Here is a 55,074-nt window from a genome sequence, read left to right on the forward strand (position 1 = left end):
GTGTGCCGCCACCTAGTGTCGACGTTCAGTGCTGTTGGTTTGAATAAAGCAACACATGAGTTCAACAGAAGGTTTGAAATTGTGTGAGCACCAGTTCACAAACTACAGTGATGGTTTCTCCCTCAAACACAAGCAAACAATTTAAAAAGAAAAAATGTGAGACTGAACCTGTCCAAAGAAACCAGTTCACAAATACACAAATAGAGGAATGACTTAACTGTATAAGTCTAAATACTTGTTTGTTTCAAAATGAAAATTTTTAAAGAAACTTCGAAAATGTGTGTGACAATTTGTGAATTCCCTCTTCTATCCAAAAACAAAGAAACACAATTTAAATAGATGTTAAATGCTGCCTTTATATATAGTAAATCTTGCAAAAATCTTTTGTGTGCATATAGATGTTTAAAAACCTCTGGGCCTGGTTTGTATGTCTATATATGTGTGTGTGTATAAATATATCCATATATATATGTGGATATATACATGTATATATATATATATATATATATATGCGTAAATCAACATACGTAAATCCCAAAAGCCTCTTCAACAAGTGCTGGACCAGGCAGACACAGTAAACTTGAGATTAATCGATTTAAAGATTGGGAAAATAACTTGACATTAATTTTATTCATGAATCTGTCTCATGCAGTGAGATGAATTCCTCACCTTAAAGTAGGTAAGATGAATTAAAACGACTGCACGATGCAGAGACAGTCACAGAGGGAAGATGAGATTTTAACTTGAGCTCCAACTGAGACAACAACCTCCCATCCTCTATAATGAGCTATTACCCCATGCAGCACCTTCTGCCTCCACTTCACCCACGCTCTTTTATACCGACAGCATATTGAATCATCTCCGAGCACCCTGTCTCTATCCGCTCTGTCTTCATGATCCATCCTGGTTTTCTCCCCCCATGCTCGTGTTTGTCTGAGGTATCTCGAATTTTTGCTTTGTTCATGTCTACATGTTTGTCTGAGTATATATATTGTTGCTTATGTTCATTAACTCCTTGCGTTGTATTAATTTGCCGATTGTGAATCCCTCCTGTTCTCAGGTCTCTCTTGAAATTGAAATGAGACCGTCTACTTAAATAAAAAGAAACTGATCATCAAGGGTTTCATGTCAAATCAGCAGAACCTGAGTCTGTAAATGGTTTTTACTGGAGAGCATGTTGCAACACAAAGATGTGCATATTTGGCTGCAGATGAGTCAGTCAGGAAGGATGCACAAATGTGATTCATGAGCAAAGCTTTTCCTCATTCCTCTTAGGTCACAAAACCTCCAGACAGAGCTCCTCATCTTCCTCCTGACTGGATAAACACAATGCTGACCCGACTCCAGAGGCGTCATACAGCCCAGTCCCACACTAGATCCCGGCTAGACTCTCTGAAGGAAATCATACATGGAGTTAAATTCTGCATCTTCTCTTTGGATTAGAGCTGAAACAGTTAAGATGACAAATCTGAGGCTTGATTAAATAATAATGTCATTACCTTTCATGCAGCAGGTGAACACGTGAGAATTTACTGCGTTCCTTTGTTTTTAAACTCAGTATCTTGTGGTCTTGGGCTGTTGATCAAACAAAACAAGATGTTTGAGGATTTCTCCTTGAGTTCTGGAAAACTGAAAGACAGAAATACAACAAATTGACTGTTGCAGCTTTACTCAAGATAAATCTGTCCTGTGTGGGCTGCATTTACATATTTTCTATTTTTCATTTGACCTATAAAATGTAAATTGTGAAAGATATTCTCAACCATACTTGTTAACACTGCCCCCCTTATATTATATATAATATATAAAACCAACTACAATGGCACTGAGTAGAGCAAAAACCTCCATCAAGGTCAAATTGTCGAAGAAGGTCCTATCTCTCAATGTTTAATATAGTGAAAAAGATATTCCTTTACCCGCGCCGTGATCCAGATCCACCCAAATCTTTACAGGTTTCTTTCTTGGTTCTACCCTTCCACCAAGTTTTGAGGAAATCCATCAAGATTTTATGTTGTCATGCTGAAAAACATCCAAATAGTTTCCTTGGTGGAAGTAATAATTACACACACATACACATATATATATATATATATATATATATATAAAACTATTCAAAGATGATACCTTTCATTCATTACCATATAATTAGTAGTATAAGTACAAAACTATTAAATAATAAGTTACACAATTTCTTTCTAAACAGAAGATTCTCTAGATGAATTTTCCTCTGATGGGGCCACATTTCTTTTTTACCCAACTTTATAAAATGTATCATCTGTAGTTTAACTCATGAAAACAAGTAAAGGCACTCAAAGGCTTCACAATGCTTTGTTATTCAGTTTCACAGCTCAAGTCAAATAAGTGTAATTAAATCACAAATAACAGGAAATAAAAAGCAAAAATTTATTCAATCTTTTAGCAGATAGCGAGAGACAGCTCATTTATTTCTAAAATCAATTTTTGAAGAAACATATCTTTATGTGCACACATTGCATTTACTCAGTAGAAGGGGAGGTGGAGGTTTGAAGTAGAACAGGTGTCTTGGATTGAAGTGGAAGAAAAGATCAATAAAACCAGTAATGACAGTTTGTGTTGATTACGATTCAGAGATTCACATTAAAAACAAGACGCAGTTTCCCTTTTGAAAATTGGCAGCCTTAGAAAAGACAGTGGACGAAGAACCACCCACAAATGCACATGCAGTGATGTCACCACGCCGGCCCCCGGGCCGCATCCTGCGACTCGTGGACTTGTGTGAGACCAGCAGATACGAAAGGAGGGAGAGACAAGTGGTATCGTTTCAAAGTTAGCACACGGACAGAGACCCACCAAAACACCCACAGGACCGTCTCACTCTTATCACCCCTCCGACTTCAAGTACTCCAACGTTTTGCCACACTTCAAGTATTCCTGCCAAACCTTCAGTTTTACCACTTCTTAGGTTTACAACATAAGCTATGATATAAGTGCACTCAAAATTCATCTATACATAGAAAAATAATAACAATGAGTAGCAGTAATAGTTATAACAATCACTTTACATTTTATTTTATACACAACAGTGATGTTATAATTACTTTATACCGTGGCATCGCATTCCCGGCCCCCCCTGAGTGTAATGTTCAAGTTTAACCTCTTGTATGGAAATGCAAAACAGGAACGGCAACCTTGGTTTGGTTATTTAAATAATATTAGCAATCGTGACAACGGCAATGATTAGAATCAATGACCACGCCTTCGCACAGAGGAGTTGTGCTCGCGTGTGACAGATGCAGTATGTACAAGCCGCTGATCGATCATGTGCCTCTGGTTTCACTCGGGTTCACTGGTGTCAGGCGCTGACAGCCTTCATCCTGCAAAATAAACATTAGCATTAGGAAACAGACAGAAAATCAATGCCGATATTGAGCGCACGTGATCACATTGTACCGTCGAGTATCGACAACTCCTTCTGCAGGACGTTTATAGAGTGAGAGTCAAATACCTAATCATCTCCTTGGTTCACACCTTCGGGATGACTGATGTGCAAACTAAAGCCGTTTTAAGACCAGGACTCTTCTGTCTTTCACATGTGAAGAATGCAGGGGATTTTCAGACGTGTTCACAACAACAGGAAAATGTCTGGAACATTCACGTGAGAGGAGGAGACTGGGTGGAGCATGAAGGAGGTTGACGTATAAATTCTGCTGCAGAAAGCACTGATTGTTGTTTACAGCTCATTGACAGTGGAGTCAAACCTCATCACCAAAAGCTCTTGAATCTCGTTGTCTTTCTAAGTTTACGTCTTCCTCCTTTTTTTTGAGATACGCGTCTTTTAATTTTTCCATCACATGTTAGACACATCATCATCATGTCCACTTGCTCACTGGGAATTTTCCGGACATTTTCCTGCGGTCTTACACGGGCTCACTCATTCTCCAGACATTTTACTTGGCAACTGACATGGACACTTGTGTTCTCACATACAGCCTCTCTAGAACATTTCAGGAAAACATTCCGACTTCAGTGAATGTCTCAAAGCGGCCTAAGCATTAAGCTGATTCTCTTTTAGGTTAGGTGTTGCTCAGGTTTGGCATCAGACTTTCACATACCTCAGTTTCCTCCACCTGCCTCAGGAACCAGCGATAATGCAGCTCCGGCATTTGTACAACTTGGGGTCATGGGTGCGTATGTGGTTCCGTACATTCCTTAGTCGGAAGAACGTCTTACTGCAGAGCTACAGAGCAGAGTGGGTTCAAACCAAACAGAGTTAACATCATGGAAATGACCAGAGAACAAGATAGACACTTTAACAAAAATTAATACAAGCGCTTGATGATTTATTTTGGATAATTATAACTTATTTTACTAACTTACAGGTTAACAATGCAGAAAATTGGAGTGTTTGAGCTCATATCCTACTGTGGATTTCGATTGTTTTGAGATACACAGTGACTTTACTTCCTGTACATTATACTTTATTTTTGCAGTGCAAGTCTAATACTCAGGGTCTAGTTAGTCTTGACCAATACTGTTCACATTCTTCGTGAGCACTTTGCAACACAAGTGAAGATAAATAACGTGCAGCAAGACCCGTCATCAGCCACAGGGATTTGATTTCCCCACATGTTGCATGAAGCAGCAGAACAGTTTTAGCGACTGTGAGCTACGCAACCATCTCTGTGGGTTCAGCTCGTTTGTACAAACTTAAACTGGCCCAGAACTAAAAGAGAATAGAAAATAAACACATTTTGGTGTTCCATGTCTTGGAGCCAGTGCTTACCGGACAGGGCCAGTGCTTGCCCTCAATGTGCCTGAGGCGATGCATGATCAGGGCATCGCAGTCCCTGTAGGAGGTTGGGCACTGCAGACAGGTGTGGGCCGCCTTTGGGACTTTAGGGGCTTGACTACGAGGCCCTCGTAGCTGTTTTAGCCGCGCCCGTCGTACAGCATCCAGCAAAACACAGTTCTTGCTGCTCAGAGCAAGTTGTTTACTTTGTTGCTGGAGAGAAGACAAAGGAGGGAAAAGAAGATAAAGTATGAGTTGAATCAATTTTTTATTCAAATGATTCTTTACAGATTCTGTGCCTAACACAAACACCAGGTGGTACTGCTCGTGTCATTAAACCTGTGCAGTTTTAAATTAAAGATTATATTAGACATTTTCTACAGTGTTGTTTTTCTATTGCCCATTCCTGGATAGCTTAATATCAAAAAAGAAAAAAAATCAGTCATCTACATGCATCACTGCCCGCCCAATTAACTACCTTAGACATGGACCGCGTCACCTTGGACCCGGCAGATTTGGCCAGAGGAAGAGTGTTGTTCTGGGAGTTTCTCCTGGGTCTCTGAACCCTGCTTTGGCTCACTCTCCTCTCCTCCCTCTCCCTCTTCACCACAGGCAGGCTGGATGGCCCTCTGGCCCTCAGCGTCCTATGGGGGGGCTCTTCGGCTACAAATGTATCCCCCACTTGTGACACGGAGCGTGTTAAACAGATATCCACACTCTCCTCCTCTTTCTTCAGTCCAGCCATGGGCCCCCCTGCTGACCGACAGAAGCTGAACAGAAAGCCTGAATCCAGTAATTTGATGGGGGGCTTGCTCTGGCGTTTGCCCAGGTCTGGTGAGGGAGGATCGGGGAAAGGTCCAACAACTGGCACTGGGTCTGCTGGCTCCTCTTTAATGACTTTGTACAGAGGGTGGCTGTAAATGGACGGTGGGGGTCCATGCTCTGATAACTGGAGCCCATCAGGTTCATCATTCTTCCCTCTCAGTCTCGTGTCCATGACCCCCCTCAGCCCCTGGCTCCCCGCTTTCCTCCCCTCCTCCCTGGGCTTACACTTCTCAACCTCTGTTGTGGAGCCCCGCTTGAGCTTTGCTGCTGGTCGGCTTCTGTTGTAACGCAGTGATTTGACTGCCTCTACAGTGATCTTATTTCTGGACTGCATCCTCTGTGAAGGTGCGGATGTGTGAGTTGTGAGGCTGCAACGACTGTTTGATGGAAGGGAGAAACCTGAGATAGAATATTCAGCCGGTTCTGATTTGATCCTAACTGCATTTTTCAAGAATGATTTGTTGGTGTTACATCGCACAGGCTGCTGGGCAGCAAAGTGGACACTGCTGCCCTCCCTTACTGACCGTCTGAGTTCTCTCCCCCCATAGGGAGGCCTGGATGCTGGCTGGAACATGTCTGGTAACACACCTTTACTTCTTGTACTCCTGTCACTTGGAGGGACGCGCTGCAGGGCGGTCTTTGGCCTCTTTGCTGTAAGCTGCTCTGCTCTGACTGGGACCACAGGCTTTCCCTTCACTGTCTTGTTGAGGACGCGAGTGTTAACAGGGTTACAGAGGGGAAGTGACAGTGTCACATTCCCATAGGTTACCACTGGTGAGACCAAGCGGGGCTTCCGCCGCTTAGTAAGGGAATAGTTGTTGGCCTTCAGTTTCCTCAGGCGTTTCTTTTGTCTCCAGCCAATGAGATCCTCTGGTCTGGGAAGGAGCGCAGTCCTCTGTAGCCCCAGAACATTCATCAACTTGTACTTTTCTTGTGCTCTTGCATAATCCATCTCATCCTCTCCTACCTCCTCTACTTCCTGCTTCACTCTCACAGGGCTGCATACTGTGCTGGGCCTTGATCTGGAGGACGAGCGCCGAGTGATGGAGTGGCATTTTCGTTTACGTTGCGGGCTCTCTGACATGGGCAGCAACCTCCGGACCTCCTTGGCAGCCCCTGGAGAGGAGCGGAGAAGACGGGTATTTGGTGGTGGTATAGGTGAGTAGTTCTGTGACTGATGGTTGTTGATGGTGTGTCGAGGTATAGTAGCTTTCTTTGACGAGGGAGATTTAAAGTCCAAGAGCTTCATCCTGTGCGAGGGACTCAGAGGGGGGCTGTTAAAACCTTGGGGTCGTGCCATTCTGCGCAAATTGCGCCTGGGACTCTCTTCTAAAGACTCGTCTGAAACATCCAGAATCAGACTGAAACCATTGTTAATGTTGTCCTCCACTCTTTTCCTCTTGCCTTCCCTCTGCTGGGGATGACGCTCATGGCATGCACCAGCACAGGCCGAGTTAAGGCCTTTACCAGGACGGTGCTGCTGTTCCTGCTCCTTCATGAGAGCGGAGCAGGCTTCCACTGCAAGCCACATGCCCAGGTGGCGAGCCATGGCGATGACTTCAGGCAGGTCCTCCTGACGAACACATAGAGTGGAAGAGTAGGAGAAATCCAGCAGCGATAGAAGGCTGTCCTCACTGAAACCTGGGGTGGGAAAAAAAGCCTTTAATAAGATACACTAAACCCTGAGCAATCAGTGAGGGAGAAACAAACTGCTCCTAGGTACAGTTCCGGTTTTACCATAATATCGAGGCCAAGCCCACCTAACTGAACACAGCTCGGTGTTAGCCTCCAGGTATTTGCTCTTACCAGTGAGATCTATGTCTGCTTTCATGCTCGAGTCCATCTCTGTGAAGATTTCCTGGAAGTGATCACTGACGGCCGCCAAAACGGCTCTGTGGGCCGAGAAGGATCGGCCGTTGGTCCGCAGGGTGATGTCACAGAACAGCCCCGCCTCCCGCTGACTCCTCAACTTGCTCAGCATGTCGGCGCTGTGTGACGCCATCGTCTTTGTGACACATCTCCTGCCACCGAGCCCCTGACAGGAGCACAAAGAAAGAGTTTCATCATTTTATATAATAAGTAACAAAACACAGAGAGATCAAGTGAGAACGAGGGTGAGAAAGTGTGAATTTTAAATGTGTGAAATGCTGAAAAATTAAGCTCTGATTACAAATTTGTACAGCAACCTGTCAGAACAGCCTTTGTTCCTCTGACCTGCCACTCTTACCTCTGTTTTCTTTACGAGGTGACACTCTGGACAACCCAGGACAAAGTCTCTGATCTGGAAGTACATCCCTGTGAGGCAAAATAGTTATTTCAAGATGAGAAAATATAGCAAAAAGAGATGGGAGCAAAAAGCGATGGGAGGTTGCAGTCGTATGTTAATAAGACGTGTGAACAACTCTTATATTCTTTAAGGCTCTACTTGTAGAATTGGCTTTGATCCTGATGAAAGACACTGGATGTAAGTCTCACAAATAATCAAAGGCAGGGCTTTGTCTGTCATTCATTGATCTCTGATTGATTCAATCAGTGATGTGTAGCAGTTTCTAATGTGCCACTACTTCCCAACACAAAGAAATGAATAAACTTAGCTATTTAGATATAAGATAACCAATAAGCAGGGGCGGATCAGGGGCACTGGCTAAAGCTGAAATCTATTATTGCCCTGTGGCAGTGGGTTTGTTTTATTTACTAACGATAAGTACATTCAATGATGTGTGGCCTTGCTCAAAGCTATAGAGCTCAGAGTAAACAATGACATGACTTAAATGTAAACCTTACTAAATCAGGATTGTGCCTGGATGCTAGACATATAATTGGCCCCTCTGTGTAAAAACTGTGGCCCCTGATGTAGAAAAAGTCCCAGATCCAACACACACTGTCATTAGAAGTCAGATGTTCTTACCCTCCCACCAGTAGTTCTCAGCCACACATTTGTAGGTCTCCTCCTGGGAGAAATGGCGCTGACCAGGCCGCCGCCGGTGAAAGGTGGAGACGGCCTCGTGTCTCCGGTCCTCATCCAGAACCTCCCGGTAGTTGATGAAGCCCTTCTCCAGCTTCTTGCGGTACAGCAGCCCGTCTATCATCTCGAAGTTGGGCGACCGGCGTGCGGGGAGTCCGCGTCCTGGAGAAACCCCGACTGACTCCGCGTCCCCGGTGCGCACCGAGTCCCCATCCGCCCACGGTTTGGACGGGTCGAACGCCTCAGAGTTCGCGTAGTGGGTGTTGGTGTGGGCGCAATCGCCGGCCATTTTTACAAATAATATTACAAAAGGGTGTGATGAAACCTCACTCCCTCTTCTTCTTCTGTAAAAACAAGCTTCCGCCCGGGTCCAAACTTTACCCACCGTGCCCAGACAAAGTCCACGTGGATGCGGTGACAGCAGACAACAGAGCCCGGTCCGAACAATGAGCCCCAACACACCCTCCTCTACACCCGGCTAACAGTGTGTCTCCGGTGGTTAGCTTAAATCAAACGTGTCTCATTATGGACCGAACAAAGTGGATTTCCTTTCAGGTGAAAATCACCATCAGATGTGCTCATCCGCTGGAGGGTCCTGCTGTCAATCATCACTTCTCACCATGCAAACATGAACAACTTTCTGTTTGGTCTCAATCCTGAAAAAAATCCGCTAATTCAAATGTTTCTCGCCGTCAAGAGACATTTCACACCGTCCATCCAAGTGTGGAGGAGAAATTCAGACAGCGGAGCAACGCGCCAAGTGATGTAAAGTCACCGGTTTCACCGCGCACTCTCACGGGGCTCTCACCGCCGACCCCGCGCCCGCAGCCCGCCTGCCGTCCTCTTCAGGGGCCGGGGGTGGCCTCCGGTGCTGGGTGGCGGCGGGCAGCCTCACCTCCGGCGTTAACTTGAGATCTCTTCTCGCCAACTCGAGTCGGAAGCAACATGATGACGCAGCTATCGGCTCAGCATCGCCGCTCCGAACGAGCTAAAAGCGAGCTTGTCCCCGCGGCGCAGCCCCTCCGCGAAAAATGTTGCCAATCGCCGGCGGAGCGCCTTCAGAAGCGGCCCAACGAGCTGCGGTTACAGGCCCGACATAGTTCGCAGCCTCCCCGCCGCCGTAATGCCCGTCCGGGAATCGAACAGTCGGATTTTTCAAACTCGTAACCTTCTGTTTGTTGCTGATCCGCAGCCTAACCGAGCCAGGTCCCTCCCCGCCTCCTCACTAAGGCGATTGGTCGAAGCTTTAAAAGACCTTCGGCCAGACGCCGTGTGATTGGCGGAGCGCGCTGTCACTCATGTAGTTTTCGTCTCCCTCGCAGTCACGGTAGGTTGTTCGCTCACGATGCCCGTGTACTAGTGTGGAAGTTGAATCCACCCAGCGGACATGTTTCACATTCACGACGCACTTTACGCAAAAAATGTCCCGTTTTCATCATCTGCTATGAAGACGATATTTAGCCAGACCGACTGAGAATTAAATGATTTCACATTTTAAAGTCTCCTCTGTTTCCGTCGTCTCAGTGTCTCACACTAATATTGCAATGCGGTATTTTTTTCATCAGCTTTGGTTCAAAACAGCCACAATTTCTCAAAACTCTTAATATTTTTTCTACAATAATATAGATGTAATATTATAGAAGAAAACTATTACCCACATTGTATTTATATGTTTCCATTCTTCAATGGGTCAGGATAAATATATATATATATATATATATATACATTGGCCGATATCTATAATTATCATGGTAAATGTCACATTATTGTTAGTTGAAAGATATATTTTGCTGTGGGTTTAAAATCTTAATGGACTAAACTTACAAAAACTCGATGAGCAATACGATTTTATAAATCTGAAGTTCATCAGTTGTGTTATACGTCCTCACTTACATGATGCATAAGCTTTAAATCAATATATATTGAACATTTGTTATATTGCTATTGATGAAAATCCTTTTGCCATAATGACTGATATTGTGTTTTTGCACTGCACTACTGAACTGTGGAGGCATCAGTCTCTACGTTATACTTCAATATTTATATTAAGAATATATTTAGAACATTTTATTTTTCTCTTTTGGGCTTTTGTTTGTATTTAAATCTATGTTATGTTGTATTTTATCTGGACCCTGAGTCTGAGCCCTATTTTCTTTTTAAATCAGTCAATATCTAACCAAGCAGCTGCCATTTTCTCAAAATGATACAAATAGCAATTATAAAAATGTGCTGTCTGTGGAAAAGTAAGAAAGTGGGAAATGTGTTGAGTCAAAACATTTCTTATTCACTTAATACTCTGGATATTTGCAGATAGAGAGATGATAGAGATGATGAGGTGTAGAGGTTAACACTACACACGGGTAAACTCTACATTCATGCAAGTCACACAGCTGCTTCCAGAAGTGCCATAAAGTTTTTCAGGACACTAGATATTGTGTTTTTTCAGTTGCTGAAAATGTAACAGTGCATTTGTTTTCAGTGTATTTACATTAATATTAGACGTGTATTTTTATTTTGAAAATTCACCATTTTTGGAGCTAGAAATAAAGCTTTCTTGTTTGTTTACTGTCAGAGTAAAGAACATTTAGATCTTCATGTGATTTAGAGTGAAGTCATTGAAAACAATGTAATGGAAATATATGGTTTTCGAAAAAAATCCTACTGGGACATTTTTTAATATCTCTGGTTTAGAGTCAAAATGTTTTGGACTATTGGTCAACTTTTTTCTTAAGCAGCTCACTATAACTGTAAAGTTGGCTTCAGAGACCAAATAAGACTGATTATATTTAAATTAAATGATATATAAATGATTGTTATCCTAATAGACATGGTTAAGATGTTTTACAATGTAATTTAATAGACATGGTTAAGATGTTTTACAAAATCATTTAAAACATTCATTATCCCAGTCAACAAAAACCACATTCACATGTACTCTATATGAAACGTCTTTTATTAGACAATAGAAAATGACTCTTAAATGCTTGACAAGAGCTTCTCACTTAAACTGTTCATTCAGATAATTCAAACTCAGAACGACACCTTAAACACAAGCACCAAACCCTGAAGCACATGTTTTTTTCCCCTTCTTCAGATTTGGAGTGCAGTTATTTTAGTTTCACAATTACATGTTCTTGACAGGAAGTGAGACAAATTTCCTTTTTACAACAGCAGCTGAATGTCAAACAAATCAAATATAAAACAGTTGCTCATTAATCAAAACACAAAAGGCTAAAATAATTAACTCAAGGATACTAATTGCAACACAGTTTGTTTTATAACAGTTCATTATCTGAGGTTAAAGCTCAGAGTAGAGATCAAGTAGAGACAGATCAAAACCCAGAGAGTGCTTCAGCACGATGGGATTAGATCTGCAGGGAGCCTCAGTGGTGGTTTTGAACTCTGCTTAATGAAATCCAGCACCAGACGATTCCCAGTTAAACACTAAGCCTGGCCAACACTGGACTTTGTCGGGAGGTCACTGGTCTTGGGTCGTTTGGACTCTGGAGGCTGGCACACTGGATCAGTGGGAGGAGACGGACGTTCTGGAGAAAGACAAGTGAAGAGATCCGTAACTGAAGGGTTCAAAAAAGTCAATATGCAGCGTGAAATACATTTGAGGAAAATGTTCAAGATAGGTGTATGGCATTCTTAATGTTTTATGGTGAAGTTGTTTCTTATAAATTAATTTTACAGATTCATTTACATATTATGTTTATACATAGTTATACTGTGTATTACTACATCTGCCAAAGAGATGTTTTTACTCCTGTCTGTTTGTCAGCAGGATTTTGCCAAAACTGCTGAATTGATTTCCAGAAAACGTTTGCATGGATACAGACAAAGGGGTGGATCCGAGAATTCTTTTTCACCTTTCTCTTACATGCAAGTATATTGGGTGTTTTTTTTACCTTCACTGATTATCAGAGAATAATTCATCTGATATCTATGAGTGTGTGCACTTTGGTGTGACTTTTGATTAAATATAAGCAGCCTCCTAGGGCTTAGCAAAGTTTTGCACTCTGGTGCAGTTTGATCATTCTTCATACTGCTGACTGGTTAATTAACATAAGCCGTCATACGATTATACAGGCTTCAAACAAATCCACTTGAAAAACAACGTATTTAAAATAAAAAACAAAAGCTGTATGTTCAGATTTATCCTTAACCAACCCATGAGGAGTTAGACTGGTGTGCTTACAAATCTGACTGCCTGTTTCTAGCTCTATCAGATAGCATTGTTGTGATGTGGCTGTGTTCCCAGATCCCAGCAGTTACACTTATGATGAGTGGAAGTTGATTATAGCCAATAAAATTAATGGCAAAAACAAAAAGAAAGTCCCCAAATGTAAACGGTAATATTGTTACCTCTAGCATTTGTTTGTTTGCCTGTGGGAATACTAAAACTACTGAATCCATTTCCATGGAACCTTTTTGGAGGGTTGGAGCATACAGAGGCTTAAAACCTCCTGCAGCGGCCACTGGTTCAGTTCCAACCCAACTCTTTGCTGCGTGTCTTCCCCCATTCCCTCTCCCCGTGTCAAGCCTACTACCCTGTCAACAAACGCAAAAAGCCTTGGGAAACAATTGGAGATGACTCCGATAAGCATGCGTGTCTAGGACGTTTTTCACTTTGGTTAACATGACGAGATGGGCTGTTACTCTTGCGGAGGTATCTGCTCTCTGAGCACCCTTCTAGTTTATATTATTTTTAGCTCTCGCTTTTGTGCTAAGCTTAAGATAGTCTATCTACAGCAGATGTCAAGGATTGGATTTCTTGACATATTCATGTCAAAGCAGAGCAGTTCTGACGCACGCTGATCACCAGTATTTGATCAAATTGGTTGAGATATGTCTCGACTAATGAACAGGTAATACAGTTCAGTTTGTCAATGTCATTTAAACATTTTTTGATAGTATCTACCATTAGTTATGACTTATGCCACAGGAATCCCCAACCTCGTGTTACCTGACATAATAAACCTAATGACTTCCATACATTGCTCTATGCAGGACTGGTATCCGAGTGGTACCCTGTACTGTCAGGTAAAACAATACCAGGAGGGATAAAGTTGAAATGGTGCATTACATCACTAATCAGAACAGATAGCAGACTGTGAGATTTAGACGGTCAATGAGGATGGAGAATATTTCCATCTGCAACATATGTGCTTTTAAATCATCAAACTTTCTTGTGATAAACGTTAATAAAGGACAACACAGACGTTGCCCTCACTAACCATGTTTGGCCTTCTCTGTGGAGGAGGGAGTTCTGAAGAGGGAGCTGACAGCTGGAGATCTGGATGCAATGGGAGTCAAAGATACTCTCCTGAAAACACACAGTAAAAGCCCAGAAGGTAAACGAAAAACATGCAAATAAAATGTCCTCCGCCCACTCTTCCACTGCATTCCTCCTCTGTCGTTCTTCTTCTTTGCCTAGTAGTAAAAATAGTCAGGAGTAGTCACAGCCAACGTTCCAAGTTAGAGATACAAGGCAAATATAAAAGCATGTGCAGATCTGCCATTGTTCCATGAGCAGTCTGGCAGAGTGATTATTATTTTATTGTCAGTGGGGGGTCCAACGAATCCCTCATACCAGACAGGGCTTTGTTCTCACAGCCAGTACTGGGCACATACAAACCAACAAAAACATCACTAGCCCCTTGCTGCAAACTACAACTCTACTATTGCTTTAGCAGAATACTGTCATACAGATAGAGGACAGATAATATCATAGAGGATATTTTAATCATTTTAAAGAGAACTTTCCTGCTGCCATCTCTGCAAACAGCATCTTTAGAGATAATCACCATAGGAACTTGAATCACTAGGGGGCAGGGAGGTGGATGGAGGATGCCTTGTAGTTATTCCCTCAGTCTGACTACAGTCAAATCACATTTGTGAAGTTTGAGCCTTTCCATAAATTGCCATACATACACACGTGTGTGAGGCAAATTTGTACAAGAACTGATTCATTCATAATCCAATAATTATGAGTCCAAGCTGTAAAAACACACATAAACAATCAAAGTATACCAGTGTTCATAAGAAGGCTCAGTGGTATAAGGATCTAATATTTACCTTGGGGTGGGCCCCTTTGGGGTGGTTGTACCCTTCGGAGTAGTGGGTCCAGCAGTATTAGAACTGTTGAGGACTTTTGGGGTGGAGGGGGTGAGGGGAGTGAGACGTAATTGCGTTTTGGAGGAGCTGGTGGGGGTGAGGGGGGCAATGAGTGGTTGGGGAGTGGACGGAGCACTTGTGCTTGCTGATGTTGGGGTCTGAGGTGCTGAAGGAGCTGTGGTTTTAGGACTACTGGGCTTCCCCCAACCCTCCAGAGTGTTGAGGGTGATCCTGCGTGGCTGAGGTTTAGACTTGGTACTGGGGGTGCTCTTCTTCTCCTCTGGGGGGGTGATAGAGGGGGCATCTTTTCCATGGGTGGTTTGGGAAGAGGGAGTCGGGGCTGCGCTGCTCACGGGAGACGATGTCCTGCCCGCTGACGACTTCTTGCTCTTTTTCTCGACACCAGTGCTTGGGACAAAGACCTCTAATGTGGGGGGCTCCTTCAGTGGAGTGCCCAGCTCCCCAGGAGAAAAGGACAGGAAGGAGCAGTAGCCATCTGTGGAGGACACCGCCAGGAAGGAACCATCCCGGGACCTAAAGGGGATAAAAAAGAAACACATAAATGGGATGGAGGACACATGAAGAAGATAAACTGGAGTGAAAACATACCACATTTTTACCATTGATAATTCAAAAATATGTCGATGCAAGAACACACAACAAAAGACAACACAGGAAAATGTTGACTTACCATGTAAGATCACTGAGTGTGTGGTAGTGGATGTTAGACACCAGGCCGAAAGGAAGGGTCTGTTGGGTGTCATACAAGAAGATGGAGTCCTCTGACGCCACAGCAAACACCATACGGTAAGGCAACTGGAATGTGTTGGGAAGAGGCTGCTCTGAACCATCTATGTGAAAAAGAGAAAATATAAAGGAAAAGATGAGATAAAGAGAACAGACAATTACAAAGACTTTATTAACAGTTGTGTCTGTTGACCAATGTGTATGTCCTTGCCTTCTCCCTTCTTAGTTCTCAGTTCAAAGTAGACAGGGCAGCAGCGCACAGCCAGCGTAGCCTTGGTTGGACATGGCAAGTGGGCGATGGGCCTAAAACAGACAGAGATTTATTAATTACCTGTATTATTCAAATATTATATTATTAATCCACCGACTCTAAACAGCACAGAAGAGTTACCTCTTGAGGCTCTTCCTGGAAAAGATGTAGGTGGTATTCATGATGTTTTCCCCAATCTCCACACAGCCAGCTTAAAAAAGGTGAAAACCAAAGAAGGAACTTGGTTTAAACAAATTATTTTCACAACACTAAGAGTCACATGACAAAAGTAAGGTAAAAGCCACAGTTTGAGAATTCTGCATCTGTACCTGGAGCGAGCAGGAAAGAACCATCTGGTGTGAATGAAAGACGTCGAAAGAATGACCTCATGCTGTCGTCGTGGAAGATTCTGTGCGGCTTCACCTGCGGAGATGCAGAGAAGTGAAGGACTGAGAACATGCTCAAACCATGATTCACTAATTTGGCAGGAGAACAGAAAGTCTCTGAAGATTTAGGGAGTTATATCTCTCTGGAAGTGTTGTAAAAAAGTGGCCATGACAGAAGTTAAATGGAGAGTTGAGCTCATGGAGAAAATCTTAAAAAAGTTACAAGGAAAATAAAAACAATGTAGAAAGAAGGTTTGGTTTTCATTTTACAGTCCGCTGAGGGATTTACAAGCTTACAAGTCCTGTATTCCTGATTTTACCGTAGCACCGTGGTGCGACTAATAGCAGTGTCAACAGTTCTAAATTTAAACTGACCTCTCCCTCTGCAAGTGGTCCAGAGCTCATTTTACTGATACAGAAAGCCTTCTTCTTGGTGTGTGCGCTGTACACACGCATCACCCTGAAGGAAGAAAAAACACAAACAACTTGAGCATCAAGAGATGAAAACCTCAAGGTCAGTGACTATAAATTACAGCAAATTACAATGATTTAATGAGCGTCATACCTGTCACAGCTGAGAGTGGCAACATATTGTCCTAGAGGATCCCAGGTCACACCCTGCACGTAGCTCTTATGGTCGTTCAAGATACACAGCTTCTGTCCTATAGCATAAAAATAGTTGCACCCAACATTGTAAATACAAAGCCAAAATCAGCTTTATCCTCACATTGTACAGTAAGTTATGCACTTCAGTACTCAACCTAACAGATGAAACAATACAGAACACACACTCAGTTTCTCTGACTACGGACAGACCTTTGTTGATGTCCCACATTATAGCAGTGTTGTCGACAGATCCAGACACCATGAAGTTTCCATCCCGTGTCCAGGAGATGTCGTACACATCCTCTATGTGTCCCCTGAAATACACATTAAATGATAAGAACCTGAACTTGAACTTTGCTGTGACATCTACATCTGCTGCTTTAAATGTGTGCAAGTGAAAAACAAAAGCAGATAAGTACTTCCATATAGACTTAAAACTTAAAAGTTTGAACTGTCAAGACATCGAGAAGTGTCTGTCATTTATGACTGTCGGTTTTTCAGAAAATGTGGGTGAAGAATTGTAATATGTTCCAGTGGCTTCTAATATTACAGGGCAGGGTTTTATAATTTGGAAATATTTTCCATGCTGGGAGGACGTTTAATATGTCTGGAAAACTGGAAGGTTCACTGTAGTACGAGGTAAAAACATCATTTAAACATTTGAACTTGGTGGGATCTAAACTGTGTACCTCAGAGTCTTGACCACAGACCAGCTCTCCTTGTTGAGCTGAGCATCTTCATCCTCCTGGAACGCAGGTGCCTGATCAGGCTCCTTAGAGTCATTTAGCTTCCACAGGAGAATTGCTGCATCTGTACAATACAAACACCATTTGATTATTAAAGGCCAAATGTGCTTTCTGTTTTGAAAACAACAGCACAAGACTGTGAAGTGGTGACCTTTAGAATCTTTACATACCATCTCCTCCTGAGGCAAGCAGCTCTCCGTTAGGGCTAAAGCGCACCACGTTGACAGCCTTGGTGTGCCGAGCAAGATTGGACAGTAACTCCACAGCTGCTTTCCCATCTGAGCCCGTGTCCACTCGCCACAGCTGCATCAACATCAATGTAGAAAGTATGTTTCAAATGGTATTTTTAAGAAAATGCTGCAGATACCTTCACTTTAAGGTGAGTTTTGCAACACAGATATTTATTCATTCTTTTTCGAGAGGGACCAAGTTTGCAGACAGGGTCCATCCCCCCAGTATCTATACTGCTTATCCTGGAGTCAATCCCAGCCGACATTGGGTGAGAGGCGAGGTGCACCCTGTTACTGCTTTCATTAATAACATCTTCACTTCCATAACTATGACTCGCATTGTTTTCATTATAACAACTAGTCTGTCGGAGCTGAAACATGATGGTACTCAACTGTTCCTGGTCTCTCTCTCACTCTCTCTCCTCCACTTTCCTCTGCTCACCTCAGTGGGTCGGGGCAGATGGTCTGAGTCTGGTTCTCTTACAGGTTTTTCTCTCCACAGTCGCCACAGAGCGTGCTCATGTGGGAATAGTTGGGTTCATGGCTGGGATCATTTTATGTAAAGCACCTTCAGATCACTTTTATTATGATCTGGCGCTTTACAAATAAAATTGAACTGATTTTACATGTTTACCGCCCAACTTCTTTAGTCCTGCAAACACTGGTCAGATGCATGCCCACGAGTCATTGAGCTTTCTCTTGTGTGCTGCATTGCTCCTTCCCCACACAGATGCATGTTCATTATCACACTCGTGATCGTCACAGTGATTCTGTATGTGTATTCATCCTCCACTCACTCTGACGGTGGTGTCCACTCCGGCTGTTGCCAGTCGTCGAACTCGTCCCTCTGCGCTGTGCTGGAAGTCCACACTGTAAACCGGCTCCTTGTTGTGCCACGCGATCTCACACGTTACCACCTTCATTTCCGTTTTTTATCCAACACCGACCTCAGGGGGGGTAAAACACAAAAACACGTCAATTTACTGCTTCACGCTGTTTTAAATCCCCTGATGATGACTCTGCAGCTACAAGTCAGTTGTTTTTTTGTCAGATACAGACGCTGTATCACGGACACAAGGTGATAATGGGTTGGTTTAAAAAGCTAAACTAGCTACACAGCCGCTGGAGACGAACGCTACCACGAGCTAACACGGTTAGCATCAAACTTAGCGGGATTGAGCGAGTCTGATGAACGGTACGTGGCTGACGTGACGCCCGGTGGATAACACGTGAACGTGCGTGAGCTGTTAGCTGAAGTGTGTTAGCTCCGAATACACTCGAGCTGTGTGTGTTTCTTCTTCAAACCGAAGTTTCCTCACAGTTCACGAGTCTCCGGGTGTTTTTCCTGCTCCGCTGTCCGGCTGAGGAGTTCACTGATTTCCCGCGTACGATTCGTTCAAAACTTCCGGTGCACTGGGAGGAGTTGATTGGACGAACATGCGGAAAAGGCGGTGCTTAGCGGTGACGCTTTATCCAGCGCTGGATGTTTAAAGTTAAGCAGATTGTACTTTGAGGTCCCCTCAACATTTATTTATTTCTTATTTAAATGAAATGTTTGTGCTCATATTGTAAGTGGATGTTGTAATCTCCGTCGTTCGAAATAAATATGAATGAATGAATATTGAATAGAAATATTTGACACTTTACTTGTAGTTTCCCCCAGCATTAAAATATATTCTTTATTTTTTACATTGATGCCGCTGTAATCTCTTTCATGAGTGATATGAAATGAGTTTAACATTTATTTTAACATTTTCAAATACTTTCTTTTCTTTTGTTATCCCCCTGCATTAAAATATATTCTTTAGCACTTAGTTTTTTCTTTCTTGCTTGTATTTTTAATTTTTTTGTACTCATTTTGTACATGTTGTTGTAATCCCCGTCTTCAATAATAAAAGTTTCGTATTTTTTATTTTACTTTTTGTTAGCCCCTAGCATTAAAATGTATTGCTTGTTATTTTGTTTTAGTATTTTTATTTCTGAACTCATTTTCTACATTTCTGTTCTCAATTCTGTCGTAAATAACAAAAAGTACAAGTTTAAAACAAAATTTAATTTTATGTTTTGTTAGCCCCACTATCAAAATATATTTGTATTTTGCCCTCCTTTTAGTATATTGATGTTGTAATTGCTGTAATAATAAAAAAAAAATTAAATTGAGTATTTTTATTTTTAATATACTGCTTTCTTGGTATGGTTGTCATTTCTGTCATGAGTCACAAACATTTGTACACAAGTTCAAAATGCTGTACCATTTGTAAACAAAATACCCGCACAATCTCGAATTTGTGTTTTCAAAATGAAACAAAACAATTCTGAAAGAAAGAACGATGTCTCTGCAGGTTAAACAGTCAAATAGTTTTCTCTTGTGGACGCCACGCTCAAGAGGGCTGTTCATGATAACTGTGGCAGTTGAACTACAGTTTGTATCAGTCAGAAACACACTGAAAGGATCATTGTCATTGCCAAATCTAATGTATAAAGCATGTTTCAAATAATGATAATGTATCACAGAGTACAGAAAAGCAATATATATTTGACAGAATAAATATAAAACATGATTTAGTGCAAATCAAAGAGAAACAATTAAGAAATAAAATTCAGGGTCTGATCAGAACCACAACAGGATTTTTTTTGTATATTGTTTGGAAAAGCTGGATATAAATGGATATAAATTACAAAGGAAAAGGAAGTGGATTAAGCAGAGGAAAAAGGTGAAGTAAAAGGTATAGAAGATGAAAAGTAAGACGAAGAAGGAAAAAAAGAGGATGAAGAGGAAACGGGTGAAGAAGTAGGTGAAGAAGAAAAAGAAGGTGCAGAGGTAGAGGAAGGAGAAGAAGAAGAGGAAGTGGCTAAAGAATAAGTATGAGCAGAAAAAGAAGAAAAAGGTGAAGAAGAATAATAAGAGGAAGAGGAACTATGATTAAAATAGCATTTTTCACGGTATCCAATTCTGCTTTACAGAGTTAAAACCTCATACATGTCAACATAACTGTTATAAAAAATCGAAAATGGTGGACAGTGGTGGATCTATGCAGCAGAGTAATAATATAAAAGCAGCTTGTAGCTGGATTTAATGGACATCAATATAAAATCTGTTAACATACATTCAACTATATACAATTTAATATAAAGGCATAATACAACTCTAGAGTAGGCCAGGATTTACTTAATCCCATTGTTCCTCTTCTTTGACAGAATCTCTCTCAGACAGATACTGTTCGAGGATTTCATCGATTACATTGCACTGAAAGTTCACTTGGTCGAGGGAGAGAGCAGGAATATGGGTGATGAGAAGGCGCCCGACATTCTGCCGAAGCTCGATCAAACTGTAAGAGAGAGATGGAAACAAATTAAGAGAGAAACTCAGATACATTCTTCTGCTGTGTTGTCTAAAATGACTTTGTAAAGCTGCTTTCAGACTGAACTCCAGATAATCTCCTGACTTTTGCCAGAGGAGCTGTATGTGAGAGTGCAAGGGTTGACTGGTGTCGATGTGCTGAAAACAAAAATAAATATACTCTGCAACGGAATTTTGTAGTTACGCTCTTTCTCTGCCTGTTGCGCTACCCCTCACCTATATGCTACGGAAATTCCTGTGTGTTTGTGAATGCTTCTGAGCGGAGAATCTCCTGCTGCATTGTTCATGCATGGAAGACCAGCTCCAGAGAAAGTCCGGACTATATTGTGCCGACATCCTCCAGAGTTCATGTCTGAAAACAACTTTGAGTTGAAACTTCTCTGATAATTCACACAACATCTAAGAGAAGTGATTTTACAAAAGTCCAACCTTCTGAATGTGTCTGAGCTTGAATCTCCACCAGTGACAGTTGCCTCCGCTGCCTCCGCTGCCTCCGCTGCATCGGTTCGTGCAGAAGAATCCGTGAATCTTTGCGGCGGCTTTGTGCTTCCCTCTTCAGCGTTTCCCCTCTGCTGCTGCAGCTTCAACCTGAGCTCTTCACACTGGGCTGCCAGGTTCGCATTTTCCTCCTGCACACTGTCCATCTAGTGGCACAACACACAGTGAACCCCAAGAGGAAGAAAAAATCTCAATATCATTATGATCATGCTTGATCGAATTATGAATTATACGTATTTTACAAACGTAAAATAAAAAGTTGTAAAATGTTTTCCAAGGTCAGATATAAAGGTCAAGACTTAGAGCGTTCTTATTTTTCTGACGTCAAGGAGCATTTTCTGTTTGTAAATATAAAGGAAATGCAACATAGAGGTACATGTAAACGTATTGAACCTTTAAGCTCCAGACACACTGACCTGTGAGTGCAGTTTTTCGTTCTCCTTGTGTTTCTGGTCCAGTTCCCGCATCAGAAAGTCAACTTGCAGCGCAATCTCGTCAGAGTCCTTTTCCTTATCTTGACCAGGACTGGGTTTGCTCTCAGTAGCTGCCACTAAAGCCTCTTTGTCCTTGATCAATTCATCAACTTTCTGTTTTGCCTTCTCAAACATACTTTTGTAGTCAAACCCCTCCACTGTTTCCTCCGTCTTCACCGTCTGGCTGGCCTGGTGAGAGCATCGTCTCTTTTCATTCATCTCAGACGGCTCTGGCAGTCTCCTTTGCATTTGCATTTCCTGCAGCTGGCAGGTAAGTCTATTGACCTCTTCTTTTAAGGAGTCTCTCTCTTTCGCTGTATCCTGTATGAGCTCCAGGAGCTGGTCTTGTTGTCCCTGCACCTCAGTGACACTTGGGTTGTAAAGTGGGGAGAACGGTGCACAGGAAGGTCCTGCAATTTTGTCACCTTCCAGAGGACGTGTCACTACATTCTGAAGATTTTCTTCATGGTCATTTTGAGTATTTACCTCGCTCTCTTGCTTTATGTCTCTTTCTTCAGTGCTGCAGGCACATGAAACCTGTTCTACACCATTCACATTAGATGCACTCTGTCCTGTTATTCCATTCCCCTCAGTTTGATTTGGATCCTCCTCTTCCATCTTTACTTGGGGTGCTTCTGTCTGGGTGGTGATGCTGGTCAGCTGTGGAGGAGGGATCGGGGAGGGATTGGCTCCAACAGCCGCAGACCCTGTAGAGCTTATTCCCGCAGTGTTTGTCTCCGACTCCACAGCGGCGTCATCGCTACACTCCAACATCTTGCAGACACCGGCATCAGTTGGCTCTGGCTCTATCTTCACTTTATTCAAAGCAAAGCACAGACTTTTTGGTTTGGGCGTGCTGACATCCTCCACGATGAAAATGTCATCATCAGTATCATCCTCATTATCATCCTCTCCAACAGGCACTGATGGGGAGCAGGGTGCGCTCACATCCGCAGATGTCGGAGTATCTGAGATGCTCCTCTGGAAGTCATTTGCTAGATATCTTTTGGGCGTTGTTTGAGGACTAACAGACCGTTCTCTTTTTCTCCTGCAGTGAAGCCAATGCACTGTTAATATACTTCTTAAAGTGAATTTCATATATTTGATCTCACAAACAACACAAAATCATACCTCAGACGGGATACTGACAAAGAGACCACATTGGAAATAACTGGAAGCCCATCGCTACGCGAGGGGCTGACATCTAAAGGAAGAAAAAACATATATATGAATATTTAAATCTCAAAAATTCTCTCTTTCACCCGCGAACAAACAGTTAGTCTTCTTACCAGCTTGTAAAATACTGGAGGGTTTCAGTGGAGTTGAATCAGCATTGAACCTACTCTTTGGGGTATTGGGGGTGGAAGGTGAACGGACAGTCTGTCAAGAAAAACAAATAAGAATTTTTTTACATTTGTAATAGATATTCCTAAATCATACCCACCCTTAAGTATTGACTGTGAGTATTTAACTATCCATCTATCCTGCATCAGTAAAGGGAGCTGGAGCCTATCCCAGCTGACATTAGGTGAGAGGTGGGGGAAAACCCTGGATAGGTTGCAGGCGTATTGCATAGCCAACATGCAAAGTCAACCAATTAGCAATTTAGAGCCTCTACATGTCTTTGGATTGTGAGAGGAAGCAAACCCACACGGACACGGTGACATGCAAAGTCCACACAGAAAAACCTCGGCTGAACTGGGAACCTTGCTGTAAGGCAACATTTCATCACCGCCGAGCTGCCCCAAAATCTTTAAATCAAAATTAAACAATTTTAGTCATAATTTCCCTTTGTGTGTTTTTAATGGACAGCCCACCGTTGGACACAGTTGCCGTTTCAGGTCTTCGTGCCGCTGTCTAAGATCCCGGTTTTGTTTGGCGAGATTAGCAACTCGCTGCACTTCCTGTTGCCTTCGATTCTCCTCCTCCTACATGAACAAATTCCCAAAAGCACAATTAATGTCTTACCTTGTATGGAATCACAAATCAATACCACCAGTAGATTAATTTTTAATTTCAGATCGCGCTGAGACATTTCAGGGATCATGCAGGGAGAAAAATTATGACAGACGATGCATTCATTACCTTTTTTTTACTCATCTCTTGCTGCTTTTTGTCCTTTTTTTCTCTTAAAAATAAATCACAGAGTAAGAGCACACAAATAACACAATATGCAATTCTTATGTTGGGCAGAAGGCATGGCAGAGCTGGAATGGAAATTTGCGACTCACTGTTGTTTGTAGGTCTTACGGTACGAAGGTTGGTCATCATCTGAGTCCTCTGGCTCCTCCTCTACCTGGCAGCTCCTGGGAGAAAAAAATAGATTGAGAGTGAAAACATCAGCAAATATCCTAGGGAATTCTACTTCAACTTTTTTTTTCCGAATACATGTACCAAAAGCTTGGTGAGCATTCCTGTGTATGCATGATAAATTACATTATTATTGCAACAGGTTTATTAGGTTACCTGAACTGAGGGTCAGGGTTCATATGACAGAACCATTTATCTGGTAACTTGCTGTTGTCAATCCCATCGGGGAGTTTGCGCCACCTGCGACAGTCATCACATTGCACCCAGAGTTGATCTGGTTTCTTTCTGAGGACACAGACAAATAAAATAAAAATCTGTATGGAGACAGCAGAGTAAAATGCATGTTGAATACCAACTGAACGGTCACTGCACATGTACTAACATGGTATCCTCCACTGGTGTGGTGCTGTTTGGATTATCTTTGTTCCTAATGTAATGGATTTGTTTCCAGTACTCTTCCAGTTTAGTCGCCATGTTGTTCATAGTTTTCCTGTACCAAGACATAAAGCACCTTAGACTTCCATATTTCTGGCCCAGTACTGTAATCAATAATTCAATGATCAAGATATAAATACCAATCAAATCAAAATGATCAGAATAGAATTACCTGTATTTATCTGTCTCATCAAAGCTCTGTTTATTGTGGGTGGGATTGAGAAAGTTGCACTCTACTACGCCAATGACCCCAACACCTTGGTTGTTGCCCTGTAGATGGAAAACACTCATGAGAGATGAAAAGCAGATGATAACATTTATGACTCCTTGAAAACGTGCAGTCAACAGCAGAAACTCACCCTCATTTGGCAGCCCACGCGTTTGTAAGGTTTGATGAGGCGATTCTTGTGATACATCATCATGCCATACTGCTCTTTACTTTTGGTGTTATACCCAAAAATGATAGGAATGCGTTTGGTCTGAAATAAAACTTAAGGAATACTAAAGAGCAGAGATATAAACATGCATGCAACCATTTGTCCCTAAACATTTATAAATGTTCAACACCTATCAGAAGCTAAGAGTAAAGAGACTGAAAGGATACCAGGAATGTTGGTTTGTAGTAGTCCTTTCTGACGAGGGCAAGACTCTTAGCAATGAGCTGAGATTTCACCTTCTGACCTCGTATGTTGATCTGCATCCGAGGCTTCAGGTACAAAATACTGCAATATGCCTGCACACGTTAACAAAAGAAGTACATATTGATGTTTATAAGTGAAAGTCAAGTTGAGAGGTATATCACAGGGATCATAGAAAATGAAATGCATTTAATAAAACATGTTATTACCAGTCTGCAGTTGTATACCTCTGCCAACCATTTGATTTGTGTGGGGCATAAAAAACAATGGAGAAGATTACTGCTCCTTACCCGCAGAGAGTTAACACTCTCAGGGACGTATGATGACGATTGATGTTGAGCTGTGTCGCTCACCGACTCATAGGCATCAGGTGGAATTCGGATATCGTACCGGTCACTCTCAAAATCAAACTCATGTGCTCCAGTAGATGTCCTTAAATAAGAGAAGCATATTGATGTCTATCAATCCATCCATTATCCATACCACTTATCGTTTTAAGGCGGTGGTCACCAACCTTATAAATCACAAGATCACTTTTTAACTCCAAACGTAAGCCGAGATCTACCACCCCGACATCTTGTGAAAAACCCACTTAGGAGGGTCACATTTTTTTATGCATTATAACCAGCAGCTCCGCCAGCAGTAGCAGACACACTGCCGCATGAACAGACAACCGACACACGGAGGTTGACGGTGAAGACTGTCGAGATCGACCGGGTTGGCGACCACTGTTTTAAGGGGTTTCTGGGGGAGCTGGATCCAATCCCAGTTGGAATTGGGCGAGAACCCTAGACAGGTCGCCAGTGTATCACATGGCCATCCCGAGAGAAACAAACACTCACATTTACACCACAGGTCAATAAGTCTCTAATTAACCTAAACTGAATGTCTTTGGAGTTCCCAGAGAAAACCTATGCAGGCATGAGGAGACCAGGCCACTAACACAAATCTGAGGTTCTGAGTGAAGCAATAGCACAACAGTGTAAAGTACCCACTACAAATCAAAGCAAACAAATAAACATCTAAAAAAATGATGTATATTATAGACAGACGTGCGGAGATTCCAGATGATAATCCGTGTGCCTGTTTTCCCCGTGGACCAGGGGGGACTGATGGCTTTGAGCTCGTCGAGAAGGTCCTCCTGTTTTTTGAAAGGGGAATAGCGCAGGATGTCCTGCAGACTGACTTTGTCCTCCTCTCGTACTGAGAGTGAAATCTCAAGTTAAGGATGATTTGAAGTAGATGATTGGTACAAACAGAAGCATGATTGATGTTTGATTGAAAGAAATAAACTACACTATAACATGTCAAAATATCCAGTTACAGTTGTCCTGTACCCAATTCACTTGAGTATGTTGCTTTGATGATGCCAATGAATCAAGAAGATATTGACATTTTATTTCTTCAAAGGATATACTTGGTAGTTTTTGTGTGTGCGAAGCTGATGATTGGTACAATTATTTGCTTGGCATCGATCTCTTCCAGGTAGGTCTGAGAGAGCATCCCGACGCATGAAGTGTTCTTTGACTTGGAAAAAACGATGGCGTCTCTGCCAAGATGCATGGATCCAGACTTGAACCCGTTGCCATAGATACCTATTGGCGCCACACCATTCACAACGGACTTATCGCTGTACCCAAAGCTTAAGGGAGAAAAAAGTAAACATTCGTTTAGTAATTAATCACATTCATAATGAAAATTTGGACTTTTCAAATAAAAATATTCATAATTTGTGGTTAAAGTTTTTAGGCTGTGGTTAATTACATGTATGACAATACTGGCGTTGTAATGTGACCAACAAGATCAACCATTACAAAACAAATACCAACATTTAAATGACAGGGGTCTTCAAACGTATAATCTGACATTTCTCCATTTACAAAAAAGTTGAAGTGTCATGAACAGTCAAAATTATGTTTCAATAATTTGTCTGAGTCTGTACCTGAGCATCTTATGCATAGTTTCATGGTCCAGTCCGTTTCCATTATCCATAAAGCTGAGGCACTCTTGTTTTTCAATCACAGTCTTATCAATCCAGAACTGTTTGGCATTGACATCTGGATCATAGGCATTGTCTGTGAGAAGGAACATTATTAGGAGCATTTAACTCAAAAGAAATAGATGACAACTGGATAAAAACTGAACCAAATCCCTCCATGAATATATGAACACACACACACACACACACACACAACACACACACACACACACACACACACACACACACACACACACACACACACACACACACACACACACACACACACACTTTCTGTATTATTAGAATATTTCTTAAGTGGTGACTCTACATCCAGGATTGCAGCTGCAGTCACATTATAAATCGTATTGTTATTATATATATATTATATATATATATAATTTTTTTCATTGCAACATAACTTCAAATCAGGGAATCTTGATCTTCTTGTTGGAGCCTGTCATTAAGTAAATGAAGGGCAGAGTGGTTCAATACAAGGCAGTTGATAAAACTGGTCATACTGGAACAACAAAGCACTTTGCTCTCTCCTAAAACACAAACAAAGTTTTTGAGGGAGTTTTGTTGAGTTCATATGTTTGCTGCAGCTGAATATTGTTGGTTGTTTGTTGGCAGAGTTTCACACATCCTATATTATACTCATTCTTTTTCATTTGACAGAAATCTGTCCTGATGATTTTGCATTTGAATGCAGTTGACAGTGCATTTTCACACTGTCAACTGACAGCATTAATGGCAGGAAGTGAAAAAGAAACGAAAGTGAGACATGCAGCTTCACTTGAAAACAAAACCTTGCAATGATGACTCACCTATGAGCTCAGCTATAGCGCTGAAAGGCCAGGTGTGGCTGGTGGAGTTGGTGTGAAGAAACTTTGGACAAAGCTGCAAGTGGAGAAATTTATTTCCAACATCAATCTGTGTGTTCTTAAGCTTAATCTAATATTATACTGTAAAATATGATAATATGTTCAATATAAATGTGTTGATGATTGATGACGATAAAATGCACCATCGTTTGGAGGCCAAATGAAGAAACTGTAGGAAATGCAGTCATAAGACCTCTGTGCATTTTAGTGGTGCAACCCAGAAATACACACCTCCCACTAAAGGTATTTATTACCCTTCTGTAGTTTCACTCAGTGGAGGAGATATCCTGTCCATTTGTTTACATGTTCTGTGGACGACCCCCCTGTGAGACTCCAGATGTGAGATCCCAATCAGAGATACTAAAAGATACCATAAAGTTGTGGTTTCTTGAGGCCATAAAACTAAAGTCTCTTAAACCACCATCGTAAACCTTAAAGTTGCCCTTTTAGATTAACACTTTGGTCAACTCTTTGGCCTGTCCTCCACATACATGTCTGCTCATGCGATTATACATACACAAATGTAAATTTTCCATTACACCACCGCGAGCCCCTCCGTTATGTGAGGTTTAAAGGATCATTTAAATGAGTCTTTAAATACACCTGCCTAACAGTTCACACTGGTCTCAGATTATTTACGAGAGTTCCAGAAGTTTTCTAACTGTTAAAAGTCACCAGCATACACACTGAGACTCAGACCTGCTATTAACATCTGTCCTGTGTGACTCCTTGTTTAACAATCAATGCACACTATAAAAACTGTGGCGCTGCTAATTCAGGATCTGGATCTTAACAGTTATGCGTCAAACTAGTAGATGATGAACCAGTACCCATCATTATTTTAATTTTCATCAATAGCAATAATGATCATAATTTATCTGAATTATCATCACAATTGATTCTCAGCTCTTACAAATGTCAAATAGAAGCGACTCCATCCTAAAGATGAGAAGACAGAATTGGTTTCATGTAGATAGAAAATGTTATTTCTAATAAATTAAATTTAAGACCTACGTCAAGTGGGATGAATAAACAATTCCCCTCACGTCCTTGATAAATGAAGACATGAAATGAAGACAGAAAAAGCCTTTTTTAACAGAATGGCCCTCGAGATGTCTGGAGGCAGTAAGTGTTATTCTAACTGTGTGTCCTGTAAACACAGACCCAGCCTCAGGTAGTGTTGACATGCGCTATTCAACCTGCGTACATCCGACACACGTGACCACACGGAGCAGGTTAGTGTCATTTCTCAGTTTGTAAGAGTTAACATCACTGGACAACCCTGGGAAGAGGAAGAAATCTCGCTCACCGTACTAAGCGGGACGCCTCGGTCCGTCTGCACCGCCATGTTTTCATATACTCACTCGGTGGCGGAAGCAGGAAGTGGAGTGACCACCGCGCGTCAGCATCACGACGTAGCGACGCTGTTTTATTTTGAAGGAATTGTCTTCTGTGACCATGAACTGAGGTTATTCTTCTTTTCTCATTCGTCATACATGGATATATAAAGTGTTTACTGTCATTTGATTGATTCATTCTGATTTAGTTTTCATTGAGTTTGCATTGACAATTCTGTTTGTTTTGCACATTGACAGATAAAGTGACAAATATATACAGATATAGAAAAAAGTCAACACCTATTTAGGTTGACTAAGATCTATTGTTTGGTCATTACGTTGTTTAGGTGGTTACTCATTATTATAATGAAAAAAATCCACTCAATAAATCTATAATTAACTGGTTGGAAAGGAGTTCAGACGATACCTTTAATTTGACACTCAGCAGAAAACACAGTCATCATAATTTTACTTTACTTTAAGCTATTTCCTTTTTCTCATTTGTATATTTTATTTATAGTTGTATATCATTATTTTTGTACTCTGATGTTGTCGTTATTTAAGAATTTAAATATATAAAGATGTATTATGGGGGCTGTGTTGCAGCATGAAGCCTCTTCAATATTCACATATTCTCTGATTCATCAATGTTTTTTAAATAAAAACCAATGTGGGCAAAACTTTAACTAAAACTTTTTAAATTCACTCGGTCAATTTACAACTTCCTGTCTTCACCTGCTCAACTGTTTCCATATCGAAAGCTGCGTACCTCATGTATTAGCCATCACTGATTTTATAGTTATGCACTATCATATTAAATTAAATTTATCACATTATACACATAGAGCTCAATGTAAACTCCCCAGGGATCACTTACACTTGACAGAATTACATCTCTAAAAAGGTAAAATCACTGCAAGAAACTTTGTAGGCTACATTATTCAGTTTTCTATTGTGATAACCCACATGTTTAAACCTACACTTTGTTCTGCAGAACACTTTTATAATAGGCCTGTATTTCCCAACCTTACCTGATGTAAAGTCTCCTTGATAATATTTATGATAAATTACACACACACACACACACAAACACACAACTGCAGGAAAACGAGCAACAAAAAGCTGCAATCAGGGAATGCAGCATTTAAGCTAAATATTTACTTTAATGAACCTTCTTTCACTTAATTCAAAACTTAAAATGGTCCTTTAAACATCCAAAATAAATTACGTAAACATTCAGTACAGTGGAATATAAGACAACGGGCAGTTGTGAAAACCTTCATTCAACGACCACAAAGAAAGATTTGAATTCCCTTAAACACCAACAACAGCAAGCATGTACTGTATATTACTGAGGTACACCCAATGAAATGTAGGATATTGTAAGGAGTCTTCCTGGTGTACACAAAAAAAACATTCAGTAACTTACTCATAAAATCACTGGAAATCAGTGAGGTCCAATAATGAATTCAATAACAAAAAGAGAGAGAGTAGTTCTACAGCATGGTCCTGCAGACATACAATCTTCACATTCTCCGAGTCAGACAGATGCAGTGTGTATGCTTGTACTAAAGAGTATTGTTAACCAGACTTATGAGAACAGAAAGAAAATGAATACTTGATAAAATTCTTCACAGCGAATCTGCTATTTGGCTTCAAACAAAAACATAGAAGCGGAACAATAATTTGAGGTTTATGCAATTACTGTTGTTTTTTGTCTAAAATCATTTAGAGCAAAGAGAGTAGACACTGTGAAATAATCTTAATGTGTAAACATTTTGGATAGTGTAGAGATAATGTACATCAGTGAGAAATAAAAAGGAGCAGATCTAATTCACTTGTAATTAATACCATATTTTTCAGACTGACTGAATGAGCTACAACTATGTCCCTTGGTTTTTCCAATACAGATTTGGGGTGAACCTCAAAAGTATAATTGTGGAAATTAGACAAGTTAAAACATTAAAACATTTCCTTTTTTCTACTTCACACTACACGATCACTGTTGTGCCTATTTTAGATATTACACTCATATGGCTGCAGGTCTAAAAGCTTGGGGAGAGGACTTATTTGAAAGCTTCATGCTTAAGTTTTCAAACTCTCTGTGGAGTCCAGGAATTCTTTCTCAATGATGTGCTCCAGCTTCTTCAGGACCGTGCCTGATCTGGGTGGGTAGTCTGCTATTGGGAAGTGTTGCAAAAGGTGGCCATTAGGGGGAGGAACTTGGAAGGAACAGCAAAGGGTGCGAAGAAAAGGCAACAGCTGGGTGATGGAGCGCAGGGAGCACTGGGTGAGGAGGGGGAACTCCAAAAGGTCGGTGGAAGATTCCTCGCTCAGTCTGTTCAGTGCCTGGAACATAAAGTAAGGACATTAAAAACAAAAAAATCACTTTCAGTTAACGTTCATCACAACGGACACCAGAGTCTTAATTCATATGACAACTTCATTACCATGAAAAAAGATCCACCTTATCATAAGCAGACACTAAAGCTTTTTCCAGAGTTCATATCTTCAGTTCAAAATGTCTTATGCCAAAATGAATGGGTGTCCACATTGTTGACCTTTTAATAGATTGGATCCAAAAATTCCATCTTATCTTCTTGGAGACCAGGATGTAGCAGATCTAATCTGACATGATTGAACATTTGTTTTGTTTGTCGCTCCCTTCTGCCCTCTTTTTGCAAAATGTATCAAATATAAAGCTGGAAAACCTTTAACTAACACAACTGTGCGTCTGAATCTAAGCCTTCCAATCTCTTACCCCATATCTTTGCTGTATCCCTTCCAGTACTTTGACAACATGGGGTATGCAATCCTGCTCGGCCTCTATCAGCGCATTCTCTGGGCCATTGTAGCGGTTCACATCCACTTCAGGGACAAATGCCCAGCGATACCTGCATATGGAACAAACAGAAAATTTATGATAATAACTTCTGTAATGTCAAAATCTAGTTCAAAATGGTTTCAAGTTATTTCTAAATTGGTCTCTTACATCTGAAAGAGTGGTATCTGCTCTGGAGGAAAGGTCAGAGACGTGTCCAGAAACTTGCAGGCTGACAGGTACATGTCCAACTCTGCCTGAGAGAAGTTCACTGCTCCATTTCTTTCATGGGCTCCACGCACCACTTTTGCCAGTCTAGGAAGTAAAATAAGACCCAATTACTTTGAGAGAGAGCATTGAAGGGTGTCAGCGTAAAAAGGATTTTATGAGTCAAAGAATCGACTCACTTTGAGACGTCTTTATCAGGCTGCAGAGATTTCTCTAGACGTGCAAAAATGCGAATCTGAAGAACGACAAATAAAATAGACACTCGTACAGTATGACCCAGCATTTAAAGTCATGTTCTTACAGGATGTGATCTTACCAGTTCTGTGACCATGATTGGCCAAAGAGATATCAGGTGCTGGGATGAAATCCGCAGCAGCAGAACACGAAACATCAAGAACATCTGGGCTGAAACAGCTGGGCTGGGGTTGGTACGCAAAGCCTCCGTGAGACGCTCTGAGAGGATGATAATTATACTTTCATAAATTGTTGTCGAACAACATTTGAAACCCCTAAATTACCCACAGTAACAAATAAATATATTCTGGAGCAGTGCCACACCTTGGATGAGGGGCAGATAGAGATGATACTGGTCGAGTTCTCCGCTGAACATGGCAAATGCCTGGCGCTTCAGCAGCATGGGTTTCTGATCTACATTACCAAACAGTTTCAAGGAGCCACTCTGCAAGCCTACGTTACAGAAAAAAATGGTTCATAACAGGAAATAATCCAAAACATCTCATGAAGCAGACATTTCAAGAAGTGACATTGTGGCTGGTTTTGAAAAATAATTTCTCTCAATGTACTGGTCTGAAGAGTTCATAACTTCTTTAAATCCTTAAGAAGCCTAAACTTTATATTTGTTTGTTTGAATTGATTATTCTATAAACTGTATCATGGTTTTGTCACACAAACACTTCCTACAGGCTGTACTCACTCATGAGGTCTTTAAACATTGTCTTCTCATGAGTCAGCAGATGATCAATAATGGATTTCCAACTAGAAAGAACACAGGGAAGTCAGGCGTGAGATTTTCAGTTCATTCAAGTGACTGAATTAAATGCACCTCAGAGACAAAAATTTCATTTTCCTAAAAAGGAAATACTGAACAAAGACGCACAGTGGAGCAAATGAACAATCTGAATGGTAGTGAGGAAAAACAATGTCTTGAATTTGGCAATGGTGGAAGAGAATATGTTTTATGTTTTGAATAATAAATATTAGGGGTTAAAAGACCTTATCTTGACACAAACCCAAATCATGAGCAGAAAAATAAGTGATGGCTTTGCCTAATGGAGCTGAAATAGACTCTCAGAAGTTGGTGTTGCAGTTGTTAACCTTTACAGCGAACTCCGGTTGGATCCTCCCGGTGGTGTCGTGTGTTACCTAGCAACAACTTCTACTAAAGATGTCTCTCAGTTCTTTTAGATTTGGAAGTCTTCGATGGGGAGCTATTAAAAATGTCTGAAAATAGTCTAAGACACTGCTCTATTGATTGAATTTGTTGTTGACTTGGATTACAAAGAGAGTACTTTAATAAATAATTTAATAATTAATAATAAAATGTAAAATGTACGCACACAATCATACATCCATCTTCCGCAAAGACCCATTGATTATTACAAAAAACTATTTATAACTATGGTGCTATTAGTGACAGGAAAGGAAAAACTCAACAGTTCCTGGATGTAGAGGAGTGGTGAATGACTGAAATGAATTCCAATCCAACAGACAAACCTACTGACCTGGGTGCACAGGAAGCATCCATGGTGAAGAAGAGGGGGTCCATGAACAGCTCAAAGACCTCTTTCTTCCAGGCCCTTTTGGTGTAGGCATACCCGCTCAGATTGCTCAGCAGCTGAGCACCTGCATCAAAGCTGGGAATGTTGTAGGCACTACAGGAGAGAAAGTTAGTTAGTGGAACTCTATAAAAGGCCCAGTATGTAGGAGTAAGTAGTGGCATCTAGCAGTGAGGTTAAAATAGGCAAAAATAAATAAATAAAATATCTCCACGCATGTGAAGAACAACAACGAAAATGTCAAGGGAGCTTTTGGTGATCAGAGCAGACACCGGTGACAATGTGCTATGAACAAAAACATGTGATCTCCATAGCAGAATTAACATATTCCATCCTGCCTATGTTTGCTGCACCTTCCCTTGGCTGAACGCTCCGGAGATTTCCGTGTTAATGTAAACATGTCTGCACAGAGGCCTGCTGCTTTGTTGTTCATGTGTGAAAGGCAAACTCTGGGGAAAGTCTGACCCCAATTCTGCACGCATTCTCATAAAATGCAAAAGCACCTCTCTACACTCGGTGTTTGGTTTGTCTGTTCTGGGCTACAGTAGAAACATGGCAGAGCACCAGCGACAGCAGTTACCTGTGGTTCTTCAGGTACGGAAAAACATAGTACATGAGCCGAGAAATGAGAGGAACAGCTTTCTCCTTTTCATCGCTGCGGTACACCATGTCCAGAAGTGGTGCCAACATCTGCACAATGAGAAAATGTGTCAAACACTTCAAATATTACTTTTCTTGCCACAAAAAAATCTTTAAAAAAAATCACAGAACCCTACCTCAGCCAGGAGCACAAGAGCCTGCACACTGTAAACTGAGGGAGCTGAGGAGGAGACCATGGTGCTGGCTTGAGCAAACTCTGACAGGGAGAAAATGAGAGAGCGAGTTCACTTGTGTTACCAAGCTTTTAAAATTTCTCATATTTTATTTAGAATAGCTGCGGGAAATACAGCTGAGGGTATGCATGCAGGTATTTGTGAGGAATTACCGCTTTGTTCACCGTCCACGTCTGCGTCATCAGGTTCGACTGCTTCAGGGCACACCTGCGGCTGAACTTTGACCTCAAGGCTGCGGCTGAGCCAACTGGTCTGCTCCAGAGATGACCCTGCAATCCCACCCACCGCCTCGAGGATCCGCTGAGTCACCTCCTGCATGGTAATGTCAATATGTTTGTTTACATGAACTTAGTTCACCACATTGCTGTTAATTGACATGTAGTTGACAAACCTGGAATGGTTATTGACCTGCTGCATATATAAACCAGTTCATAGTTACCAGTTTACTACTGTGCAGTTGTACTTATTACTTGGCGAATTACTTGGCTGAGTAACCTGGTTACTTAAGTGCAAGTTAATGCACTGAATATCAACACAGAGGCTCACGTGCATTGTTCATGTATCGTACCTGCAGATCTCGAATATCCTTCTTGTTGTCCAGGTTGGGGAGCCGATTGACAAAGTCATTGAGGATTCTGCAAGATACGAAACATTTCTGAATTTCAAATTTCCTAAAAGAAATGAACTTGAATACAAGGAGAACATGTCTGACTTTTTTTTTTTTTTATAACAATAAAGATGATAATGAGAAAATAATACGGACTACAGAGAGGTTTGGTGTGTTTGTCCTAAATAAGTTTGTGGAAGAAATGCCTGTGATATAGATGTAGATGTACTTTTAATCAGAGTATGGGATGAGCTCTGAATGTTTAAAAACTGACCCCAGCAGTAAGAAGTATCCAGGCGGGGCCAGGTTGAGCTGAACAGACTCTCGCAACAGACTGATAAGAGGAGCAACGTTCTCTTGCAGAGACTGGGCGGAAATACTACAAACAGAAACAGAGATAGTTACAAATGTGAGCATTTCTAGAATGGCTGTAATAAGTCTGAGGTTGGGACTTCTGTATTTGCTTACTTACCTCTGGACATAGGCATAGCTGAATTGTAACATGGGGATATCTACCAAGGTTGACTTCTGGTGGAGAAAAAGGTAGAAAATGTTTTGAAAAGGAGTAAAAATAAACTTAATAAACTTAATTCTGAGCATTTGTGTTTGTATGTGTTAGCACACCTGTTCTCCTTTAATCTGGTGGGGTTTTTTCACCACCTCTTTGATCAACTGCAGGATGGTATCTGTATGCAAGGTGTTCAGTGATTTCAACAGATCCACAATGGTCAGACGAGCCTCACTGGTCACAGGTAAAACCTAAAGAACAGAAGAACATAAAAATGTCAACAAGTACTCTAAAGCCAATCAGTGACAAAGATGTGACTCTTTGTTTCCACACTCACTGCAGGTCTCACCTTATTTTTATGTCTCCTTCTACCCTTCCTGCTGCTCCACACTACTCCCAGTGAAGCCATTATCTGAACGCCATACTGACTAGTCAGAGGGAGCAGGAACTCCAGTATTCGGTGGCGTAGGATCTAAACATGGACAAACCATGAATGAAACCATTCAAATGACAATACATGGAAATGGCTGATCAGGAGAAAATGTGTAAGAATATTACATGATCAACAAACACATACAGCATTAACAACCTGTTCCTAACACACACCTTGGTGCTTTTAAAGTAGACAGAGGTAGAAGTGTGTCTGCTGCTCTGGCCAGAGTCAGACGCCCGCCGCTGAAGCTCTTCCCTCCTGACCACGCCCCACAACAAAACCATGCTAGTGAGCATGTCGGGCAGAACCTCGATCACAGTGTTGCGTGCATTACGAACATCCACAGGATCACAGGCAACCAGGGACTAACAGAAAAAAAATTTGCATTAATATTGTCATACAAATAAGAGATAAACATCTGTATGTACAGTGCGTTCACTTCTCACCCTCTTGTTGTCCAGTAAACAGTGGTGTGTAATAGTGGTCAGGCCTTCCAACAGAGTCATAGGGTAGTCGGGGGCGATGTTCTCTCTCCTGCCACTGAGGCTGATCAGGAGACACGACCATAAATCAATTATTTCATTAAACCCGTTACTAAACATTTTAGTGCACAAGCCCAGAAATATTGTCCCTGATAAATTACTGTCATAATTCAAGTCTCAAGCAATCAAGCTACTGCAAAAACAACTTAAAATCTGGGGTCATGTTTGGAGACTAAACATGACACATGACTAAAAAGGTAAGGAGAAACTTTTCTGTTGATCTTGCTAACCTACAACAAACAGCTTTTGCTGTGATATGTGAAGAGACTTGGAGCAAAAAATAGTTGCTGAAAACTACATTTCTTTACCTAAACTGTTAAATTGTCAGTGTACAAAGCTACTGTATGTAAGCACAACCTACCTCTGATTTGTCTTTCCTCCATCATGCTCATACAACTTGACCAGCTCGTCCAAGTTCCTGCAGATCTGACCGATGAGGGGAGCCACAATGATTCCCAATGAGCGTCCCAGGTACGGCAGAGAGGAGCACAGCAGAGACACCCAGTGGGGGTGCATGGCATAACCGTACTGTGGTTGCAGAGCCATGGCCGCGGCATTCACAAACATTCCTTGGGCTGTTATGGGGTGACTATGGACGTACTGTGCTGACTTGATGGACTGCTGGAAAAGGACTGCAGTTTGCCACTCACGAGTGAGAGGGGTGTTGGCAGTTGGGGATTCACGAGGCTCCACGGGTTGGCTGGAAGCTCCACCTGACGCACCTGATGAAATGCCCCCACCAAGCCCCACATGGTGCTCAAGGACTATGAGACCCTCAAGGAGTTTGAGTAATTCCATTTGTAAGGGGTATTGTTCCTGCCCGCCTCCTGATCCAAGATTCAGCAGACTCTCCTCTGACAGGCCTCCCTGCTCAACCAGCAGCTCCACATTTCTGGATGTTACCTTGTCCGTTCCCCTCTGGCTGACATACATGGATGCAGAAAGTGTAAGCAGAGCATATTGCTGCACTTTACAGCTGGACAAGAGCCTGCGGATGGCCTCCACACTGGCCCCATTGTCCTCGTGACCTCTTGCCATGCAACCAAGCTGGTTCACCATCCGGGTTAGCACCTCCACACTCCTCACCTGAACCTCCCTGTTCCCCTGCAGGTCAAGAGGGCCAAGGCTCAGGTATGAAGGGTAATGAGAGCGCAGGAATCGCAGGCACAAAGACACCAGCAGTTCAATGAGAATGGATGGGGGCACGGAGGGGGAGGAGGATGGTGAAAGCAGGCAGCCGTAGAAGCCTTTGCCATCCTGAGCCTGTTGGTGTCGGTGTAAAAGGTTAGAGACCAGGTTTAAATGTGCAGCTGAGCTTGTGTCCAGAGAGGTTGACGAGAGTGCATCCACCAGAGGGCACTCAGCGCTGCTCCTCAGCAAGCTGTCTAGCAGTGACAGACCTTGGAGCAGGTGGCGCCAGCCGCCCGCCACAGGATACAGTAGCACATGACGGAACAGAGAGTCGATGGCTTCTCTCTTCTCACGCTCCTGTTTTAACAGGCGAGACCTGGCCATGGTCTCCAGCTCCAAATCCTCCTCATCTTCACTTGACAGTGAATCAGATGCCTGTGTTCGCTCAGACTCTGCCCTCCGCAGGCCGTTGACCACTCCGCCTTCCTCAATGCTGCCATACAGAGCGGAACCAGAGCTGGAGTTCTCTGTGGATACCTGAGCACCGCTAGTGTCTGCTGACTCCGTGTGTTCGCTCTCAGGCTCCTCATCTGCTCTATCTTCCTCCTCCTCCTCCTCCTCGGTGTCTTCACTCTCACACCCTGATGGCACCAAAGAGTCCTGCGGTTTGACCTGCTCTGGTCCACTGTCCAACTCTGCCCACAGGGATTCCCTGTCTACAATGTTTGTGAGATTTAAGGTGGTGACCTCTGTTGCCATGGCATCCGCAGATGTCCCAGATGTTTTGGTGGAGCTTCGACTTCTGCTGCTAAGAATCTTCAGGTTTCCTTTAAAGAAAAGAGCATGTCAACTTAACAAAACACACACAAAACAAAGAATACATCCAATCAGGAAAAATGTATTCCTAAATTCACATTTCACTCATACATACGTCTACAATGCAGATACACACACTTACCCGCAGTGAGATTTTGTTTGATGCTGTTAATGGAGGAGCACTGAGTGGACGGGTGAAGCAGCAACAACAGAATAGGTTCCAAGATTCTAATCACATCACTGAGGGACAGAGCCCTGATCAGCCAGCACTGAGTAGCTGCACGTATTGAGCCATCAGTGCAGCTCAGACTGTCCACCACCACACACAGAGACCTGAGAGAGAGACGCACACTTTGCAGAAACTGAAACAACAAATGACAGCTGTCTTTCTCTGGGCTTCTTTAAGTGTTTAAACTATATTTTGACAATATGCTGTCAGTGATTTAAGAGGCATAATGGGGCATAAAACTGCATTTTGGCCAGAGGGTGCTGTCTCTTTTACATATACTGCAATAATGTCCAGATAGTAAAATGGTGATATGACAATAGCCCCATTGTTGCAACCCACATAGTAAATACGACTTTTATTAAAACACTTCTCTGGCACCACCATTAGGACATTTGTTAGCAGTCACGTATTTATTTAATCCACAAACAGAATAGTGGTGATGTGCTGAAGATGTAAACTACATAATCTTAATGAAACATGAGCTGACAAAATCTTAAATATTCAGGAATGACAATGAGATACAGTATATGCATTACTACAGATAGTAAGTAGATACTGCTCTCTATTTGTCTTTACTGCGTTCCACTTTTCAGCTGTGTACTCACCGGTCAAAGGAGCGGTTGAGAGACATGGTCCTGTTGGTCTGGATTTCCCGGGTCAGGTGCCACAGCACTGTGAAGCGATGTAGAGCTTCCAGCCTAATAGCCTGGGACAGACAAACACAAAGGTTAGTATAAGCCACTGGCTTGTTTGCTCAACTGATTAAGTATCATAGTGTCTGTTTGTGTCCCAGTTACACCGACACGTGTTGAAGATGTTGGGATTAAATGAAAATGTGAGAGTGAAATGAAAAGTGAAATGAAAAGTGTTTCAGTGTGTGCATACACACCTTGTCTTTGTGCAGTAGCGCCTGGCAAATGATGTCTTCACAGATTGTCGCTGACGGAGCCAAACAGTGAAGCCTGTAAAAGAGTTCCACACAAGAAATGTGCTGCTCTCTCCGATCCATGTCCAGCTGGCTCCAAAGAACCTGAGACACCCTCTGGATCACAGCACAATAATAGAACAATCTTAAACACCACATTTAAACCACAGCTCTGAGTTATGAGAGACATTTTCTTTTTAATAATCTGACCTGATAGAAATCTGTGTCCCCCTCTATGATCTGTAGCAGAGCAGGGTAGATGGGTGGCACAGTGACCATCTGCAGCCTCCCACTAAGAGGGTTAGAGTCAGAGGTCTGGTAGCGTCTGTGCTTGTCCTGGATGACCAGTGCTAAAGACTGGGAGTGGTTGATAAGCTCCAACAGGGAGGCCACTGCTGTGTGTTGAATGTGGTAGTCCCTTGACAGGCAGCACAGTATCATCAAGGACCTCAGCCATACTGGCAGGCTGTCCTCTTCACTGCCTACAGAAGACAAAAACATTTTAATTATTTATCAGTGGGCTAAAGCAGGTACATGACAGTATGAACTCAGCAGCATTAATACAATCCATTTTTATGAGCTGACCTGTGTAGCCAAACATGTCCTTGTGTTGGGCCAGAGTCTCCTCTTCACTCATATAGACAGGGAAGGTGGCGCACTCCAGCAACAGGTGGCAGGCGGCGGTAAAGGCCTGTCGACAGGCTTCAGAGATCTCTGCCCTGCCCCGCGGCATGTAGCCCGCCGCCCAGTCCGCACATCCCAAATGCCCATGTGCACTTTTCTTCTCCTCAGGGAATGTTGAGAGCTGCACATCAGATGTGGGGCGGGGTTTATTTTTGTTTGGATTGAACAACTCAGTCAGTTTGTCTTTTATTTCTCGCCCCCCCATGCTGTGCAACAATGTCTTCTGATCCACAGAGACAGTGGTTAGATCTGGTTGGAGTTCTTCCTCAGGTCCCTGGACGTCCTCCACTTGCACCAGCAGGTATCTGGAAAAAAAAGACAGGGGTGAAAATATTATAAGATCACTGGCCTATAGAGAAATACATTTTCTTTGCAACTAATCTGACCACAATGTCAGCCATCGTCTGACAACTCGTTCGCCGTACTAGTTTCGACTGTCCGACTAGTGTCTTATAACACAGGAAACAAACTGTTCTGCATCCAAAACACAAACAATCATACTGTTTGTAGGTGCTTTAGGGCCAAATGACAGGTTATCTGCATATTAATATAGACAAATGAGGTCTATATCGCCTTTTGATAGCTGATGCATTTCACATGTTTACCTGTGGGCAACCAAAGCCTGTTAAAATGGCTTCCAGACCCAAAATCTTGTCCCTTGCCTACAGATTTTGAATAGTCATATGGAGAATCTGTTTATAGAGATTAATTTGACCATGACTCAGTTGCTTACCTTGTGGTTATGAAGGACAGTATATCCTGCAGCGTAGGGGTCATTGTGTCCACACTGCCTCCCCTCTTCCACACTCCTTCACTGTTGTTGGAAATTCCATCTTCATTGGCCCCCATCCCTGGTGGGAGATGCTGCTCTGATGGTGAGGCACTGACTCCTAAACCGCTGTCTTCAGATCTAATTGTTGGGTAAACACCATTTGCAGTCTGTGCCTCGTCTCCTCCATCTGTATACTGCTCTTCATCTCCATGGCGATGACTAAACTGACCAACACTTGCATCTTTATCTCCCTCCATCTTGATATCCTAGATTAAGTGAAATTTCTTATGGTTAGTCACTGTGAAAAATCCAAAACATTTAAAAAGAAGCCACTTTAGCACAAACTGTAAAATGTGTAACCTGTGTTTCTTTGCCTTCCTCCTCTGGTGACTGTAACTCCATCTCCTCTGTGTGTGACCCTGCATCAATGTCCATATAAGCCACAGGCATTTGGATCTTACTGAGGACCTTGAAGCAGGCACGCAGGCTGTATGTGACATCCTCCAAGCTAACAGAGTCCATATGACTGTGCAAGGTTTGCAGCATGACGCTTAGCATCTCAGGGAGGAACTGTGACTGGATGTCAGCATGGAGCTCCTGTGAATAAAAAAAAACGCAGAAAATAATAAAATGAATTTAGAGTAAATGGCAGACAACTACAATACACATTAATGCAAAGAGGTGATGCCACTCAAGGGCGAATGGACAGTTATGTTGGCAGATTTCTCTGGGTTTGAAAATTGGGAACATTTTGAATAATTGAAGTAAACAACTCAACAAAATATATAACAAAGGTCTTGTTGGGTTTTATTTGATTGCAGCAAAGTTACTTCAACTGCAACTAACCACTGACCAACGGGAGGCTATTTTCCTCAAAATGTATTATTTTTTAAGAACTATAAAAATGTGTTAAAATGTGTATTCAGTGTAAAGTACTTATCCAAAGCACCCTTATATAATTGTTATAGTTTTGCCTCTCATTCACACACGCTGCTGACATTTGTGACCATGGTGCCGCCGATATTGGGAGCAATTTCTTTGTCTTGTTCAATATGGACAGGACCAACTGGGGATCAAACCAACACAGGACCAATCTGTGGTCAGTGGATGTCCTGCTGAGTCAAAACTGCCTCAGTTTTATTATTAATCCCTATTTTTAGTGCAAGTTTCACTGCACCAATTTGGTTTCACATAAAAGGAAACTAAAAATGTGCTGGGATGCCTCTTTGTGTGGTGTTTACCAGAGGAAGAACATCCAGCAGGAAGATTATGAGGGTGGACATCTCTGAGACAGAGGGAGCAGTATGACTGCAGTCCTGCCGAGGAGGCGTTGGTGGGTCGTCTTTTTCTCTGTGGCGAAAGAGAATGACATTATCCTTCCTTTTAACTTATGGGTTAAGATTTAAAGATAAACAGGGAAAGTCACGATATACAGTATGCTGAATGAATTGTTGACAGTCAAAACTATCTTTTCAACTACATTTTAAGGATTAACGTGTAGATTTTTCCATCATATAAAGGCTCAAAGTCAACCCCACAATACCTGAGAGACGTGCAGAAGCGTCGTGTCATGTACTCCCACAGGTATTCACTGTTCATGGAGCTCACGAGCATATTCACTGCCTTTATGATCTCTGATGCGTTCTTATTCTCTTTTATCTTACTGATAAAGAAAAGAAAGCAAAATCACCAGCTGTGTTCACTCTGTCAGTTGCAATATTAGTGAAATATGAACCTCCTCGCATCAGTGCTCTCATCTATGACTTTCACCTGGCAAGCTGGTTTCCTGAGAGCCCCGAATTGGTGATGCTCTCCTCCCCCAGCATCTCTCGACAGTAGCTGTAGAAGGCTCGGACGACCTCCAACAACACACTGCTCAGGACAGCCGGACCTGAGCAGAAACATCATCATTGCAACGGTAAAAAAAACCTTGAGAGAGAGAGACTGAGGGAATGACAGTATTCAGCATTAAGACTTATTTGTGCTGCCTACCAATTTCTGGTTTATCGAGCAGGCTGACGATGATTCGAAAGGGCCTGAGGTATCCAATCACATTCTCTGGGTTGTTCTCCACATCCTTCTGTTTGAGGATGTTAATCAGAGCCTGAGGTCACAGAAATGAGAATGTGAGAAAAAGCAGAACTGGTGACAAACACACATTACATGCTCTGTTCAAACCAGACACACCTGACATGTAAATTACTATTTACATGTCAGGGTCATGGGACTCTGATTAACACTTGTCCTTTTACTCAGGGTTTTATAATCTTTCATAAACCCTGTAAAACCATGTGCTTTATATTTAGTAATTCATTATAAAGTAAAATGGCACTCAGTAGAGCTTTTACCTCCGTCAGGGCCAAACAGCTCCCACATTTAAAATAACTATATCCGGATTTTTTTTCAATCTTCACCAAATAGCACACACTCAAAACTATCAGTGCATAAAACATGTCAGATTTTTTTTTTCATCAAGAAAAATGAGCATATTTCCCAAAAATGTCAAACAACACTGACGAACAAGTAATAATAAAATATACCTTTATGTATTCTTCAGAGTTTGGCATGTGTGTGTGTTATCATACGAGTGAGTTACCTGTACAAGGTAATCTCTGGTGTAGGTGCTGAAGTAAAACGATGTGTGCTCCTCTGTGGTGGTGGAGAGGGTGGGGTGTGGTGCCACCATTTCACCTTTTATGTCGGTGCCTGAAAACACGTACATGCAAACACATAGATTAATGAACTGAGAGAAACATAAACTGGCCAAACTCCAGCAGCCACACAGTGGTCATGTGGCCAAACACATGATTCATCACTGAGATCAGCACCTAGGAGCCAAGCGTAGAGGCGTCTGTTCAGGGACATGTCTCTGCGGAGCAGCGTGAGTGAAGCAGAAGACACAACAGCGACCATGTCCTCAGCACTCAGAGTTATACACGTCTCCACTGGGTCCTAAAACAACAACACATTGTAAAAGTAAGCTGACAGTTATGATAAGGCAATTGTTGTCTTATATACAGTATATCACACAGAGTGATACAAGAAAAAATCCTTCACTGATTAGATATTTCCAGTAAATCATTGGCTTAACAAGATATTTTTCTTATCAAGCGGCAGCAAAGGATTTGCTATGAATAAATTGAAGAAACATTTAATGGCTGTAAACATATTTACAGAATAATTGCTGCTTTTAATTCTAAATAACCAGGTTCTAATATTTGGCAATCATTTCTGTGATCGTGACGACATTTAACTTCCCACGTTAACCGTTATACTGATAATGTGGTAAAAATAATACATCAAGAGGGCAACTAATATAATTCCCCAATTGAAACCTTGGAAACTAGAAACTGAATTATGTGGAGCAAACAGCAAAAGGCCACACATCAGGAATGTCCCATCTGAAACGAACAACAATTTGGGAAAATTTTTAAAGGTCATCTTTATTTTCTGTGTTTAGAATTGGATTAACTGAGGATTTATTTGCAGCAGACTCTTTCATAACTATTAAAATAAGAGTGGTTAAAAATAAGTAAGTTTGGCAGCTAACAGAAGGAAAAGATGTCATGGGACTCTGATTAACAAATTATCACAGCAGCAGATATGGAGAAACAGAAGTTAACATGTCCAGAATAACAGGAGAGAAGTGCGTTTTTGTGTGAACATACCAGGCAGGTGGCAAAAGGGAAAAAGTAGAGCAGGATTTCAAGCATGTGCCTCTGTACCAGGGCATTTGAGTCTTGCAGAGAAAGACACACTGCCTTCAACTGGAGATGGACAGAGGCAGAGACATTCAGATAGGTGTACAACTACACTGAGACGTGACTGAAATATGCTCATAAAACAAACATTTCCTTTGTGTTGATTGTATTTATTAAATGGGTTTCAAATCACATGTACGCGGTAAGACAAACACTCACCACGAGTCGGCTGTTGTAGCCTAGCATGTGTATCTGCTGGTGCAGAGAGGCCGTGCGGTCAAAGTGTGCGACTATAAAGATGGAGGCGGGCAGCCGCACATTAGGGCTCACCACCATGCTGCCCCACAGGGCCCCATAGAAAACCCGCTGACCCACGAGCAGAGACAACTTGAGCAACAACGCATCAGTCCTGCACAAAGAGAGAGAACACAAAATGGACTCACTGACAATTGTTCAACAACACATCTACAAGTAAATCTATACTTCAGAGTGGCAGCTGAGCCTCGTGGTCAAACCAATCAATCCTGATCAAAGTAACTCTTCAGTGTACACATGCTGTTTAGATGTCAACCGACTCATCCACCGTTACTCTAAAAAGCACCAAGAACAAGTCTTTGGTCATCCTGTTAAAAAAAATACATTGTGGGCAGCTGTGATTCAGGAGGTAGATCGGGTCGTCCACTAACCAGAAGGTCAGTGGTTCGATCTTCAGTTCCTCCTTTGGCAAGACACCTAACCCTAAGAAAGCTGATATGCCATTAAGAAGTGTCGTAGATGCACTGTAAAGTGCCCTGACTGGTTGTTTATACTAAAAAGTGCTTTATAAATGCAGTCTTTTTTACATCTTCATACATTTTGGACTATACCTTTTTCACCGGCTGTGAACTTTGATCATACCGAATAGTCAACCCTTGTTTAAAACCAATACTGTGCAAACTTGATCAATATTTGGTCATACACATTGTTTGCAAATGTTTTGACACCCCTAGGTAAATTACATACGTGACTGATGATGCAAATGTAAAGAAGAAGTCTGCAAACAACGTCATCTGACTGTTGCTGCAGGGGAAGACATTAATTTAATGCAAGTGCAAAATGTATTAGCCTAGCTTTGGTATTGAACAGGAAAATGAAATGTTTAAAGGTGAAAATCTGAACAAGAAAAGAGAACAAAGCAAAGTGATGGTAAATGTCTGTACTGTGATGATTCTGTATAGGTAAACATAATAAGTTGTGGACACAAGTTAATAAGTTGTGGGAACAAGAGACATAACTTGAATTATGAATCTGTTCCTTATTAACAAGACCTTGAGAACTTGGAAGCCTCTTAGATGAGCAATGAAACATTTCACTTAATCACATGGTGAATCAACATTGCACCCAATCCTCTTAATAAGAACAAAAGAAAAGTTTCTGATCAACTCTTTCTTTCTTTTGACAAAAACAGAATGTGCAGTGTACCTGTCATTGACCTCCAGTCCCTCCTCCAGGCCTGGTAGGAGGCCTGTTATGAAGGCCTGTAGACTGGGCAGCAAAGCCCTCTGCAGTGGGAGATAGTATCGCTCGTAAAGAGTCAGCAGGATGGGTTTCACCGCCATGGCTGCATGGCTCAACAGTGGGAACAATCCGGAGCTGGAGAAAGAAACACACAAAAAACCCCACATAAATGTACAAGTCATAAAAACATGCACTTGTAATCAGTTCAACACTCTTGAAGCAGTAAAAGATCAAGGCTAGTTTCTTCACCTGTAGATGAACAGATCCTTGGCTAGCCATTTTGTTCCGATTATTTTGAAGATGACCTCATAGGTCTCAAGGGCCTTGAGGTGTACGCCACTGGGCAAGGCCGGGTGTAGACACTGGGCCAGACGCTTACCTATGATCAGTCTCTTGGGTAGGAGTGAGTAGCGGATGTTACTCTGCAAAGCCTGATAGAGAGAGAAAGAGACAAAAAAAATAAGAAGCTGGATTTGCAATTAGCCAAATAGTTTCGACTCTGAGTGAGCATTTCACAAAAAAACGAATAAACCCACACAGACATACCAGTTGAACAAGACTTGATGCATAAGAGGTAAAACTTCTCTTCACATTCTCCGCACTTTAAAAAGGGCTCATTTCTGCACATTGACACACACAGACACTCCAAAGTAAATATCTGCACTGAGAGCCGAAACAGAAGTGGCACATTTATTTCCTCAAATAGACAAGATGATACAAGTATATACTGCATATATAGAATAAAACAGACTCTCAATGAGAAAGAACTTAACTTCCTCATAACTACAGAGAACTGAAACACAGAGCAGCTGTGAAACTGACAGAAAAGAAAAGAAAAAAAGTCATTCATATGCACATAATGAGATGTTTGGAGAATTAGCAGCTACAGTGTTTCTATGGCATTAGGTCATTAATGTGCATCATACCGTACCTTATTGAGCTTCCCCAGGGATGAGATAAGATCTGCCCACTCACTCGAAGACTCAAAGTTTCGCAGCGCTTTCTCGATGACTCCCGTATAGCTGCGGTAGCGGTAGTCATTCTGCAGTTCTAACTCTTCAGCGTCCATGATGTAAATCAGTCTGATGCCGGCATATTCAGCACAACGTGTCTGGAAAAGGGGTCATGACAAAAGGATATAAATAGTAAGTTTATCAATCTCACAAGAAGAGTCAGTATCTGTTTGTCCGCAATGTGTCAGATAGCCCCCAGCCTCTGAGGCCTGTTCATGGTGAATAAAATCAACCAATTTAGCTCTGTTCACTAGCACCCACACGTTTCTAGGCAGGAGACAAATGTCCTCATTCATGACAGGACAGTGTTTGTGTGACTGACCTGTTCCTCAGTCTAAGAAGGGAGGAGTCTGCAAAACACAAAATCTGTGGCTCTGGGTGAACTTCTAGATAAAAACAAGTTATGGAATAGAAACAGATATAAAGACAGACAAGGTTTTTTGTCTTGACAGTGAATTTGTAGCCTCTCTGGGGCAACATTGACAGATATCAGCACACACTGGCCTTTTACCAGCAGACGAGCATCATTACAATTTGTATCGAGTTATGCTTTTGTGTTTCATTGACTCTCCTCATGTCCTTGAATTCCAGAGGGAAATGTTTTTCTCTTTTGCTGCTAATGTTTTTGCGCAGGTAAGATTCAGTAGTTTTATCAGAGTTTTTCTTTTTTTGCTGAAAGCAGCTGTTTGCTACAGCTGGAAATGACAGGGATGAAAGTGGAAGGCCTGAACTGAACAGTCACGTTGCAGGGCATTAAGCTAAAAGACAAGCAACCACTTTCACATTAAATTATTGATGCTTTCGATTATTTGATCCTAAGTTTATATAACAGTATTGATTAATGAAGCTTTAAAATGGTCCTGAAAAAGAACAAAGTGTGGAGAGGATTCTTCTTTCTGGCACAAAAAACAACATTTTAACATTTGGCACAGAATGTACCTAAATGTTAAAAATATATTGTATGACATAGAAAGAGGAGCTTTCTTGCTTTCATGCACATGGAAAAGGCGGTGGTGTGTTTTCCTCACATGTAATGCATCTGAATATGGCAGGATTAGAGAGGAGCACAGACATCTGGACTCCCTGTAGCTGAGCTGAGAGAAGCTTTACGAACATGGACAAGCCCAACAACACGTGCTCAGGACGGCAGCGCATCAGTGCATCTCAGGTCTTTACAAACTATACTGTGGGTTCTTTGATCAAAATAAGAAATTTAAACACACAACTTTTGGCCCTGATGACTGATAGCCCATGGCTGATAGCCCATCAATGCTTTTTCTAGTCAGACTAAATATTTACCCAGAACATCTAAGAACATCTTACTATAATTTCCCCTTGCGCTGCTACTTCCTTGTGCTGCTGCCTCATTTGTGAATGTCCTCTACAGAGGATCAATCTCATCTCATCAATTACATTTCTAAAGGAAGAATGATGGAGAGAGCATTTCTCCTCTCATCACATTACTAGGCCCTAAACACTTCCAGTCAATAAAGTTCTCACACTACAGGACCTTGGTAATGATGCGAATATTCTCATCAGCCGGCGCTGACGGCACCAGCGTTTAGATGACCATGTAATAAATAAATGTGTCATGTACTGGAAAGAATTTAACTGATAATTACTTTTTTTGGTATTTAAAAAACATCACTGGCATCATATTTTATTAATAAAACAACTTCAACTCCAGCTTCTTTCACTTATATGTCCCCATGTTGTAATTTTCTCCTGTCGAGAAATGATCATTTCGAAATATAAGCCCGTCTGACCAATGATGGCCATGTGCAGTACTCGTGACTTCAGCATTATAAAACCCTGACACTGGTGGATTAAACTTTCACCCTACTCAGCTATAATATTAATATTTAAGTGCATGAAGACAACACGTGGACGATGAATCTGTCTAAACGACAGCTACTCCTCGATTAAATCAACAACACAATATAAATAAAACATAATTTTCCCTCTTATAAAACACAACTAATGTGTATCTTTCAAAAACGAAACAATGACCCTAGGAATCCCCATCTTAAAAGCAGCTTGACAGGCAGAACTAAGTGTGGTCGCTCACTTCCTCAAGTGGGTGTATCAGCAAAAATACAGAGTGTGATAAAAGCATAATAATCGTGCATTTCTATAGGCTGCTGCTGAGCAGAGCAATGTGTACTTTGAGGGTGGACACTCAGGAACACAACAGGCCCAGCTAAGGACTGAGTCACCTGACTGTCACCACCAGCACTACGACAGGCTTTATGGGGCCAGTGTTTACAGCTGTCAGATGGTACATGAGGAGACACTGAAACTAGGACTGGGCAATAAAACAATATCTGGAATTATTGCAATGTTATTTTTCATTAAAAGCAAAAGAATACAGGTTTAACATGTCGATATATTGCTGGTGGATTGTGCAAGGACCCTGAAGATAAGACTAAACAACTTTACTGTCACTGCACAAGTACAATTCTCTGACTATGAGGAAGAGTTTGAAACTACATTATTCACTCAGGGGCAAATTTCAGTGTTTCAACTTAACAGAAATTATAAAGTGACATTATGTGATTTGGACTTTTTTTTTTTTTTTTTTTTATCTTTTAAGGATTTTAGGCCTTATCTTCCAGCCCTGATTGCATCCAACAGAAACTGTGGCCAAGTAACAAGCAGCTGGCAGCTTCAATGTCCTCAGACACTGCTGAGTACATTATGTAAGAGAAATCACCTCAGACTCACACTGGATGATAACACCACCACCAGGAACACTGGACATGTCTCCTGTGGTGACATGGTTGTGTACAGCTAGCTTGTGCACCGTTTAGCCACAGAGCCACAACAGACGTTATTATTAATATTAGCTAGCTCAACTGTAGCTACCTAGCAGGTGTCAAAACGAAATTCCACACGTATTTAAATGATTTTTGTTTCATGTAAACGGCGTCAGAAGAAATCACAGACGCCTCCGGTTGAATGGAGACAACATGTCCAGTCAGTACAGACAATAAATACTTCAACGACTCACCGACAGCGAAATAAAACCAGGGTTAGCATCCGCGGCGCTTCACAGCAGCCCGGTTAGGACGAGCCCGCTGATCACGGTGGACATGTCTCGGTAAATGTGGTTGAAAATAAATCGGTATTGAACCTGTGAAGTGTCCTGGAGGATGAGCGGGTGCGTGTGAACATGTCTATGTGTCGGGGACGGTTCCAGCAGCGGCTGCAAGTCCGTGTCTCAGCCTCTGCGGGGCGGGAGCCTCACAATCAGCTGATCCGCAGAGGCTCGGCTCACTCCCCCCCTCCCGCCCCGGCACAGGAGAGGGGTGAGGTGCCGGGGAGTGTTCACCGCCGGGGGAGATGTTTGCCTTCAAACCGCCACTGAAAAAGTCAAACAAGCGAGGCAGCGTTTAATCAAGTGTCTGCTCGAGGCCGAGAGGAAAACATGTTTGCTTCCGCGCGGGATTAAAATGTAAATCTAAACCCTGCCGTTCCCCGCGGCTTTGGTACAGTCCAGGATGTGGCCGTGTTTACAAACCTCTCGCCTCACTGAGAAGTGTCTGCTCCACAGAGGACTGTGTTTACAACAACACTGATCCTCCTGCAACAATTACAGACTTCTACTGCATCTACTCCAAGTGGCAATTCAAAAAACAACGAAGCCTAGAACCAGCTACGGACAGGCCTCTGACACAGGAGTCGTTCCCTGGACCTCAGGATGTCCTATGTACAACTATGAATGAACTACATGATGAATTGCCATGCAAAATAATTCTGTTACTCACATTTTGGTTGTCTTGATAACCTAGACCTGTTCTCACCTGCACCCCCAGAAAACCTACCCAGGATTTAGTATAAGTGGAAGGAACGTTCAGGTTCTTTACATCATACCTATGGCTTTGGGTTTTGAAGCGTACATCTCAACTGTGGCTGTGATGTCTCTGGGCCTCATCTGTAGCACTGAATAACAGAAACAGTCAGGTAGTTCCATTCTGCATTTAAACTGTCATCAAATGATTACATCTGCCTTCACCACCAGGGGAGGTTATTTGCAGGGGAAGGATCTGTATGAGGAAGTCGCTGCTACTCAAACATTTTTTCCGAAAGCTACTGTTACTGTAGACAATTTCTGAAAAACATGAATTGCCCCCCCCAAATAAAAATACCCTAAATTATTCAAAATTGAACATATGTATTTCAGACTTCACATTCTTCACATTTTAGATTCACATCTAAAAAGAAATGATTGAAATAGCGGAACAAAACAATGTTTGACAAATATATTTCTGACTTCACATTCCATCTCTGGTCTCCTCATTGTAAAAGCATGATCAGTTAGTTTACACACCTGGGTTAGGGCTTCATATTTTGATATTCATCCATATCAATTAATCATGCATAAAGTAGTCCCATACACTGGGAGAAAAGGAAGATGGTGAGAACAATTGGGATCTGGGAGGGTTGGAGGGAGGCGAAAGATAAGAACGTGAGTAGACGTTACATGCCCGAGACCCTTAAAATAATGATTTACTAATATGACACTTAAGTAAGCAGTGATACGCGCTGTTGGCTGTTTAGAACAAATAAACAAGAAAGGTAAGCAGAATAAATGATTCCCTGTGCAGTACTTTTTGAATGATATGGCGAGCCTCAACGAAGTTGTAATTTATGGTGGCATGGTATGAGTTGCATACGGGCAAAAAAAACCCCACACTTTTGTGTCCCCCCAATCCTGACATCAGATCTGCACCCCTGATCTACTGCATTTACATCTGATAAGAAGCCTCAGATTTACACGATCAACCCTGAAATTATAAGTTTATACCTACAAACATACAAGGGATATTCACCATCGTGTCCTATATTCTACAATATAAAAATATAGTTATGTTTTACTTCAGAAGAATGATTTCCTGTGACTCTGGGTTCATGTTATTGACCTGTAATTATTTGTCATATTTTGATATTTCATTTATTTATTCTTATTTCATTGTTAATTAAACTTGTTGTTTTTGATATTATTTGCCTGATATTTAATTGTGAATGTGATTGATAATATATGTGTCAATACAAGACACAGAAGATTTATGTGTATTTATGTTTATAAGAAGGCTGATCATTCTGTTACAATTATATGTCAGGGCATCTGTGATAGTAAGCCTCTGATTTGCATGATCAACCCTATAATTATAATTATAGGTAAATGTCACAGCTACAGAGCAATGTTTTTTAAGTCCTCCCAAACTTTAATAATTTTATGATTGAATTTAATTTGAACATGGAGACATTCATCCTTATCAAAAACATGTCTCTTACAAAGTTTTCCTGTGGGGTTTCAGAACTAACAGTTGGTTCCTTTAGGGGTGTTTTCTCCATAAATTTGAGTTCTTTTCCTCACAACTTACATCTTCACCCTGTGGTAAAACAGTGTCATTACATTGCTTTACTTGTATGATCTTTGAAAGAGATATTCTAGATACAGATTGTTCTTAATCATTAATGTAAATTTATTTTTTTGTAAATAGCTATCGACCTTTTCCCCCTTTACACTTAATAACATTTTAAATAACATTTAACTGGATTTCCTTCTTTCTGAATGTGACCTATGAATGTTGAAAACTTGAAATTAAAGTTTCATTGTTCATCTATAGGTGTTCATGTATTTGAAATGTATATGGAAAGTTGTGGTTTAAAAATTATAGTTATATGGAACAACGCCAACCCAGCTGGTCTGTCTTTCACTCAGTATTCATCTTGAAGTCATCTTCAAGTATTCATCTCATTCCTGGTAGATCTTTATGTCAGTGTCAGATTTTGCTTGTATTGGACAAATGTAATGGATGTGTACAAGTGAAGTCTTAATTATATATGTATACTGTTTGGTGATACACAGTAATGACCTGTAAGGGCCACTTTAGGTCTGTAGATGGAGCTGTTGTATTTTAAAACATTCCTCAACCTGCATGTGCTTCAATAATGTGGCCTGTGACCGAGCTTAATGGTTCAAGCATCATAAACAAATGTATATTTTTATAAATGGCAATGTACTCAAATAGCTTAAATATACATCCTGGGAGAAGTATTTAATGTGTTTGTGGTTTCACATAACATACAACTCAACAGGTATAGTGAGGCCCTTCCTGGTATAAAGTGACACAAGCATATATAATTCACTGACTATTTGTACAACACGTGTGGTTAACACACACTGGTCATTTTTGTACCTGTATTTTCTGTCCTGAGCATTTTCTGACGAGACATGTAAAATGTTTAATAGTAAAACGTAAAAAAAAGATGCATTATCTTTTTGAGGTTTTTTATTTAACCACAAAAACTGTCTGTTTACATGATTTGATTTCTGTTGACATGCTGGTGTCTCTTGATATAAGTTTGTATCTTATCTCTTAACAGACTCTATAAAAACATGTGGAACAAATAGTTGTCATTTTCACAGCAATCTATAAAATGGAGCGAACTCTGCGAGCTACTTCAGGCAGCCAACTCGAGCTGCGCTGCTCCAATCATGTGACACACATCATGTGACATACCTCATTCTCTACAATCATCTATTATACACACCCACCTTATTAGGCGGCCTATTTAAGCAGAGAGAATTTTCCCATCAACCCCTTTGCTCGCACTGCTGCTGCAGTATCGCTACCAGTTGCTTCAGCCCCTCCACCACCCCAGCATCCACCTGTAGGCTCTGGGGGGGGGGTTACAAGTATTTGCTCTTCACTCCCATCATATCTGACCTATGTTCTACTACCGCAATAAACGGTTGAACGTGAGCTGTCTGACTGAAATACAAATATAACTGATAGAGCATTTACAGGCCTTTAGTCTCATATGGAAATCAGACAGTTGGTGAGCAGCTGTTGAAGTTATTGTCACTGACTTTACTGTGGGGATTTTTAGAAGAGGGAATATTTTTATAGACTCAGTGAGATAATAGAGAATTTACCAATGGAAGGAATGTCTAAAGATAGAAATGCTTCA

The 55,074-nt window shown here is 41.7% G+C and overlaps 4 protein-coding genes across 5 annotated transcripts; all 4 read right to left on the reverse strand.

The window, feature by feature from the left end:
• Positions 1-2,389: 2,389 nt before the first annotated feature.
• On the reverse strand, positions 2,390-9,785 carry LOC109646084 (uncharacterized). The gene is made up of 7 exons (XM_020111780.2): positions 8,502-9,785; positions 7,821-7,888; positions 7,400-7,628; positions 5,247-7,234; positions 4,763-4,981; positions 4,092-4,216; positions 2,390-3,353 (listed from the first exon to the last, which is right to left on the reverse strand). The coding sequence occupies exons 1-6, from the start codon at positions 8,845-8,847 to the stop codon at positions 4,112-4,114; spliced, it is 2,955 nt and encodes a 984-aa protein (XP_019967339.1). The 5' UTR covers positions 8,848-9,785; the 3' UTR covers positions 2,390-3,353; positions 4,092-4,111.
• Positions 9,786-11,493: 1,708 nt separating this feature from the next.
• chaf1b (chromatin assembly factor 1, subunit B) lies at positions 11,494-19,097 on the reverse strand. Its single transcript, XM_020089904.2, has 14 exons — positions 18,963-19,097; positions 18,441-18,590; positions 17,584-17,716; positions 17,357-17,477; positions 16,878-16,981; positions 16,627-16,723; positions 16,437-16,521; positions 16,005-16,098; positions 15,817-15,886; positions 15,637-15,728; positions 15,370-15,529; positions 14,640-15,212; positions 13,799-13,887; positions 11,494-12,103 (listed from the first exon to the last, which is right to left on the reverse strand). The coding sequence occupies exons 2-14, from the start codon at positions 18,564-18,566 to the stop codon at positions 12,003-12,005; spliced, it is 1,845 nt and encodes a 614-aa protein (XP_019945463.1). The 5' UTR covers positions 18,567-18,590; positions 18,963-19,097; the 3' UTR covers positions 11,494-12,002.
• Positions 19,098-19,794: 697 nt separating this feature from the next.
• On the reverse strand, positions 19,795-29,634 carry morc3a (MORC family CW-type zinc finger 3a). 2 transcript variants are annotated; one of them, XM_020089903.2, is made up of 19 exons: positions 29,530-29,633; positions 28,164-28,236; positions 27,301-27,433; positions 26,774-27,000; positions 26,411-26,567; positions 25,649-25,790; positions 25,325-25,453; positions 25,080-25,199; positions 24,893-24,990; positions 24,668-24,775; positions 24,442-24,570; positions 24,207-24,281; positions 24,061-24,103; positions 23,793-23,903; positions 23,265-23,355; positions 23,107-23,179; positions 21,919-23,023; positions 21,434-21,648; positions 19,795-20,972 (listed from the first exon to the last, which is right to left on the reverse strand). In XM_020089903.2, exons 1-19 carry the CDS (start codon positions 29,566-29,568, stop codon positions 20,813-20,815), a joined length of 3,228 nt encoding a protein of 1,075 aa, XP_019945462.1. In that variant the 5' UTR covers positions 29,569-29,633; the 3' UTR covers positions 19,795-20,812. The 2 variants fall into 2 exon arrangements, with proteins under 2 accessions (XP_019945462.1, XP_069389488.1); XM_069533387.1 differs by lacking the exon at positions 23,793-23,903 and having other exon boundaries at positions 29,530-29,634.
• Positions 29,635-30,700: 1,066 nt separating this feature from the next.
• dop1b (DOP1 leucine zipper like protein B) lies at positions 30,701-51,522 on the reverse strand. Its single transcript, XM_020089902.2, has 38 exons — positions 51,104-51,522; positions 48,012-48,191; positions 47,330-47,511; positions 47,045-47,215; positions 45,803-45,992; positions 45,551-45,649; positions 44,711-44,834; positions 44,479-44,588; positions 43,875-43,986; positions 43,653-43,773; positions 43,426-43,545; positions 43,124-43,232; positions 42,243-42,479; positions 41,844-42,148; positions 41,012-41,415; positions 40,637-40,908; positions 40,391-40,543; positions 40,107-40,207; positions 39,415-39,605; positions 37,687-39,283; positions 37,230-37,329; positions 36,957-37,148; positions 36,700-36,822; positions 36,467-36,601; positions 36,315-36,370; positions 36,117-36,221; positions 35,804-35,870; positions 35,388-35,547; positions 35,179-35,258; positions 34,983-35,092; positions 34,349-34,498; positions 33,541-33,602; positions 33,165-33,293; positions 32,923-33,059; positions 32,786-32,841; positions 32,550-32,693; positions 32,319-32,451; positions 30,701-31,906 (listed from the first exon to the last, which is right to left on the reverse strand). Exons 2-38 carry the CDS (start codon positions 48,147-48,149, stop codon positions 31,643-31,645), a joined length of 6,939 nt encoding a protein of 2,312 aa, XP_019945461.1. The 5' UTR covers positions 48,150-48,191; positions 51,104-51,522; the 3' UTR covers positions 30,701-31,642.
• Positions 51,523-55,074: the final 3,552 nt, after the last annotated feature.

This window comes from Paralichthys olivaceus, chromosome 10, assembly GCF_024713975.1.
Source record: "Paralichthys olivaceus isolate ysfri-2021 chromosome 10, ASM2471397v2, whole genome shotgun sequence".
NCBI lineage: Eukaryota > Metazoa > Chordata > Actinopteri > Pleuronectiformes > Paralichthyidae > Paralichthys > Paralichthys olivaceus.

What these genes read in the sequence shown, in the direction of transcription:
- LOC109646084 (XM_020111780.2), bottom strand. Translation starts at nt 8,847, where the DNA reads ATGGCCGGCGATTGCGCCCACACCAACACCCACTACGCGAACTCTGAG. An exon ending in ACCTCGTAAAGAAAACAGAG is followed by an intron (nt 7,629 to 7,820) that starts GTAAGAGTGGCA and finishes TGCTCCTGTCAG; the next exon opens with GGGCTCGGTGGCAGGAGATG. An exon ending in GCAAGCACTGGCCCTGTCCG is followed by an intron (nt 4,217 to 4,762) that starts GTAAGCACTGGC and finishes TCTGCTCTGTAG; the next exon opens with CTCTGCAGTAAGACGTTCTT.
- chaf1b (XM_020089904.2), bottom strand. Translation starts at nt 18,566, where the DNA reads ATGAAGGTGGTAACGTGTGAGATCGCGTGGCACAACAAGGAGCCGGTT. An exon ending in TCTGTGGTCAAGACTCTGAG is followed by an intron (nt 16,982 to 17,356) that starts GTACACAGTTTA and finishes TGTGTATTTCAG; the next exon opens with GGGACACATAGAGGATGTGT. An exon ending in GACCACTTGCAGAGGGAGAG is followed by an intron (nt 16,099 to 16,436) that starts GTCAGTTTAAAT and finishes GCATCTCCGCAG; the next exon opens with GTGAAGCCGCACAGAATCTT.
- morc3a (XM_020089903.2), bottom strand. Translation starts at nt 29,568, where the DNA reads ATGGCGGTGCAGACGGACCGAGGCGTCCCGCTTAGTACG. An exon ending in GCGTGGGCTGCCAAATGAGG is followed by an intron (nt 24,991 to 25,079) that starts GTGAGTTTCTGC and finishes TTCCATCTACAG; the next exon opens with GGCAACAACCAAGGTGTTGG. An exon ending in ACACCAGTGGAGGATACCAT is followed by an intron (nt 24,571 to 24,667) that starts GTTAGTACATGT and finishes CTGTGTCCTCAG; the next exon opens with AAAGAAACCAGATCAACTCT.
- dop1b (XM_020089902.2), bottom strand. Translation starts at nt 48,149, where the DNA reads ATGGACGCTGAAGAGTTAGAACTGCAGAATGACTACCGCTACCGCAGC. An exon ending in GTTTACTGGACAACAAGAGG is followed by an intron (nt 37,149 to 37,229) that starts GTGAGAAGTGAA and finishes TTTTTCTGTTAG; the next exon opens with TCCCTGGTTGCCTGTGATCC. An exon ending in CCGTACCTGAAGAACCACAG is followed by an intron (nt 34,499 to 34,982) that starts GTAACTGCTGTC and finishes TCTCTCCTGTAG; the next exon opens with TGCCTACAACATTCCCAGCT.